The sequence below is a fragment of the Benincasa hispida genome, chromosome 4, assembly GCF_009727055.1.
Source record: "Benincasa hispida cultivar B227 chromosome 4, ASM972705v1, whole genome shotgun sequence".
Taxonomy (NCBI): Eukaryota; Viridiplantae; Streptophyta; class Magnoliopsida; order Cucurbitales; family Cucurbitaceae; genus Benincasa; species Benincasa hispida.
Genome location: NC_052352.1, coordinates 61,202,641 through 61,274,729, shown reverse-complemented (window position 1 = coordinate 61,274,729; position 72,089 = coordinate 61,202,641). Strand labels below are relative to the sequence as shown.

Genomic DNA, 72,089 nt, shown 5'->3' with positions numbered 1-72,089 from the left:
AGGGTGATACACCACCTCTCTATGCTAAAAATGATGTTGGAAATGTTGTCATGAAGCAGGTATGCCAGTCTTTTGCATAAGTATTTGTATTGCATTGCATTTATTGGTTTTATGTTGGAAGCATAGCATTAGGGGCTCATGTGTCTTCATGATTGCAACTATCTGTTAAGTGTTATATAGGAGATTTTATTATTGTATCAAGGAGATCTCGTAGAGGTGTAGGGTATATAGAGCCAATTCTTTTCTTGCTCTTGAATGGCTTTCTAATGCCTAAGAATTTGTAGTATCTTAGTACTTCCGTGTTTATAACACTAAGGATTTGGTGGGTATTGTGTACCCTCAGATTGCACTCGGACATGGAGAGCTTTTCGGAAAATCTCTAGTCATGATCCTGGGAATTCCGTTGAACTCTTTGCCTCCATTTGGTGTTATATTTCTAATTCTTTTTGGTAAAAGAAACAATTCATTGATATGAAATCAGTCAATTAGTCATTATGATAGTACATATCATAACTAATTGGGAGTCTTCTTTTGTAGCTCTTTGTCCTTGGGATATCTCATCTCCCCTTTTGTATGATCTTCCTATTGTCAATATATTATCCGTATCTTATAAGGGGGAAAAAATATCCTGGGGATGGGGTTAGTCTTTTCCCCTCCCCCTTCTATATGTTATAGATTTACCAATCATGGTTTTTTATTTTGATAAATAAGGGGAGGAATTAAGAAGGTAATTAAAAAGTTCTCGACTCTTCAAGAATGTGTTGGGTTTGTGAAAAAAGAGAAACCAAACTTCATGAAAATTACTGAAAGGCTGACAAGAAAGAGAGAGCGTAAATTAAAAGGATTGGTTTAAGAAAGAAAGTAAAAAATAAAGGAGTGGTTTAAGAATGAGAAAGCCTAAAATAAAAAGAGCGGTATACTTGGGTAATTAACTCGAAAAAATTGAAATAAGTTGTGGAAAGGGGCTCCCCTTTTTTGGGGGGAAAGAAAACAAAACTTTTTATTGATATGATGAAAAGAGTCTGTTGCTCAAAATACAACGAGAATGAAACGAAAAGTTTAAGACAACAAATTTAAACAATACTACATCAAGACATCCCAACACTAGAGAAAAGATTAAACTGAGAAAATGAAAGTACTCCAATTCAAACATAGATCTTGAATAGAAAAATTAGCATAAAATTTGGGAAGAGAACACTGGGGAGAGGTGTTGGTCCTTGCAATTTCAAAACGATCAAACCACTAAAGAGATATATCATGGAAGACCCTTTGATATCTTTCAATCCAAAATTCAGTAAGTAGAGCTTTAACTGCATTTGGCTGGAGTAATTGTGATGGCTTCAATGAAGGTCCAACTTAGATTTGCAAAACATTGGTCTTGAAAAAATCTCCAGAAACCCATTATAGATGAAAAATGGAGAGCAATTCCGTGTCCCTTGAAAACCTACATTAGGAAAACAAGTGTTGGAGATCTTCACTTGCTGCCATACAAAGGGGGCAAATGGAAGGAGACGAGTAGTGAGTTGGAAGCTTCCTTTGGAGAGTAGAAGAGCAATTTAATATTCTGAGAATCATAGCCCAATTGAGAATATTGATTCTCTTAAGGCTGTTTGTCTTCCATAAACCCTTAAAAACAGCTTTATCAATTGCAAAAAAGGATTGTTGTAAACTTGAAAATAAGAGAATGGATAATTATGGAACTCTTTGGTCGCAGAAACCCAAAGAGAGACTTTAAATTTATCTAAAGCCAACACCTCCCCCAAAGTCTCTTTAACTTCTCTAAAAATTCTCCTAATACTTCCCAGGCCAAATGTTCTATTAGACAGGAAAAATGTAGCTCACAGGTCTTCCTTGCCCAAACAGTGTGAGTGAAACAACACGTCCTCCGTCAGAGAACATGTTTTGTTGCAAGCCAAATGCACCCTAAAAATCTCTGAAAATAATGGTCAATTGAATAAGAATTTAATGCGTATTAAGCTATTTATATTGTGTAGCTATTTCTTTTTACTATTACTTCTTTTGAGGAAGTTTTTTTCTTTTGTGGGGGGGTGATGGTGGTCATGTTTTTCTGTTCTACTCTTCATTGTTTGGTAATTCCCTATCATACTTATTCAACTTCAGGGTGGTACAGCTCTTGACTATTCAGACGGTGGTGTTGAAGGATTTTCTAAGAGTATCGTGAAGCCTTCTGTTGAGAGTTTACCTAGCACTGCACTTGAAATCAAGGATGATCAGATTCGTCGAGATGTTAATTGTGGCAATTCAATTGATTCATTGAAGTCAGATGTCAAATTGAAAATAGATAAGCAACATGATGTATCTGGAGAAGCCTTGAGTATCCAGGCTTCGTCAAATGCTGATGCTGTAGAGCTGCAACAATGTAATGATTGTATGCATGAGAGTTTTAAAGTGAATACTGGTGGTGCAGTATGCGGTTCACAATTGGATGGCCACAAGGCAGAAGAATTCAACAGAAGCTCTGAAGCTGCTAGCAGTTATTGTCTTGAAAAGGCTGATGAACTATGTAGTAATCGATGTGAGTTTAAACAGGAAATGGATTGGCCAGAAGGCAGCACAACAGTGCATATTACTTCTTTGAAATCCCAAAATGGCTCTGAAGTTGGTGTTGAAAAGCCATCAAAATCAGGTGGAATGGTTTTAAACCAACATGTATTACCTAGTCAACACAAAACGACACTGTGTGTTGGAATATCTTCCCCTGCATCGTCAAGTGTAATCATTTCTAAACCATCAATATCCAATGATTTAACACCTGCAGATCCTGAAAACCTAGAAGGTACTGCTGCCAAACATGAGGCAGTGTCTGGAAGTTGTGGTAGCAGTAGGAAAGAATGTTCTTCAAATGATGTTGACAGAGAAGAAGATAGGGATAAAATGCCTAGGAGAAGAGTTAAAGAACAATCAAGTGCCGCTCCAAATTCATTATACTCTGTCAGGGACTTGCAAGATCCTATTTCAAAAAGAACCACGTTGCACTTAAAAGATTCTGTTGTGCTCTCAACGCTTAAAACATCTGTGGTACATAATCCATCAGATAGTTCAGGCTACAGCGAGCCTGTTGAGTCCCATCTCAATCATAAGGGTTTAACTGCACAAAACAAGATATCAGGCTCATGTTTGCCACAAAGAGGTGACAAGCCTAACCAGACGAACTTTCATCCTCCATCTAAGGTCAATCAGCGCCATGCAACAGCCATGTGCCCTCCAGCAACTACAAATCCATCTGCTATTCTGAGTGATGAAGAGGTTTTTAAAAAAATTTCAGTTTTTTCTTATTGTATTCTGGTGATGGGCTTTTGATATGACTTTACGTGTATATAATCTAATTACTTCAGTTTCTGGCAGCTTGCCTTCCTTTTGCATCAAGAGCTCAATAGCTCACCTAGAGTGCCTCGTGTTCCGCGATTGCGTCAGCCAGGCAGCTCACCACAGTTGGGTTCTCCAAATACAACAAGCATGCTAATAAAGCGTTCTTCTTCTTCTAGGGGAAGAGATCATGCTTCGGTAATATCTTGCATATATCTCCCTCTTATTAATACGATGTGTATCAATTTGCTTTGTTTTTAGATATGGCGATTTGTTGGTTCTAAGAGTTATCTTTAAAATATTTGTGGTCATATAATTTATAGGCTTCTAGAATGAAGAACAAAGATGCCTTGAGAGATACATTTCGCAGTGCCTGTGAGCCTGATGACGATGTTAAAAGAGCCGATGAAGTTCTTTCTTCCCCTGATCAGAGAAGGCAGGAGACAAGTAATTCTGCAGAAGCATCTAAGAGGGAAGAGAATGGATCTCAAGCAAGACTGAATGCTCTTAAAAAAGGTCTTCTTTCAGCCTACGCCAGAAATACCACAAGTAGTGGCCCATCTTCATCAATGGAGGCAAATGATCATAACAATTCATCTATACGTAATTCACCAAGGAACACATCTGATGATGACACAGGCGCTGTTGGAGAAGGTCCTGTTCATCACACCTTACCTGGTATGCATGTGAACTGAACTGTATGCGTGAAAATTTTCTTCTACTTCCATAAAATTAATTAATTTTATAATTTGGAACATTTTATCTTTCTATGTAGGCTTGATCAATGAGATTATGAGCAAAGGAAGGCGTATGACTTATGAAGAACTATGTAATGCTGTATTGCCTGTATGGTTTCTTCCGATATGCAGTTTTCATTTATTTATTTATTTGAATGTTTATATATATACATCCTTGTTTGCTTCTCTGTTTGGTATATCATAGAAGATTAATTTTTTCTTTTCTTTTTTCTTTTACATGCAATTGCTTACTTTGCTTCTTTTCTTTGCAGCACTGGCATAACTTGAGGAAGCACAATGGAGAGCGCTATGCTTATTCAAGTCATTCACAAGCTGTTCTTGATTGTCTAAGAAATCGACATGAGTGGGCCCGACTGGTGGACCGTGGTCCAAAGGTATGCCCATGATTTGTCTTTGAGCCATTGCTAGTTGTCTGTAACAGTGTTCCAGTAAGAAAATTTTAAATCCTCTAGTATTATGAATTGGAATAAAATGATATGGTGACAGAACTATCAAAATTAGCTACATGTCTTAACTTCAAGAACCTTGGCAGGAATGTTTGACTTACTTTTTTTTAGGGGAAAAAAACAACTCTTATAAGATACATTGATTAAATTAAATGATTACAAAGATTCCTATTTGGCATGCCACCCTCAAATACTAACTGCCCCATAGAAAAATATCGATTTTGCTGAAAACATTAGCAAAATCAATCCAAGAGAATGGATGCTCTCTCGTCTCTGCTCAGTCTCAGTCTTCATCCATTGCAAGCCTTCTCTGTAGCATTTCATTTAGGCTTTTGATCTTTGTTAAGCCTCCTTCCTCAATCTTCCGTTGTGTTTGATGTTTGTTTTTGCTCAGATCTAGTTTCTGTCATTTTCCCTCATCCTTCGAGCTGGTTTCAAGCCAAAGATGGAAGTGAAAAGTTGTTGTATTTGTGGCATTTTCTTTTGCATTTGGAGAAATGGTGATTTGATCTTAGTTGAAGATGCGGAGTTCAAACAGAAAATTCCTTTTTCAATCTCCCATCTTCATTGGTTCAAAAGCTACTGGGTGGTAATGTTACATTTGCCAGTTTATTCAGGATTTTTCAAGCAAAGTTGAGATCGTTCAGGAACTCTTTGAGTGACAAGGTTTAGATCCCAATCAGGGTAGATTTCAGAGTGTATTGTTTGGCCCTCTGGTGGAAGAAGGGTGTTAAGGATCCCTACTGGCATTCAGGAACGCGGTTGGCTTATTTTTTAGGAAATGGTAAGAGACTTTTTGTTATAATTTGAGGAACAGGAGCAATCGGATTTGCTTGTTTCAAATCAGCCAGTTTTGGACCTTCATAAGCAGCGCGGGAATGGAAAAGTTGAGCAAGTCATTGAGTCAGGTCAGTGCTCCCAATTGTTAGATTTTAATGGGACATATTCCAGAAGTTTTGTGGAGGTAGTAAAAGGACATCACATGATTCCTCAAAACAGCAGTGGGTTAGAAAAGAATCTGAGGTGGTAGAAGTCAACTTTAATGAGATTTTCGTAGTCTGGTTGTGTGCGCACAATTCTTGGGGTGATATTCGTGCATCTTTGGAAACTTATTTTTGGGCCCGCATTAATTTAGATCCCTTCATGGCTGATAAGGCTTTGATGAGAATTTGAGAGATGAGTTGTTTTGGGTTTTAATGGAAAATAGAAAGTTATTGACTGTTGGTGATTATCGTTTGAAGATTGAGAATAGGTCAAGAAGTAAACACTCATAACCTGAATTAATTGTTGGATATGGAGGTTGGATCTCGATATCAAATTTAGCGTTAACCTTCTGGAGAAGAAGTGTGTCTGAGGCTATTGGAAAACACTTCGGGCCTGGTTAGTTTCTCCTATCTAACTTTGAATCTTCTGGATTGTTCAAAAGCTGTTACTCAAGTGATAAAAAGACCTTCGTGGATTTGTTCCTGCCTTCATTCAAATCAAAGAAGAGAAGATTAGTAATTTTGATCTCAGATTCGGTAACATTTCATCTCTGGATCCACCCAGTATTGTCGACAATGATCTTTCTTTTGTTGACTTTTCAGTAAGGTTGGCAGAAGTTATGGAGGAGTAAGGGTTTTCGTTGAATGTTGAGTCTGAAGTTATTCCCTCAACTACCTCATTAAATCTAAATGCCCTACATGATTAGAATGCATCCCAAGTTTCTATTCCAAAAAAAGAAATTAAACCTCACGGTAAAGATATAATAAAGACTCCAAACAACACTCTTTTATGGGAGAGCCCAACAACCTTTGATCCCACTCCTACCTTGGTTCCATTGGATTCAAGTAGCATCATGATTCGAAGACAGAACTTTCATGATAAGTGGTACAAAATCCTTAGAGCTCTACAAGTTGAGGTTTCGGCTTACTGTTCCTTTGCTCCCTTTCAACCCAACAAGGCCATAATGCATTGTGAAGACTCTGAACAAGCATTACTTCTGGGAAATTACTAAGGTTCGCAGAATATTGGCTCTTTCCAGCTTCTCTACTCTCCTTGGAGCCATGAAGTACACATTGACCAAATTTTTCCTTCATATGGGGGATGGATCAAAGTTCGTGGTCTCCCAATAGACAAATGGGATATGGAAACCTTCCATTTCATTGGAGATGCCTGTGGAGGCTTATTGGAAATGGCTAGGAAAACTCTTTTTCGAATGGACATTGTGAAAATCACCTGCAAATTAGAAATAATCACATGGGTTTCCTTCCAGCTAGGTTGATCTCCCTTCTCCACTTGTCATGGGTTGTTTTGTATGGATAGATCCTTTTTTCAATGGAGACTACCACATTGGTATTGTTGCCGGAATCCATGGTTTCCCGGAAAAAAACTGGTGGGCAATGGATTCCGGAAAAAAACTGGTGGGCAATTTTGACAAAAAGGAAGCCCTCCCAAAGTGACTGTAGCTACTTGAGAAATGCAAAAATCGTACTCTAGATAAGTGCAACGGTCAGAACAACCTGTCAGCATCCCCCATACAACGAACCTACCTCCTGACTTTTCTCCAACCAGTAAGTCCTCATTGTACCTTAACTGATAAAGTCTCTTCCTCGGTAGGACCCTCTTGTGCTTTGGCCTCCTCCATGGCATCCACCCCTTTACCCCCAGTCATCCAACAAACCTCCTCTAGAAGCTCCCCTTGTCACATCTGACCTACCAAATCGATCATTTGGATTGCAGCTTTTTATGCGACGTCTTCCTATAGATAAGATCTTCACGACCTCCTCCATCTTGTTATTTATTGGCTGCTTGATGGGGACTTTATTCTTTTACGTTGGCTGCTTGGAAGTGCCAACAGTTGCTGACCCACTAGAGATTCTGTGGCTTTTATTTCCTTCAATGAACAATGGGAGCTTCTTGATTTACCTCTCACTATTGGTAGATATTCGTGGACTATCATAAAAGCACTTCCATCACAAACTAGAATTGATCGCTTCTTATATTCTGTTTCCATCAATTCGAAGTATGTGGACGTTACCATGAAACGGCTGGGAAGACCAACTTCAGAACACTTTCCCCTTCTGATTGTGGACAATCAGAAATAGGACCTCTCTCCTTTCAAGTTCTGGATTATGTAGCTTATTGAAAGCATCTTTTGTATTCCCCTTGGATGTGCCCTTTTGCGTCGTTGGATGTCTTTGGATATTTTATTCAATCAAATGAAATTGTTTCTTTTCCAAAATATATATATAATTGCGGAGCGGAGGAGAACACCAAGGACATTAATGGGATTCGATTCTTCACAAGGATAAGCAATTGGTTAATAGCCCTCGTTCTCCCTCATTCATTTAAGGAGACAAATTCTAGTGGTATGCAGGGTCATTTTATTCCAAGTTCTTTAACTCATATAATTAAGAGAGAATTTGAATTTAAATGCAACATTTCCTCTTCATTATACTCGCCTAGTCACAATTGTTAGTAGAGTAATTTGATTTGAACTTAGACTCTTTAAGAGGAAATTGGGAATGTGTTTGGTTGTTAGCTCCATCCTCTCATCCCAATCACAAGCCAAAGTCTCAACCGGGTCCCATTTTTTAGCTTGTCAGTATCAGCAACGTCAGATATGGACGTTTCTTCGAACAAGGGAGTTTTGGTTTCTGGCTCTAAAGATATATCCTCTAAAGATGGAAGAGGAACTTCCCAGTCATATCATTCTGTCCCTATGGCAGACTAATTGAAAGCTAAACCCCTAAAAAGCTATAACTCCATGCAGATCATACAAACTTGCACTTGCAGAGGATATGATCCTCATGGGACAAGTTCTTCTGGTAGTTCACAGTCGTACCTTTACTCTTCGTTTCATAATTTAGTCCAGCATTCCTTGATTTAGTTGCTATTTGGCTATTCGCTTTTGTAATTCTTCATAGGCAGGAAGCCTTTGGCCTTAATGTGTGGCCCTATTAGCCAAGGCTTGCGGTCAAAGGTTGCATGTGGAACTGGTGAGCTTTATAAGGAAAACTTTTGATATCTCCAAATATTGGGCCCTGGGGCAGGTGTGGACTTCAGAAAAGGAAAAGGAAATTCCTCTCAGGCTGAGACCTTTTCCTTCCCTGTCACCAATAATTTCACTCATCAGCAAAATTGTTTCATATGTTGAGAAAATTGTGAAAGTTAGTATGCTAAGAGTCTAAAAGTTGAGTCCATAAACAGGGGGATGGTTTATGTGAGATTAGCTTAGTGGTCTGAAACATGTAAATCTATGTAGCAATTATAGACTCAACTTTGTAAGTCCAAGTTACCAAAAGACTTCAAGGATGTTTTTGCTAATTTTTTTTCTTTATTTTACTTTCACATTGGAGGTCGATCAATTGTGATTTAGGTGGTTCACAGATATCCAAAAGGAATAACTTTTTGAATACCTACGAGACCTCAAAGAAATTTGTAAGTGCTAACATTATGTTCAAATTGTATTCAAAACAAAAATGTTGATATTAAGTTTGTGAAACTATATCTTTGAAATGAATTGGAAATTCTAGTTGTCGTAAGTTGGCTTCCTAGTATCATTCTAATTCACACTTTTTAGCATTTAATCTTGATATAGTGTAAGATCAGATTGTCATTTCATGAGATTAATAAGGAGCAAGCAACGTAAGCAATACTCTGGTTCCCCGTTACCAAAAATAGCAATAATAACAAGTATAAGATACCTCGAAGATATTGTAAGATTCTTGACACATTTCGCGTGAAAATCAGCCTGCTTTGGGAATTTATATTGGCTTATACAATACAGTGGGTGTCTAATTAGGATTATAATTTATAAATCAGGGAAATTTTTATGATCTTATATTTGGAAAAAATAATTGTTTGTGTTTTGTTCCGTTGCCTTTCTAAAAAGAAAGTTGTATTGGGTTAACTACTACTGTTGGCTGCCATAGTTTCTAATAGGGAGGGGATAATCTAATTTTGAAACATTTTTCAATGCCAGACAAATTCAAGTAGGAAAAGGCGCAAATTTGATGTTGAAGAATCTGAGGATAGTGAATATGGTAAAGGGAGAACAGTGAAGGCTACAGAAGGTAAAGGCCTCGAGTCCCAGAAAGAAGAGTTTCCAAAACGTAAGAGGAACACTCGAAAACGAAGATTAGCTCTTCAAGGAAAAGGTATAAAGGATATTAGGAAGAGACGCAAGATGGAGATGTTTACTGACGATGACGATGTTGGGCTGCTTTCTGATTCAAGTGATGGAAGCATGTTCAGTGAGGACGAGTTGCAGGATGTTGATGAATGTTCAGAAAGAAGAGAAGCCTCTGGTTCGGATGAGTAGTTTGAAAGGTATTATCCGAATTGTGGATGTAATTTCTTGTAGTTGTGACCAAGTTACGGCTTGCCAAATACAAGGAAGCTAGCTGGGGCAGCCTTTGTTACATAGCTTCTGTAGTGTGTAAGTTTTTAAGTTTAATTAGTTTCGTCATCATTAGGTTGCTTCATCTATCCTTTTTAGAACGGCAATAATGTTGCTGCAACTTGTGCATATATGTATTGAGTTCTCTTATAATATCGTCTGTATTCATTTTATTGAAGAATTAGCCTTATTTTTCTTCCAAATATGGCCGTCAAATGGGTAGGTTGTGGAATTAGGTTAGAAGGGCAATACATTGAAGTGAATTTTTTTTAATGTGCAACATTTGATAATGTCGATTAGCAAACTAAACCAAAATTTTTAAATAATGAGTTAAGCTTGCAAACATAATTCTAGTACACTTGTAGTACTACTTGTGTTCACATTGAGATTTTTCCTTTTGTTAATTTTTACCGCGGTTAGATTCTATATATCATTTTTGGCATATGCAAACATGACAATGAATTAATAAGAATACTACCAATAGTGTTGTGGTATGGGAAATTTTTCATTTCCACTTATCGATTTCTTTGTTTTTTTTAAGGTCTTTTAAAAATTAAGTTAAGTTTTTAAACAAATTAAAAAAATACCATTTTTAAATATTTGTGTTTTTGGATTATCCGCTCAATTTAAATATTTACTTAGAAAAGATGAAAGTATTAGTAATAAAGTTATAAAAGAGTAATTACAGTAAAAAAAAAATTAAATGCTCTCGAGTGGTCTAAATATTTCACAAAACATTGAGATATAGCCGTTTGCAGGTCAACTCAATCTCACAAATGTACATAATTTCCAGCATTTTCGAAGTTCCATTATTTCAGTATTTGTATCTACTATCATTTTGTTAGACTTTTTTTCTATTTGATAACGTTCATGTTTCCTATTTTATATCTTTTGTTTCTTATTTTTTTAAGAAACTAGAAACATGAATATGGTTGATAACCATTCTTGTTTGTTGTTTACTGAAAAAAGAAAATAAAAACATAAATTTATTTGATAACTATCTTTCGGTACTTGTTTCTCTTGTATTCTTTTTTACTATTTTGGTATTTTTTTTGTTTTATAATTTAAATATAAAAATATATAACATGCATTAAAATACATGGAGAATGATTATTAAATGTTTACATTATCTAATACAAATAAGTCTTGACATAAAATTTAATAACAACAATACAATTGTTTCCATCGTTCAAACCTTGTCCATTTTTTTATTCACAATGTTAATTGTCACTTGGGTCATTTACCTTCAATAGTGTCAATTTAGACCCGACTCTATTATATCGCTGCCTTGCTAATTTGATTGAATTTCCATTTAATGAATTATCAGTCCAATTTCAATATGGATCCCAACTGAATGGTGTGGTGAGTTGAGTTGATTTGGATGTCAATTTAAGTCCGATATCATTTTTAAGATCTGATCAGTATAAGTAAAAAATGATTACTTCACCTTCTCGGGAGAAAATGAAATTCTATTGTTGTACCTCAAATTTCTACTTCTCTAATTTTCTGTGGACAAATTTGGATATGCATATGATTGATTTGGAGCATAATGGAACCTGTATTCATGTATTGGATATTTGAAAGAAGAAAAAAATAAAGAAAGGAAGACAAATTTTATCTAATTTCTCGTAGAACAATATTTAGTAGTTTGTGATTTTTGCTTTTTGTTTTTATTTGATATTAAGTATTTTGTGATTTGTATTTGATTGTCATAAGATTATGGTCTAATTACTGTCTTATTGATATCTGATTACTATAATTGGTATTATATACTTATGTATCAATCTGAGTTATATATTATTTTAGTTTTTATATTTTTGTAGTATTTTGTAGTTATGGTTAAGTTTTCAATCTATGAAGTACAGACACAGATACGGCTACATGATACGGATACGATCGGATACGGCGATTCATCAATTTCTAAAAAACTAAAATACGGATACGTCTAAGGATGTGTCATTTTTTATATATTTTTTTTAATATATATTTCTAAAAAATGATGATACTAATACATTGAAGATACTTTTTTCTTTAAAAAAATCTAGGATATAGATAATTTAGCATACAAGTTAATAACAATAGCACAAAATAGAATACAAACACTAAAATACAATACAAAAAAAGCAGTATCTAAGATGTTGAAGTACAATAGTTAATAAAATGCAATAGAAAAGTGACTCATATAGTAAAGAAGAAGAAGAATATTAGAGAGAGAAGTACGAAGATAAATGAAGAACTTTTGAAGATATCCAAATGGTTTATATTTTTGTGGATTTTGTGGGGACTCAAATGTGAAGATGGAGATTAGATGATTCTAGTCTAGGGTTTGGTCCGTTACTTTTTTTTCTTTTAGTTTTGGACTCGAGTAGTGAGTTTTTTAAATAGGTTGCCTAATTTTAGATTGGGAAATATTAGATCGGTTACTTGTCTTTTTTCTTTAAAAAAAATACGCATAGAAATAGATACGTCAAATCGCGAGTTAGATACGTATCTGAAAATTATCTGAAAATATAGATACGTCAAATCGCGTGTCAGATATATATCTGGGAAGTATCTGGAAGTATCGGTATCTGATACGTGTATGATACTGATTCTTTGCCTCACATGAAGTATCTGCTTCATAGTTTCCAATAGTTTAAGCATAAAGAATCAAATATGACTATAGATTGATATTTGACATCATATCTATCTAATTGTCATGTGATTGTTGTTTGATATCCATCTGATTGTCATGTTTAGCACTTTGTGATCTTTATTTGATTGCTATGTGATTGTCATGTGACTTACATCGGATTTCTTTCTGATTGAAATGTGATTTTCATTAGATACAGGTACTTTGTGATTTTCATTAGATACAGGTACTTTGTGATTTTCATTAGATACAGGTACTTTGTAATTTCTATTTGATTGTCATGTGATTGATATTTGATTTCTATTTGATTGTCATGGTTGATAAAATTTGTAGCTTTGTATATTTAAATTTCATGGTTAGTATTGTGATCTCCCTCATAAACTACTTAAGTATCAATGTGATAGATTGCTAAGCGATGTCCAATAAATGATCGCCAATGGTATACTCAATAAATTATACACACAATTTTGATAGATTGTTAAATGATACCCAATGAGTTGTACCTCATTATAATAAGGTATGTCAATGTAATAGATTGCTAAATGATATACACAATACAAGGTATATCAATGCCACATATCATTGATATAACAATGATAGGTATGTAATATTACACAAAATTTTGGTATTATCTTTACATTCTTGGAGGCTTTACAGTTTAGTATCAATCAAAAACTACATTCATTTTCCACTTCAGGTTTATTTAGTGAAGATTTCCTTGTTTGAATTCTATTCCACTCTAGGTTTATTCTTAAAAAAATAAAGAATGAATTAGAAACAAGTATAAGATAGTAATGAAGGGAACTTGAATACCCTGCAGCAAAAGCAATTAGATGTGATTGTTTCTAATTTTGTTTTATAGAACAACCAAACATACAGAACAATGGAAACGTAAGATAAACATATTTTAATAACATGTTGTCTATTGTGATTAATACAGAAAGAAGAAGAGTTATAGCATCACATACACTCGAAGACTCAAATCTTCTTGCTTTCTCTCCATTCTATTGCAAATTCACTAACAGCACGAACTCTTCCCACAAACTCACGAACACTGCAACCAGACACCACCACGGGGTCTTCCTCGTTATTCTCAAGGACAAGATCATGCAGAGATGTGGGCTTGCACTCAATTTTGGCAAAAGGGAAAGAGATGATTGAGAGAATTTTCTATGAGAACACTTTTGTAGAGCTCGGAGAGAAGGAAAACCAGAGAGAGAATACTTTCTCTTACGTGAGAATATGGGAGGTTAAGGGAAGAGGGAGTTATAACTCTCTCCCCTTTATTTGATTAATTTTTGAAAGAATTAAATTCAAATCCAAAATTTGAATTTAATATATATTTAAAGTATATGTTATATCATATATAACCTATAGTTAATATTATATCACATATAACATAAACTACAGTTTATTATTATCTCAAATAACATAGGTATTAATATGAATCATATTCATATTAATTTTAACCTATAGTTTTTATATAAATCACATTCATATAATTAATAATTGAATCACATTCAAATAACAACCTTTCTCATCATACTATATAAATTAAATATAAATCATATTTACATTAATTTTAACGTATAGTTTTTATATGAATCATATTCATATAACTAATATTTGAATCAAATTCAAATATTTATTTCTCTCATAAAATTATATAAATTCAATATGAATCATGTTCACATTAAATTATAACATATAGTTTTTATATGAACCATATTCATAAAATTATATAATGTATCAGCATACATTATGTTTTATAATGTATCTATATACATTATTTAACTATATATTATACAATTAATTCCCTTTAATTAATTTAAACAATTCAAATGAAACCAAAATTAATTTGTTTCTTATCAATTCTTATTGAGCTAATGAAGGGACCTTATGGACCTATAGATTGAAGTTCCAATGATAAAAGATTAATTGATTAAAATCTTTAATCAAATTGATCAACATTCATTAACTATCGGTCACTCCACTAAAGACCGACAACTGCATCTTTACACTATAGATATATTTATGTGTCCATTAGATATAACCAATCAATAGCATGTTGACTCTTCACTAATTGCTCGTAAGTACAATTGAGTCAAATTACTATTTTATCCATGTAGTTACATTTCTCAAGTACCACTGGTCCCAACTATGAATGAACCCCTTTCGGGCCAAGAGAGAGTGAGGCGCCTCATTGTTCAAGTTTTAGAATCAGTCCTTAAGGGAGCACTTTATTTTCTTATCTCTTGTGAGTTGTCCTAATTAGACAAATCCCTAAAATGGTGCTTATTGAATCGGCAAATCTGACCACTCCCAAAATCAAAGGACCGTCCTCGTAGGTAGGAGTTCACAACTTACTCATGATTCAGGTCGGTGAAATGTAAGTCTCTTATAGCAATGACATTATAAAGAGCTATACATTTCATGGTTCGATCTTATACAAACTTTTTATATAGGATACCCCGCTCACGTATCTCCACATGAATGATCAAGATCATATATCTATAACACCTTACAACAATTGTAAGGTTTACAAAGCTGACCTTATCAGTAATGTTACCAAGATAAGACACCTAACATTATCTATATACTATAGATCATTTAGGTTAACACTTAAACATGGTCCATCCACATACATATTTAAGCTACATTAAATAACCTTGCATCTTTGGTTAATAGATTTTTGCATAAGTATCATAAAACAAGCCAACCATTGATTCAACTAATATATAACTATGAGGCTTTGAGACATACACCCCAACAAGTAATTAAATAGCAATCGAACAACAATCATATAGTAATCAAATAACAACCATATGATTGGAAGTCATAATTGAATAATGATACAAACAACTATTACTAAAATAAAAGGTAATCATATGATAATTAGAAGACAATCAAATGACAATATCAGAAATTACTATGAGACAAAAATAAAAATGTGATCAGATGATAATAAAAAATTAAATAAATGACAATCAGAAGTTATGTGACAAAAAAAAAAAGAGTAATAAGATGTCAACCAAAAACTAATTGATAAAAAAATAGAAGGTAATCACATTGCAATCAAAAGATAATCGGAATAAATATTTGACAAAAAAAAAAATGGAAGGAAAATAAAAAGACAATAAGAAGGCAATATTAAAAATGACTAATTATTTTAACTTTTGTCTAACAAAAATTGTGCAACTCCGAATGATTATGTTTTCAGGACCAGAGGCCAAGATAAGAAGAGACCATCTTTCATCGTGATCTGCAAGAAGCATATTAAATTTCTCTGAAAATTACAAACTAATCTCTAACTTCAGCGCATACAACCCATTTTCGTCTCTAGAGCAATGATTTTTCCCTCACATTTCTTAGGTAAATCTCAGCCTCCATTAGGCCGATGATTAAGATCGAAGGTACACAAATGGAGTTCCCCGGGTGCCTAATTTGCTCGCAAAATTAACTAATTCTATATATTTCGATGTTGTGATTCTGTTTCGGGTAGGTATTTTCAAAGAAATCAAATAGGAATTGGAGAGGAAGGAATCGACATTGAAGGAGCACAAATTAATTCAAAAGCAACAAACCCTAAAGTTACGTGAAGATGAAGAAGTGAATGCGAAAACCGTGGGACATTTTCGACTTTTCCTTTTCAATCCATCGGTGAAATTGGGCTGGACTGAACTATTTTGCCATTTCTGCAATTTTTTTTTTTTTTTTTTAATTTATTGTGGTTAGGAAAAGAATTTAAGAAAATATTGTGGTTTTGAAACTATTTAGAGATTTATGGTTGTTTTGGAGTTTTCGAGGGTGAGAATGTTATATAAAATATTTTGTGGAGGTTCAACCCTCTATCTAAAAAAGATGTCGAAAATTAAAGAAGAGGTCAAGGGTTTGACTCTCGATCTAAAAAAATTAAAGAAGAGGTCGAGGGTTGAAATTTAAAGAAAAGGTCGAGAGTTCACCTCCTTTAAACTACACAAGGCGGAAGAATTGAAGAAGAGGTCAAGGGTTGAACCCTCGACCTCCTTTAAAGCCGGGAATCTCTAAAAGAGTAGGTCGAGGGTTGAACCCTCGAACTCTTTAGCTTTTTGAATCTCTGCACGGCTGCAACGTCTCGTCCCATCAAAATTTAATTTTCCCAACGCCCCTCTGCGGACCGTAGGTCGAGTTTAACCCCTCCTCCTCTCCTCTCACTTCTCACAGCTTCTGTCTTCACTCTCATTTCTCACCGAAATTATGCCTTCTTCATTTCATCGTTTTTTTCGTTTATTCGCTTCTTCATTTTTTCATATCATATCGCCTTCTTCTTCGAACCTAATTAAAACTCTTACAAATTTGTTTATGCCTTCTTCATTTCTTCATTTGCAAATCTTCTTCTCTCGCATTCGTCCATTAAATTGTGAGGTTCATAGTTTTTGTTGCTGTTTGAGAAACAAAGAACAAAAAAGGTAACGTTAACAAAAAAAATCCTATATTATCATAATATTTTGTTTTTTTCATAGTTTTTGTTGTAGATCCATCTTCTCATAATATTTTGTTTTTTCCTAGTTTTTGTTGCGAGAAAATAGAGACAATTGTCACTTTGGGGGGAAAAAGTAAAACCACTATTAATTTTGTGAATTTACTATTTATTTATTACTAGTTTTTTTTATATTTAGTCGATCTATCATGTTAATTTTTTAGTAGTGGTTGAATTCAGTAATATTTACATATTGATGTTAGTAGTTATTTCTCTATTAGTGTTAATCTTAGTAGTTGTTATTAGTGTTAATCTTATTTATATTATGTTATACCAACATGTCAATCTTATTTATATTTTGTTTGTTTTTGTTTGTATTTAAGTATAGTTTATTGTTATGTTTAAAAAATTGATGTTTATGTTTTAATATTTTTAGTTTAATACAAAATTATTATGATTTTTTAAAATATATTTCTTATGATATTTGATTTGTTTAGTATTAAACTTGAAAATATAATTTAAAATAGTTTGAAAAAATTTGATTTATTTTTATGTTTAAAAAGTTGATGTTTATAATTTAAAAAGTTTAATATTTTTAGTTTTATACAAAATTATTGTGATATTTTTTAATATACTTCTTATAATTTTTTTTTTATATTAAATTTGAAAAAAAAAATAGTTTTAAAAAGTTTACCTCATTATTATGTTTAAAAAGTTGATGTTTATAGTTTAAAAACTTTAATATTTTTAGTTTAATACAAAATTATTGTGATTTTTTGTATAAATTTCTTACAATGTTTGAAAAGTTTGATTTATTATGTTTAAAAATAGTTATAAAAAGTTTATTTATTCTTATATTTAAAAAGTTGATGTTCATAAACCTTAAAAAGTTAGATGTTTATAATTTAAAAAATTTGATATTTTTAATTTAATATAAAATTATTGTGATTTTTTCTAATATACTTCTTATAATATTTTATTTTTTTTTTTTTGTATTAAATTTGAAAGAATTGTTTTAAAAAATTTACCTCATTGTAATGTTTAAAAAAGTTGATGTTTATAGTTTAAAAATTTTAATTTTTTTAATTTAATAAAAATTATTGTGTTTTTTTGTATAAATTTCTTATGATATTTAAAAAGTTTAATTTGTTGTTATGTTTAAAAATAGTTATAAAAAGTTTAATTTATTATTGTTTGTCTTCTTTTTTTTTTTTTTTTTTTATAGAAAATGACAAACAAATGTTTGGGATTTATATTGTTTAGAAATGGTAATATGATTGATGGTATTGATGGGGTTAACTATGACAAACCACCAAGTGGGGGTTTTAGCATAAACGTGAACAATGGAATTGTATTTGAACAATCCATTAAAATGGTTGGGATGTCACTTAGTGTAGATATGAGAACAAATCAGTTAAAAATAATATATAGACATTCTAATCTAGAACCATCCGATCAATAAGGTTTATGCTATTCCTTATTATGAATGCACAAACTATGAATTTGATGTTATCAATCGCGATGCCACTGCCGAATTTAGTGCATTTTGGATATAAACTTGAATGAGATTTCAGAACTAAAACAGACGATGAATTTGAAGAGTTGAATTTCGATGGTCGTGAACATAAGTTATTTTTAGATACATTCAACGATTTGGATCATTCGAGAACATAACCCAATTGTAGCCCTTGTGGATGTTATGAAGGTACGAGCGGTACTGTTCATGTAACAAGTGGCAAACGTTCGGCATTCCATGTTCGCATTTTATGGTAGTTTGCTCACATTTTAACATGAACTACGAAGACTTTATTGAGGACCACTATAAATTGTCAATGTATGCTGAATGTTAGTCTCCTCAATTTCAACACGTACCGCATGAATATTATTGGATCACACACCCTAATATGCCCGTTTTACATCCTGATCCATCGTTGTTGAGAAAACCGGGTAGACCAAAAAGTTCACATTATCATAATGAGATGGATTGGACAGAACCAGTCACTTGACAATTATTTGGATTTTGTAATTAGTTAGGCCATAATCGAAGGAAGTGTCCTTCATTACTAAGACGGACTCCAGATGGTTAGGGATTGAGAAATAAATATATATTTTTTATTATACATTCAATTTATTGTATATTTAATTTTTTAATTATAATTTATTATATATTCAATTTTTTTTATTATAATTTATTGTATATTCATTTTTTTATTGTAATTTATAAAGTTGTACATTATTCTTTTAATTGAGAAATAAATACTTTTTTATAATGTATATTTAATTAAGTGTAGATACTTTTATTGGATATTTAATTTTTTTATTGTAATTTATACAGTTGTACATTATTCTTTTAATTGATAAATAAATATTTTTTTATCATGTATATTTAATGAAATGTAGATACTTTTATCGTATATTCAATTTTTTTTATTATAATTTATAAAGTGGCATCTTCTTGACAGGGTGATGAGATAATTCGGTTTTCAGGATGTCTCATCGCCTTGTAATACTGAACCCCTACTACATGATATGACCGTAGATTGGTCCGAAAAAGTTGTAGTAGGTTTATTGCAGTGGGGGTTTCTATTGAACAGTTTGATATGGATGTCACTCAAACTACATTCATTGGTATAATAATATCACAAGGCGCTACGTCACTCGTCCGGAGTAGTTGTGTGTCATATGGTAAATGAATGAATATTATTTAATTACTTTTAATTTAATTTAATTTTAAATATTATCTAATTATTTTTAATTTAAATTAATTTTAAATATTATCTAATTGTTTTATAATCCACTGAGATCGAACAACAGTAGACTCCGTGATGTTGCGAATAATCCGAACTAGGTTCTTGCTATATGTAGTGACAACCAAAGTTATATAGAGGAGATACATTATATGTATGATATATCTATTGTTCTTCTGCCAGCTCCTAGATGTAGAGATCTGTTCGGGAAGATGATGAGTTTGATGAGGTTGTCCATAATGTGAAAGAGTTGCCCTGTGATGCAGACGCAGAGTCTTACTGATACATTATGACTCAGAGGCTGGTCCTTCGTCTTCATACGTGCATGGACATGGTTGGGGCCGTGGAGAGCATAATGAATATTTATATTATGAAGTGCTGCAGAGGTACCAAAGCAACATAAAAAAGAACCAGAGCAACCTCAAGTTCGAAGTCGACGACAACAACCAGCTTGAAATCGACGACGTCCACCTTGTGGGACATATTGATTTTTGTAATTATCTTTATATAAATGAGATATTCTAATTTACACTTTTTTATTTTTATAAGATATTACTTTCTTTTAATTTGTTACGTTTAGAGTTAAGTTAAATAAAATAATAAAATAATAAAATAATAAAAGGTTGAATATACCAAATAATAACGAGTTAGAGTTTAATAAAATAATAAAATAAGAAAAATAAGAAAATTTCAAATTAATGGAAAATTAAAAAAAAAAAAAAAAACCCATGAAAGTCGAATCTTCAAATTAGACCTAGGTTGGTCGAATTTTGAAGACTCGACACATTAAAAAAAAAAAACAACTATATTTTTATAAATAGTTTGAAAACAACAATATTTTTATAAATAGTTTTTAAAACAACAATATTTTTATAAATAGTTTTTAAAACAACAATATTATTTCAATTTTCCATTTATAACATATACATGACCTATGGATCTAATTTTAAAATTCATTTTTGACATAGCTCCAACTATCCAAAATAAATAACAAAAATAATATATCGCAAAATTCTAACTGGTTTTAAGTGTACTAAAATTAATATTTTAAAGTAAAATTAAAATAATATATAGGGTTGACAAAATTCTCCGCAGGGACCCGTCTGATTGGGATTGGGAATTCTCGGTTTGATGGGGTGGGGATGGGGAGGGTGTCCCTGCCCCGTCCCCGACCCCGACCTCAATTAGGTTTTTAAATATTTTCTCTCTATATATAATTAGATTTTTAAATATATTTTCTCTCTCTATATATTAGGTATTTAACTTTTTACATTTAGTTTAATTTTTAATTTAACGCAATCTAAGCTCAATCAAAGTGTCCAAATCCAAATCAAAGATAATTTAAAAAAAAAAATAAAAAAAATAAAAAAAATCTTCATGGGAAAATAAAAAGGGAAAATGGGGAATAGACCATCACGGGGACTTGTTTCCCCTACGGGAAATCCCGTTCCCATCCCCGCCCTGAAATGGTGAGGATGGGGACGGGAAACCCTCTCCCGCCCCACTCCAGTCCCATTGCCAACCCTAATAATATACAAATATATATATTGAAAAATTTTTGTTAAATAAGAGAACAACAACTCTTGTACAACTGTTGTAAGTTTATAATATATTTCAAGAATTGTCAAATCGTTCAATTGTGATATGGTAAACTAAAATGATGTAGAGGCATTAATAACCGTTAAGAAAAATCCGCGTATATTGAAAAAAAAAAGAAAAAAAAAAAGAAGAAATCAAAAGAAAAAGAACAAAAAAGGGCAATCAAAAGGAAAAGCAGATACAATGGTGGCATAAGGCAAGTCTTGTTATTGCAGCAAAGAGAAAGTTTGGCAGTGAAGAGTAAGAGCAAGTAAAGCAAATACAATGGAGTGTTGGGGGTTTTATCTCTTCTCCTTCCCACTTGATGCAAAAGGCAATTGTTTCTTACAATCTTCACCATAGAACACATACAACTGCCCGATTATGAACTTCGATTCATTCCTAAGCTTTGTTTTTGCCGAATGACAAATGCAGATTGAGATATGGCTTTATCATCCTACGCCATGCCTACAATTCCTTCCTCCTTTTGCTTTCTTTGCTTGTTTCATTTCAACAAATCCAACAATGGGTTTCACCAAGACACCAAGATTTACAAGGGTTTTGCTGGAATGACAGCCCCTTCCAGCTCCGGCGGAATGCGGGGCGGAAATGGGCTTTTAATTGGTTCGCTTTCGAGTCAGGCGGCTGATTTTCTTATCACTCCCCATAGTTCTTTGAATTGGAGATTGAATGCTCTCGGCATTGACTCGACTACCAGCTCCCAAACTCGTACCCCCACCATTCACGACAAAGGACCCAATGGCACCGCCGCCACACTTGAAATCCACGTTACTTGTTACCAGGTGATTCTCTACCACCCATCTCTCTTTTCCTCGTTTTGGGTAATGATTTAACTCATTATTTTACATTGATGATTTGCTACGGTTTGTGAGCTTTATTATTGTGGTTTACTGTTTTTCTTTTTTGCATTGATGGCTTGTTTGTTTGAAAACATTGGAAACATAACTGTAGAGGAGTTGGTCTATCTTTTCAATCTGATTAATTTATCACGTTGTTTTATTATTTTTTCTTTAAGATAGAATGTGCAGTTACGAACAGTGGAAGGTAATGGATACATCCTTTGATCTTTTGAAGCTTGGCTGTAATTAGTTCTCAGAGATTGTTGGATGACAAAATCATGTTAATGCCACTAGTTTAACCTTTAATATGAAGAAACATTAAATGACAAAATCCTATCCATGTGACATAAACTGACATTAATTTCTAGATTCTTTTAAATACTCGTGATGCCAACCAAGGAAGGCTCCCTTATTATGTCCACTCCCCAAGTTAAAGCATTATGTTTAGAAATAATGCTGAAATTCAGTCTCAATTGGCTAGCCTTCCTCTTCCCTATAACTATGCATTTTCTGTTTCTGGATCTTTTATGGTTATGCTTTGATTTTTGAAATTGTACTGCATTATTTTTTCTCCTCTGTGGAGTTTTGTATCAATCAATGAAAAGTTGTCTCGTGTCCAAAAAAAAAAAAAAAAAAAAACCCTCAGGGGCATTTATTCCCAACTTGTGAATTTCCTAGCAGATTCTGGAATTTTCTCTTAAAATCCTTTGGCTTGAAGATTCTATAGCGTTGTGACATTAATAGGCTTCTTCATTGCTTAGAGGTGGGACACCCCTTCAAAAGAATGAAGAGATACTTTGGATGCAGTTAATTCTTTTGAGGTTTTGGATGGAAAGATACAGCAGGATATGCAATAGCAAATATCAGCAGTATCGAAAATTTGTTGATGATGTTATTGTTTTATTAGTTCTTGGCTGGTGTAAATGTTTTCCCTCTCCCTTTAAAGATTATAGCTAAAATGATGTTTTGATGTGTGGCGGGATTTCTTTTCAGTTCAACAACATACAGGGTGGGGAGATTTGAATCTCTAACTTAATTGAGGATATATGCCTTGACTAGTTGGAATATGAACTATGTTGAGGTTGAGTAATAGACTTTCTTGAAGTTTCCTCTTCATTAGGGTCCAACACTCCTCTTTCTTAATATTTCTAACTATCAATGTAATATATTGTTTTTGATATATATATATTTGTTATATTTCTTTTAAACTAAAATCTAACCGCAAATTTTCTTTGGTTCTCAATGCAACTCCTCCTTGTTATCGACTTTGGAACACTCCATTGCATATAAGCAACAAGAACAACCTCAATAATTTCTTTCCTTCAACTAATGCATCCTAAAACTTGGAAATTCAATTCTCTATTACTTCTCTTTTGACTCTATCAAACAAGAATCTTAGAAATAATATTATAGACTCTCCAATGATTGAGAGATCTGAATCCTTCATGAACCTAAATAACTTAAAAGGCTTCTTTGGGACCATTTTGAGGTTGAAGATTAATAAAGGCAAGTGTGTCTTTTGGTATAAAAAGAACTATGTTTCTATAAACTTATGAATTATGTTCTCATTTGTCTGGTTTGAGTGACATTCCTATTTGTTATCTTTCCCTCGAGCCCCTTGCATGGTCGCAAAAGCAATGAGAAGCTCATGCAAGATTTTCTTTCGGAAGGGGTGGATGAAGGAAAATGCTTGCATTTGGTTAGTTGGGAAATTATTGGGAAGCCGGTCAGTCGGTTTTTTTTTTTTTTTGGGGGGGGGGGGGGGTTGTAATAAGACTTGCACAAAGCTTGGAAAATGGCTTTTGCCTTTTTCACCTTAGACTCGACTCCTTGTGGAATATGATTATTGTTAGCAAACATGACCCTCACCCCTATGATTGGTCGTTCGGTGGGGTTAAAGGCCCCTTTAGGAATCTTTGGAAGGGAGCCCCATTCCTTTTCCCACCTTGTTTGTTGTGTGGTGGGGGAAGGTAAGGATATGTATTTTTTGGGAGGATCAATTTTTGGACTGGTCAAGGATTTCAATTTCCTATTTGTTCGGGTTTCGTGGTTCTTTGATCGATAGGGAAACGATAGAGGTTGTCTCCCTTTTATCTTCGATAGGAGATTTTGATTTCAGAGTTGGGAGAAGAGATGTTCATGTTTGGAGTCTTGATCCTTTAGAAGGATTCTCTTGAAAATCATTTTTTTGGCATTTATTGGATCCCTTTCCTGTTAGGGAGTATGTCCTCGATATTTTGTGGAGGATTAAGGTTCCAAAGATTGTGAAGTTCTTCACTTGAAAAGTTTTACTCGATCGTGTGAACACTTCGTATTGGCTTTTTGAGAAATTTGCCTTCGTTAGTTGGCCCTTTTTATTGTATCCTTTGTTAGAAGGCAGAGGAAGACTTGGACTAATTGCTCTGAGGTTGTGAGTTTGTGAAGTTTGTGTGGAATCACTTCATCTAAGAGCTTGGTTTTACATGACTCATTAAAGGAATGTTGACAATGTGATTAGGGAATTCCTCCTCCATCCGCCCTTCAAAAAGAGGAGTCGTTTCTTATGGTTAGCAGAGGTATATGGTCTGTTACGTGACCTTTGGGATGAAAGAATAACAAAGTTTTTAGAGGTGTGGAAAGGAACTCAAGTGATGTTTGGTACTTAGTGAATTTTCATGTTTCCCTTTGAACTTCGATTTCGAAGACTTTTTGTAATCACTCCTTATATTTGACTTCGTTTGTTCCCCTTTCTGTAGAGGGGTTTTTGCGGGCTTTGGTTTTTGTTTGCCCTTGTATTTATTCATTTTTTCCTTAATGAAAGCAATTGTTTCTATAAAAAAGAAAAAAGAAAAAGTTTGACGTGTCTTTCATTTTCTCTAGTCTTACAAATGTATGCAATAATGACGTCAATAGTTTGTGATTACATCATCAACTCAATTTTTTATGTTATTCTTGCAAATAATATGATACAAATGTTCATTGTGCAGCTTATTGGTGTCCCAGATAAATCTGAAAAAGATGAGATTGTTAAATCAGTGATGGAATTAAGAAACATTGAAATTGAAGAAGGTTACTCCATTGATGCTATTGCATCTCGCCAGGTTGGTGGGGCCAATATTTGGTTTAGGTTCGAAGAGTTCTCTTGTCTTGTTATCATGAATAGCAATTTTCTATGATCGAAAACAATCTTATTAAGGATTGATTGGAATATTAATAAAATTTATTTGTTTGTTAGCTTATATTTTGTGTTTTAGTTAGTTACACCTTTGGCTGTTTGTTAGCTTCAGCTGTGGCCTATAAATTGTTGCACTTGTCCTTTGTTAAGGATTGATCGAAAACTTAATAACATCTCAAATTACGGGTTACATCAAAGTGCCTCTAAATGAAATCCCAGGTATTCGCTTTAAACTGAAAACTCCTAACCAACAGAAAACAAACTAATTTAAACAGAAAACTAATCACATGTTGTTTGCAAGTCTCTGATGCCTACATCATGACCAACTTTTTTTCTTCCTTGATAGTTATCTTCTTATTTATTTATTTTTTCACCAGTAATCCTCTTACAATTGAGGGGTCATATTAAGTTGTACATTATCATTTTATAGAACAGGAGAAACACGTATTTCTTCACATTTATATGATTCGATTTTGGGGTATTTTTCAGGATCTTTTAATGGATGTGAGAGATAAACTTCTATTTGAACCACATTATGCTGGTAACATGAAGGAAAACATCCCACCTAAGTCTTCCATTCGAATTCCTTGGGCTTGGTTGCCAGGTGCTCTTTGCCTTCTTCAAGAGGTAAGTTCAAGATTCATTGTACACTCACCTTCTTCTTTTTGAGCAATACGAGTTATTTTATGGACAATTTTCTTTTTAATATTTCATATTTAAAAATTAATGAAAAGTCTTATTTCCTTTTGAAAAGAAAAAAGATAATATGTAAATGCATTCAGATTTAGTTTAGTTTGCAACAGGATTGCTAAGGGATGTTACCAGGGACCTAGGGTATCAAAGGTATACTATTAATTAATTAGGGAAGTTGTTAATGTGATTTGCTATATATATAGTGAGTGGGAAAGAATGAATGTAGGCATTTATTTAGTGGGTTTAAGCTTGAGTGGTCTTAAGAGATCACTCAAGAGAGGGAGGATCTAGGTATCTTGAATTACTTGGCTTATCATGTGTAATTATTCTAGGTCTTATTTGGCTTGACTGGATGTCCCTTTTTGGTCCCCCCCCTTCTTTTATTTTTATTTAATTTTTGGTATAGTATTCCTCATGTTTTCTTCCATTTTTTCTTAATGAAAGTGTAGTTTTTCATCTAAAATACCATAGTTCTTTACTTTTTACCTTTTACATTTTATCATGTAATTGTTGGACCTTCCCTCTCCTGAAATCACTCAAGCCTAGACCAACTTAATCAATAAATAACTCATCCTTTTCCACTCACTCTATTTATAACAATTCACCACAACATTTGTAACGGATTAATAATGTACCCTTACTACCCCATTAACATTCCTAATTTATCCTAATAGCATTCCCATCAGTCTGTTAAATTATAGGGTGCATTGTTGAGGAATTATGTTTTTGCCCATCAAGTTTGATTCTCTCTTTTATAAAATATGCAACTTCTGTTTAATTGTTAATATTTCTCGCGTTGGCATTGGTTGAAATTTACAAAATCGGAACCACTTTGTTAGTAATTTTAGTTTGCAGGGCTCATTCTATTTGAATAACAATCTTTCATTTTTTTCTCAATAAAAGTTGTTTCATCTATAAAATAAAATCTTCTCCTTATTTTTCCCTCTTGAAGTGAGTTGAATTTCAAAGGGTTCCAGATGAAAGATGAGTATTCTAATTTTCTTTTCCAATTTTTTAGGTTGGAGAAGCCAAAATGGTGCTTGACATTGGACAGACAGTTGTCCAATGTCCAATGGCTAAGCCTTATATGCATGACATACTGCTCTCCATGGTATTAGCAGAGGTATGTTGTTATGGACAGTAGGCGGAGACTCTTGAAGCACCCCATTCTTATTTTAGTCTTGTTATATATCCTATTCTTATATTAGGTGCTTTCTTGAAGTGTGCAATTGCAAAACTCGGTTTTGAGAAGAACATGGTGTCTCAAGGATTTGAAGCTCTTGCACGTGCTCAATATCTACTAAGAAGTCAAACATCTCTTGGGAAACTAAAATTGTTATCTCAGGTGAAAGGCCCACTTCTTTTGCGTGTCAATTTTTCAAGCTAATAATTCATTAGGCATTTTTACCGCTCTATCTATTATGCATGTGGAGTCTTGTACCTTGAGTTTCCTGATCAATTCCTTTTCTTTATGGTAGTATATTCCCTTCCCTCCATAGGGGTTTCTAGCTTGTATATTGTCCAGAATATTTTTGAGAAGAAACTGACTTTTTTTTTTTTATTAAATTAGTGAACATATACTAAGTTCAATAGTTGGAGCAATAATGCCTTGGGACAGGCAAAAGGTTCTCTAGGATTAGTGCGGTTGGGCTAGATACCTAGGTATGAAAGAAAAAACTTGGAGCAATAAAATTTATAAGCTTGAAAACAATTTTAAAAATAGGGATTTTGAGCAATGGAAGGTTCTCTTCTTTCTCTCTTTAGTTTTCTGTTTATTTTCATTCTCTCCTTTGATCCTCAATGCGCAAGAGTTTATTTTCACTTTGGATTTTGGATTTGAGTAGTTGCGTTGAGGGCAAGTATTTTCATATTTAAAGAAAATGATAGGTTCACTATTGAAAACAGGGGAAGGAATATTCTGCTTCCTCCCCATCTATACCAAAACAAGTATTTTTATATTTGGACTAGAAATGATAGTTTCATTATCTTCCTACAATAGAGCAAATTTCCAATGTACTAAGAGTGATGTGGTAGTATTAGAGTAAATTAGGATATCTTGGTTAAATCCTTAATTGATTAGGATTGAGATTAGTTTTTTTATTGATTAGGATTATGATTAGTTCCCTTGGCTTCATAGGACTGGGATTAGTTTCTTTGATTAATTAGGATTAGGATTAGTTTACTCTACCATTCTCTATCAATAGAGGAATTGTCTTCTTGTATTCGTAACTGTTGATGCATAATAAAGACTTTGATTTGATTCTTGGAGAAATTCTCCTTTTATCTTCTAGGCTATATCAAAGAGACTTCCAAAGAAACAATTTGACAAACTAATTAACAAGCTGGCTATAGAGGACATCTTTAAACCAACTTGAGTGGAAGTGTTTGAATTTCTACTACTTAGAAATATTTATGTGTAGATATTGGAGGTCAATATTTGGCCTTATGTGTTCTTACTATTATTTTTCTTTATTTGTAATAGTTCTTTGTTCTATAAGAAGACCTAAGTTGCATATATTAATATGTATAGATATATTTTGATTTTCTCAAAATTTCAAGTAGCCGTGGAATTTGTCAGACATTTGGGATGTAAAACAATTTAGGGATGACATGTTTTTTCCTTTTTGGTTTCTTTATGCCGTCCCAGTGTATTTTGCCCCTCTACATTATTTTTGTTACTTCCATTATTAAAATGTTGCATATTCTAAATTTTATGGAATGTTGATCTGTTTTATCATTCAGCTAACATATTTTCTGGGAAACGGAACAACCAAATGAATACTTTTTGCTGCCCCTGGTTTCAGATTGAAGAATCTTTGGAGGAACTTGCACCTGCTTGCACATTGGAGTTGTTGGCTCTGCCTAACTTACCCATGAATGCTGAACGGAGAGCAGGAGCAATTGCAGCACTACGTGAATTGCTAAGACAAGGTCTTGACGTGGAAACATCATGCCAGGTTCAGGATTGGCCATGCTTCTTAAGCCAAGCTCTTGGTAGGTTAATGGCTGCAGAAGTGGTTGATCTTCTTCCATGGGATGAATTAGCTCTTATAAGAAAGAATAAAAAATCAATCGAGTCACAGAATCAAAGGGTCGTGGTTGATTTTGATTGCTTCTTTATGGCTTTTAAAGCTCATCTTGCCCTTGGGTTTTCAAGCAGGCAGACAGAGTTGGTAATTTCACTTTTGCAGCTGATGCTATTGCATATAGAAAAGTTTTGTTTATTGGCACACATGCATATCGCCTTGCTCAAAATATTTTTGAAGATGATTGAATAATAATCACTAAAAACTTAGTTTCATAGTTAAGAAAACATCTAAAAACATAAGAGCAAATTGGTACGTTTACTTTCATTAATGCTATGTCATATACTATTCTTATGTAGATTGAAAAAGCAAAAACTATATGTGAATGTCTGATAGCATCAGAGGGTGTTGATCTGAAACTTGAGGAGGCTTTTTGCGATTTTCTTCTTGGTCAGGTAGATTGTTTTTATTATCGTATATGTAACCCAGACGTGGTAATCTAATTTCATGATCTTAACCTATCTTAAATTACTAAAATTTGATATTGAGTGTTAACTCTTATTCTTGCTATTATGTTTCCAGTGCAGTGATTCTGAGGTTTTTGAAAAGCTTCAACAGTCTATTTTAAATTCAAAACCAGCTATGCCTACCCGATCGTCAAATTTAGCAATGGAGAAAAAGCATGCAGAGAACACATACCAATTGTTGGTAAATTCTCCTTTTAAACAGATAGGATGCTTAAAAAAAAAAAGGAACTGAGGGTATATTCTGTTAAGATAAATATAGACATATATTGAAGCCCAATTTAGTATGGGATGTTTTATTCGTCAGTTATCTAGTCTTTTTAAGTGTTTGTGCAATGTGGGTGTTGTATTTTAGTCTTTGTTGGCTTCTGTTGCTACTTTTGTAATTTTTCATGTCCTCAATGAAAAGTTTCGGTTTCCCTTGAAAAAAAAACTTTTAAAGGATGGAAGACTAAAAAACTCCTATTTGCAGATATACTATAACAGACACAATGCTATTGATTTTGACATTTTAGATTAAGTATATATTTCTTAAAATTTTGAAATTTGTTGTTTGATACAAGGTTTCTATGGTTTTCAAAATACTTCTCAATGGTTCGCCAATGTCTATGACCATACATCCAAAATCTCATTTTGGACTATGGTTATGCTGTTCGTACATATCGTTTGTTTCAAATTTGGTCTCATTTGTGATACGTTTTTTTGGAAATTTTGTTATACAGAATATTTAATATTTGCAGGAATATGAAAATATAAAATATACGTAGCTTGGGAGGCCTATCACTTTTCCTACAATATGCACTTCTTATACTTGTTAGTTTTATTTATTTATTTATTTTTTGAAACGGAAACAACACTTTTCATTGAGGACATGAAACAAGACTAATGCTCGAATTACAAAAAAAACAATCGAACTAACAAGAACTAGAACTAAGGATCAGCAGGTGCACCTGGTTATCTCAACTAGGTTGACACACCATACCCTCATCACATCCCAAAACAAAATATGACAATATTTAGTTTAAAATTCTTTATCCGCTTTTCCTGACGTCTCTTTTTATATCTGAAAGCCTGTTGAACTTGAGCAGGAAATATGGTTGAAGGATACTGTACTTGGTGTCTTTAAAGATACGAGGGATTGCTCCCTGACACTGGTGAGATTCATACCAATAGATCAGATTTGAGAACTCTTTTTTTAAACATAAAGCGTATACTGAACTTAGTAGTGGCAAGCATTATTTATTTATTTGTTTATTTTTTAATGTTTGTTCAGGTTAGTTTTCTCCGCGGTGAGAAGAAAATGGATGCAAAGAAGAAAATTAACCATTCTCAGCAGCAGATTATAGTTCCCACAAATAACAGGCCCATATCCACTTCCTCTCTGTCAGAGTGGAGGGATGTTGAGAACTCCTTCCTTAATTCGAATTCTTCCCAAAATCTTGGGAATATCATTAGACGTTTAACTCCTACTAACTTGCCAAGTCAATTAGGAACGGGAAAAAAAAAGACTGATGCCAACTCATCATCAGTTCAATTGAAAAGGGACCTTCGCATAAAGAGATGGAAAATTTCAGAATTGTGGTTCGCCAGGGGCAGTCTTGTCGATAAAATGAAAGTTCTTGTCATAATTGGGTGTATTAGTTTTGCTTCCTTCAATCTAATGAGCACGATGATAAAGATGAAACCTTTTCCTACATGGACCCCGCATAAAGCAAGCCTGAATACCAGCTCTGTTTTCAGCGATGAGGGTCTGTCTCTAGATAATGTTATAGTGCCTCCAAATACGAAGAGCAAAGCAAATCTTAGTAGTAGTCTTAAAAGGCTTTTGTCAAAGTTAATGAGGAAGGGTAGGAACTTAGCAGGCACAAGTGATATGCTACTGTCATCTGCAATTACAGCTTCAAATCAGAAGCTGATGTTGGTTGAGGAAGCTGAAGCCCTTGTGAAGCAATGGCAAACGATTAAAGCTGAAGCTTTGGGACCTAACTATCAAATTTACAGGCTTGCTAAAATTCTTGATGGAACAATGCTTTCCCAGGTAAAATTCATTGAAGTTCAAGCTGCTTTCGTCACAATCTAGGATCAATATTTCTTGTATATGAGAAACTGAAACTTACTAAGTACATACGTATAAAAGAAACCAAAAAGATCGATAGCAACTATTGAAGTCATCTAACAACGAAAAAAAATACTAAATAAGGAAAAATTTCCTGGAATGACAGAAGATGTCAAGGACAAAGCTGCTACTTTTATTTTCAACATTTGTATAGAATTTTGGGACGTCTTCAAAAAGAATAGGAAACCGAGAATGTCATTAGACGAATCTATTTCTCAAAGAATAGAAACAAAAACCAAGAATCTTGTAATGGAAATATTATTGGACACCTAAGTTTATCTTCTCATGGGAGAGAAGATAAACCGAACAATGAGTGATAAACTAGTTTGTCACGCATCACTTCCAACCACCTTCCCCTCAACAACTACCAATGATGAGATTCTTAGTCAAAACCATCTACTAAAGTCTTGGAAACATTCCTTTTTGGGCCTAACTACAAATCCTCCCGAAAGTAAATTCATCGTCCATCTCCTTGCTTGAACCTAGTCATAACCTTCAACCTCTGGTTCCAATTTCCAAATGAATCGCTAGAAGCTCTTGCCATTCTTCTGGTTTATTATTATTATTATCATTTTTAACAAGAAACATAATTTTCATTATATATATATATATATTTTAAAAAATCTTTTGGCCCTTCATTTTAGTGAACTGTCATTACTTTGTTCCCTTATTTTCTCTATTTCACTTTGTAATCATTGGACTTCAGACTCGAGAAGGAATCTCCAAATCCATTTTGCAAGCTGGGTTGTTTGTGCCTCCTTAGCATTTTCAGCCTGATGTCTTCTGTTTTAATTAGTGGAGAGAATATGCTGTACTTTTGTAGATGACATCCTTCCTCCTACATATTCATCACCCATATAAACAAAAGTCCCTTATGTTTAAAAATTAATTGTATATCAATTAAGCTTATTAATGAAAATAGCGCTAATAAAGATGGAAATATTAATTGTATATCTATTAAGCTCTATTTTATTAATGAAAATAACATCTGCACGCATATGAAAAAGAGGCATGTTTGCCTGAGGAATGTGAGCTACTCCTTTCTTATCCATGGGAGCCTTGGGGTAAAGTGACAACGTCGAGAAGTTTGAGGCAGGGAGATTCCCTTTTCCCCTTTTCGTTTCTTCTAGTAGTGGACATCCTCAGTAGAATGGTAAGAGTGTGTCGAAGGTAATGTCATTGAGCCATTTGAGGGTAGTAAGGATGGGGTGGCCCATTCCGATCTTCAATTTGTTGATGACACTCTTTTCTTTTACCAGATGCTGAATCACACTCTTGTCTTCTTTGAGGAGATGTTGGGTTTGAAGATTAACAAGGGGGATTCTCAAACCCGACATCTCCTCAAAGAAGGCAAGAGCATGATTCAGCATGATCGAAAAATGATCTGAAGTTGGCGTCATCAACTGTAAGGCTTTTACATTTGTATAAAGATCGAGCCAACTTTAGAAGCAAAAAATCTATTAGTTTTGGTTAACCGTGGAGCTTCCTTACCATTCGACCACGTAAAATTAGCATTTGAAAGTGGAGCATTAATTTTCCAACAACATTCTACAAAAATATGTTAATTACCAGACCATTTCTCCATAGGAGCTGGCAACATCTGTTCTGTATGAAGGGCGTTGTCAAACATTCAGTGTACGAGAAAGACAGTAGAGCAACATGTGGATCTTGCAATAATCTTTGTTGGTTCAGAGGATCTCCTTGGAAGCATTTGGTAAATCAGGAGGTATTCTCACATTTGTTGGGTGATATTCATTTATGACGTTACTGTTTACACAGAAAACGTTTCCCTTGGCTGGAAAATCACATCTTTTTCTCCCTTGATGCTTGGAACCATGGTGCATTGGGGGAGACTGCATCATTACCAGATAATAGGTTCAAAGTTGTGGGATTAGCAACAAGAGAATAGAACTTAACATTGCTGTTCATTTGGTTTGGAAGAAGAGTATTCAACGTTCTCTCTCAAGACAGGACACTTCCTTATTCATATCGCCCTTGGATTCCTCAAGTCAAAGTCTTATCAAGTGATTCTATAGCTAAGCATTTTGATGATTATTCACCTTGAGATTTCTGTTCAACTAAATTATTTTTACTTCTTCAAAGCTTTCGTCTATATTGATTTGGAAATAGTTTCAAGTGAAGAAGAAAAACCCAATGAAGAAGATGAAAAAAAATATCAAACACCGAGCAAAAATCGAACAAGAACAACGTCACACTAATTGCGGTGGAAATGGATCATTAAGCTGTCAAAGAACTTGAAGCGAATGATAAAGAAGACGTGATTCTTGAACAATTCTCCTTGGAAGGTGGTTTTTTAGTGATTGGTCCTTTGAATGCGGTTTTGAATGAGCTTGAAGAAAACATCTTTTTTGGGTTTATGCCCGATGGAGAAGTTCATCTTTTGATGGCAATATTGGATTTTTTGTCTCGAATTTATCTCTTTGATCATAATATTTTTGTTCAAAATGTAGGAGGTTGATTTGGTCATACTCCATTGAACAAGTTTATTTCATTCATTGTTTCATACTTTTTTTGTTTTTAAAATTCGAGGACGAGTTTTTTTTTTTGGAGGGGTAGAATGATGTAAGAAGAATAGGGATTAATTGAGTAATTAGGCAATATTCTAGGTTAATTCCCTTTTTACCCCTACTTGTTGTAAACCTCTATAAATAGGAACATTTCCTTCTTGTATGAAACACATTATCATTCGAATAAAAGATTCAAAATCTTAATTCTTGGAGGATTACTCCTTGAGCCTACTTAGACTACACCAGTTTCTTTGTGGGATCTCGTGGTGGACAAAGTTCGTATTAGGTTGGCTGCTTGGAAGAAGGGTTTCTTTTCTAAAGCGGGCCATCTTACCTTGATTAAGTCTGTCAGCGGCATTCCAGTTTATTTCTTTTCTCTCTTTAGAGCCATGGGTGACGTGTATAAGCGTTTGGAGAGCTTGATACGTGACTTCCTTTGGGAAGGGATTGATGAAGGAAAAGGAAAAGGCTCGCACTTAATTAGATGAGAGGTTATCGAAAAACCGATTTTATTGGGGGTTAGAAATTGGCAACCTCAGGATTCGTAACAAAGCCTTTTTAACCAAATGGTTGTGACACTTTTCCTCTGAGCCCAATTCTCTATGGCGTAGGATTATTGTTGGTAAACATGGCCCCCGTTCTTTTGAGTGGTTGGCTAGAGGGATTAAAGGCACTTATTGGAATCTTTGGAAAGATATTTCAAAAGAGCTCCCTGCTTTTGTTCTTTGGGTTCGGTGTGTGATGGGGGGAGAGATGTACTTTTGGGACGATCACTGGGTGGGGGAGGGACCTCTCTACGATTCATTTTCCCGGTGTATCATTTGTTTTTGTTTAAAAAATCAATTTATGGCTGATTTTCTAATGTGGATAGGGAGTTCTTGCTCGTTTTCCTTCGGGTTCCATTGTGCTCTTTTCGACGGGGAAACAACGGATGTGGTTGCTCTCCTTTCCCTTCTTAAGAGTCACCCCATTTGTCTTGGGAGGAGAGGTGTGAGAATTTGGAGCCCGAATCCTTTGAAAAGATTCTCGTGTAAGTCTTTGTTCTAGTGTTTGGTTGATCCTTCTCCTTTTCGTGAGTCTGTTTTTTCGTCGTTGTGGAGGATTAAGGTTCCTAGAACGGTGAGATTTTTCACTTCGCAGGTTCTTCATGGTCGTATTAGCACGTTAAATAGGCATGTTAGGAAGATGTCATCGCTGGTTGGGCCTTTCTATTGTATTTTGTTTCAGAAGGTGAAGGAAGACTTGGACCATATTCTTTGGCGTTGCGAGTTTGCGAGCTATGTTTGGGACTCTTTTTTTTTAGACATTTGGCTTGATGTGTGCTCGTCATAGTGATGTTAGAAATATGATCGAGTTCCTCTTCAATCAGCCGTTTGGGGAGAGGCTATTTTCTCTGGCTTACTAGCGTTTGTGCTGTTATTTGGGTATTGTGGCATGAAAGGAATAGTACGCTGTTTAGGGGGGTTGAGAGAGATTCTAGAGATATATGGTTCCCTTGTTCGCTTTCATTTTTTCTATTGGGCTTCAATTTCGAAGGTTTTTTGTAATTATTCAATTGACATGATTTTGTATAGCAGGAGTCTCTTTTTGTTAAAGGAGTTCCCTTTTTCGTGGGCTTGGTTTTTGTATGCCTGTGTATTTTTTTTTTCCTCAATGAAAGTTGTTCTTATAAAAAAAAAATGAAAAAGAGGCATGGGGAGAAGTAACTAATTTATTGAAATAAGATTTGTTGGCTTTATCTTTTGGATTGATGGAAGTTCAATATTGTATTGTTTTCTTTTTGGTTTATAGTGGCAAGCTCTAGCTGATGCCGCAAAAGCTAAATCATGCTATTGGAGATTTGTTTTGCTGCAATTGTCTGTCCTACGAGCTGAACTTTTGTCAGATAAGTTTGGAGCAATGACATTAGAAATTGAGGTTCATTTAGAGGAAGCAGCTGAGCTCGTCAATGAAGCTGAACCAAAGAACCCAAGCTATTATAGGTAACTGGAATCAATTAATTGTATTTCATATACAGTCTTTTCCCCCTTTTTTAATGATAAACAAAATTTTCATCGATATCGTGGAAAGATACAGAAACAAACCCCACTTCTGAAAAAGCCACAGCAAATAGCAAATAGCAAATAGAAACCTAATGGTTTTAATAGCACTGATTCATAATTGTGCCACTGGAAATTGAATTGTTGGAAGAACAGATACCAAAAATTCAGCGCATAAGAGTAGTTAAGGATGTGATTTTGATCTTCTAAAGTAAAAACACAGAACACAAATTGAGGGGAGTATCAAAAAGTAAGACACCTCATGTGAACATCTGCTGCATTCCGTTCTTTATATGGCAGAATCCACCCTAAAACACTGACCTTCTTGGGCCTTTTTGTCTTCCAAATTGCAAGAGGTATAAGAAAACGTTTGTTTGTAGAATTAGCTGAATTAAAGCCTGCAAGGGGCAATTTTTCAAATATTCTCATCCTCCCTAACAATCGGAGTAATGCCATTTAGATTGGCTAAAAGGAGAGAAAAATCCCCCATTTCATAATCCTTCAAATTGTAATGAGTAATAATCTTCCAGGAACAATTTGCAGTCGGGATCTGAAACTGAACAATCAGGCACTGAAAAAAATTTGAAAAGACAAATGAACCTTGACTTTATAGTAGAACTCCCGCACCACTCATCATTCTAGTCTTGAACTAGACTACATTATCAATTTAAAAAGAACAATTAAATATGCTATTTTGTAGAGCCTTTTGATGGGCGTTATAGTACATTCTTTAGAATGTTGGAGAGATCTTTTTGGTGATGTTTGGTCTTGGTTAGATTTCGTTTTTCTATTTTTTTATTTTTTTATTGGGCTCCAGCTACTAAGTTATTTAGTAATTCTTTGGAGAGGCTTATGCCAGGCATGGTGGCTAGACTGGTGGAATTTGGAGGTTTGGGAATAGAGAATCTTAGGGCACATAATGAGACCTTGCTATCCAAGTGGTCGTGGTGGTTTCCTAAAGAGTATGATAATATTTGGCACAAGATTATTATGGGCATCTATGGGCCCCATCCCATTGAATGACTTTCACGCATCAGCTTAAGCTTTTGGGTCAATCGGTAATTTAAGAGATAGGTACTACTATAAATCCTTAGAAAACTATTTTGACGGGTTCCCTTCTCTCAATTGGTTCATTGTTGAGTGGTCAAGGGTTGAACACTTATTTCGTGGAAGATAAGTGATTGGAGGATAGTCTCCTCTGCTCTCTTTGTTTCTTCTTCAACATTTGTCCCGTTCACAATTTTATTTATTGGGATAGATCTTTTGGGATCTTTTCTTCTATCTCCTTTGGTTTTCGTTAGCCCTCTCTGATAGGGAGTTTAATGAAATGTGTCCTTTGCTTTGATCGGTGATTTTGCTATTTATGGGAAGAGAAGACTTTCACTTGTGGAGTGCTAGTCCTTGGGACGAATTTTTCTGTAGCTCATTCATTCATTGTTGGTGACCTCTCCTTATTCGAGTTCTCCCATTCTTTCCTTGCTTTGGAAGATCAAACTTTCAAAGAAGGTTAAGCTTTTTGTTTGACAAATCCTCCATGGCAGGGTTAATATATTAGATCATGTTCGAAGGTTTTCACTCAAGTTGACTGGTGATTGACTGAAATGTGCACAATGTCAAACAAGTAGTAAATAGAAATATTTAGAATATCGTGTCCAAGGGAATGGTTTAAACAAAATTTTGAAGTTGAAAATTTTCGAAAAAGAGAACAACTTGGTAACCGATGTAAAAATAATTTTGGAAGAGGTTTTTAAAAAGAAAAATATCAATGACAAAGAAGGGATGGTGTGAAACCAAAAATCTAATATTTTGAATCAATGATTCTCTCCTCAAAATGAGGGAAGAGACTTTATTTATAGAGAAAGATTACAAGTTTGTTCAAAACTAAAAACTAACTATAGTTAAAGTCAAAACTAACAAACTAACTATAGCTAATTAAAGAAGTAAGCCTTCTAGTTACATCAAATCCACCCCCTCAAGATTGGACTCGTCTTCGAGGCAATTAGGATGCTAAATGTAAGCTGTCCGGAGCAAAAATAAGGTTTGAGATCAGCAACATTGAATATTGGATTAATATATAGATCACAAGACAACTCAATGCGGTAACTTCATTTGGCCATCGGTCTGCAAATGAGAAGTAGCACTTAAATGCAGTTTTCCATTCATCTCTCAGCCTTATTTGAGTTTGGTGGTATTCACTCTGCAAGTCCTCTTTTGAAAAAATCAAGGCTCCTCCCGGGATTAGGTCAACGTGGTGTTGAACATTTCTCAATGGGGGCAGCCCCTCGGGTTCTCCTTTAAGGAGGGGGAATTCATCGAACAATTCTTGTATCATCGGAGGATTCCCATTCTCTTGTATTTCCTCGGACTTATCAACAACAAGTCCTAATATATCTTCTTCTCTTTCTTTCATCAAAGTTTTTCCACTAATTGTTATAAACAAGTGGCTGCTGTCTTCCTTTTTCATCTTTACGCCTTTATCATTCTTCTTGTTTAGTGGAAGTAAGACCACTTTCTTGCCCATCCAATTAAACTCGTATGTATTCTCTCTCCCCTTGTGTAAGGTTCGAGTATCATATTGCCATGGTCTCCATAACAATATGTGACATACATCCATTTCCAATACATCACATACTATTTGGTCCTTGTAGCTATTACCAATTGAAAGGGGAATGGTGCAAATTTCACTTACTTGTGCTTCGCCACCTTTCTTTACCCATGCTATCTTGTATGAGTTTGGATGAGTCTCCACTATGAGATTTAGAGCTGCCACTAGCTTTTTGGAGACAAAATTCTCGCTACTTCCACTGTCTATGATGACATTGCATATCTTGTTGATTGTACACCTTGTTTTGAAAAGACAATACCTTTGGGGGTTCAAATCCTCTTTAGGAGTGATTAACATTCTTTGGAGAACACAAGAGAGTCTATCACCATCATCCGGTTCAATGAACTCGGCTTCCTCATTTTCTTCTTCACTATTTTCAGCCATCATTTCTTCTTCCTCTTCTATGTAAGCTACTGTTTTTCGTTGGGGGCATGCATTAGATAGATGACCAACTTGGCCACATCGAAAGCATTTGCCCAAAGAAGGCCTATTGTAGGGATTTTGAGCTCTCTTCTTGAATGTGGTCTCGGTCTTTTTCTTTTCACTTCCTTCTTGATTTTCTTTATCTTTGTCTTTGGTCAAGGCTGGTGGATTTGGAGGATTTGGTGCTTTACTTGCAGCACTAACCCTTTTGCTTGTGGAGGCTTCCCAAGCGGACCTTCTTGATGAATTCTTGACTCGGATTTCGTTCATCTCCTCCACAGTTTCAACAAAGAGATAGATTCAGTAAAAGAGTGGAAAGGTTGTAGTTTTACCTTTTCTTTGATATCCATGCGTAGACCTCCAATAAACCTTGCAATCAAATGTTGCTCACCCTCCATAAGGTTTGTTCTTGCTCCTAGTCGATGGAATTCTTCAATGTAATCAGCCACCGATCGTCCTCCTTGTCTACAATTTTGATATTGGCTATACAAGGTTTGTTTGTAATTAGGAGGTAGGAAGTGTTCCTTCATTAACCTTTTCATCTTCTCCCATGAATGAATTGGTCTTCTGCCAATTCTTCTTCGATTGATCTCAAGTTGATCTCACTAAGCCGAGGCGCCAACTTTTAACTTTAGTGCCACGAGATGCACTTTCTTGTGCTCGGGAGTGTTCATGTATGTGAAGAAATTTTCTGTGTTCTTGATCCAATCAAGAAATGCCTCAATGTCTCGCTTCCCATTGTAACTTGGTAAGTCAATTTTCATCTTGAAATCATTGTCCTCACTTCTCTCGCCCCTTCCTCTTCTTGGCACAAAGAATTCTTCTTCTTGATCATATTCACTAGATGAATCCCAATCTTGGTTTTCTTGATATCTTTCTTGGCCAATTGGTTGTCTTCTTAGATTTTCATGGTGCTGTCTTTGAATTCTTGGATGTCTTTCTTGAAATATTTCTTGCTGGTTTTGGCCATTTCTTGCCCGTCCGCCGCCTCTTCTTCCTCTTCCTCCCCATTCTTGATCAACTGGTTGAATATTCTCTCGATTTTGAGGTGCGGTTGCAAGTATTTCAACTCTTCTAGCAAGGGTTTCCATGCTTTCTTGAAGGTTTGTTAAGGTGCCATGAATTCCCTCCAATGAGTTATCAACGGACAGCAAGCGTCGGGTTGAGGTTCTTGGAGAGAGGGTGGGAGTATCTTCCACCTCTTGTTCTTGCCCGTGTACATCTCCTTCGATTGGTTGATGGGCTCTCCTTCCCGCCATCGATTCTCAAATTTTGGAGTGCTCTGATACAATTTTGGTGTGAAACCAAAAATCTAATATTTTGAATCAATGAATCTCTCCTCAAAATGAGGGAAGAGGCTTTATTTATGGAGAAAGATTACAAGTTTGTTCAAAACTAACAAACTAACTATAGTTAAAGTCAAAACTAACAAACTAACTATAGCTGATTAAAGAAGTAAGCCTTCTAGTTTGTTCATGGCCCTTTGAAAGTAAATGTAGCATAATATTCATTTTGTATCTTTGACTCAATTTCAATACATGGTGGATAGAATTTAACATCTATAACATATTCAACCTTCTTTGAAGTATCTTTAGGAAGCTAAACCATTAAACCTATATAGTCATAATGTGAATTTAGTTAAATAAAAGCACCTTTTAGTTCTAAAGGTGTCGCTCTATGTCTAGAGTCAAAAGTAAACCATTTTTTTTTCTAATTATAGCCAAGAATTGATCTAAACTAATTATGAAATTCAATGAGAAAGATTGCAACTACTTCAAACTCTCATTTTCTCAATCACAGAAACTTCAAAAAGAGTCAAATTAAATTTGGTAAATTAAACTTGAAAAAATGGAAAAAAATGGAATTGCATAAGGTTAAGCTTCCTCCTCTCGTACAATCATTTTACTACATGGATTGCGTCCATTTTTAGTTTTTGCTATTGTTCTTCTTATCAACTTAATGATATATTTTATTTAGAGTGAATTACTTGTATACTTTGATATTAAGTATAGTAGCTTACTGATATATACTTTGGTTTATCAATAACTTTTTTACATATTCATAAAAGATTGAAGAATGTTAAACTCTTCGCTATTATTCTGCTATGTTTTATAGGTCTATTTGAATGATGAAGAATATTCATATTTCATAACTCTTAGCACTTCTATTTCTTGCAACTTGAAACTTCTATTGATCCTTTGTCACATGCAGCAATTATAAAGTTCGTTATTTGGTGAAGAGGCAACAGGATGGTTCTTGGAAGTTCTATGAAGGTGATATACTAGTACCAACTTAGTATAGACATTCTTTTTTAAGACACAGAATTTTTGCTCATTTGGTCTCTGGAAAAAAGAAAAAGAAAAAGATGTAATGTTCTACACGGATAACTCTGCACTAACACCATGCCCAAGGGTTTGTAATATTTTATGGATCTATGCCTCTGAAGTGTCTGCTTGTAAAGTATTTGATTCTTTGGTCGTTAATAACATTCAAGTTTATGTTTAGTATACATGTCTTAGCTTACTGACGATAGACAAGAACTGTTCTATAGATTGTATAACTGTATTCTTGAGTTCCAAACACGTGTCTAGATTACTCTAGAAAGTGTATGAGAGAGTTTTCAAACTTGCTCGCTATATTGATTACTTCACTCCGGACTTTGGCTAGAAATAAGAATATTTTCTTCATAAATGTATATTTATTGGAAGGTGTTTTCTTGCCATATTTTTTGAAAGTAATTAAACAAACAGCTGAGTACTTGCAAGATTGGCAAACAAATTTTGAGGGCCATACTATTTTAACTTTGCAAATCTGGCAGAAAAAGAAATGTTGGCCCAATCCAAACAATAAGGTTGATCACCGGAAAAAAATGTGATGGATACGTTCATTTAAAGTTAGGGGTTTTGATTTATCAATTGTATCATATTTGATATTCCTCATATTTCGTATATGTGCAATGGTATCATTGATATACCTTTTTATCAACTTAATGATGTACTTGATGTACTTTATTTAGAGTGTATTACTTATAAACTTGGATATTAAGTATATTAGGCTTACGAATATACTACTAATAACATTTTTTACATTTTTTACACATTCTTAAAAGATTGAAGAAGTTTGAATTTTAAATGAATATTGATATAGTATGAATATACATTTGTTATACTTAAAATTACGTTCTAAATGTATACTAATATACTATTAATACATCACTTTATGTTATCGACAAACTTCTGTTCATGAATCATTGGTATGTCTTTTTGTGATATCTTTACACCATTCATACATAGGGATGCCAAGACAGAAGTGAGAACGAGTATGCCATTTAAATTATTGTCTATGCAAAATTTTTCATTTAATTTTGTGGAGGAGAGAGACAATAATCTCGGTTATTTTTTTTTAAAAATAATTTCAACAAAATATAATTATTTTTCTAAATAGAAACTATATGATTAAATTTGTAGTTTCCATTATAATTTTTTTTTAAAGAAAAAACTTCTTGAACATCTAATAAAAATAATAATATCAATATGCCAAAATATAATTAAAATGTTCTATCAGAATTTCTACAAATTTAAAATTCAATATTACAAGTACAACATATGTTATTCCATTTAAATATTAGAAAATATAGTCTCCTACAAGGTTGGAAATATCGATGTCGATGTAAATATCGAGGTCCTAATTTTATGGAAATATCGATGTCGGTGGAAATTTTTATGAAAATTGTTATACATAGTTAATGAAATTTTGATTGTGGTTTAATTAGACTATAATTGACCATTTTAGTCATAATTTCTATAAAGGAAGACACCATTTACATTGTATTGTATATGTATATGCAAATATATGCAAGAGCAGAAACTTAAAAAATAAATAAAAATAATTACAAAATAATATCAAATATTGGATGGTAAAAGAAACAAAATTCACATCAATTCAATTTTTGGGGTGAAGTTATGCAAATTTCAATGGAAAAAGTATAAAATAAATATGAGTTCTTTTTCTGTGACTTTTTCGAGTTAAATTTCTTTGGAAATGAAACTTTTGGATTAAAAATGGCATATAGAGAAAACAATACAATATGTTGGCGATATTTAGAGATACATTAGTGATATTTCCACGATATTTTGGCGGTATATTAATGATAATTCGACAATATATCCGTGATTACGTTGAGCTGCTAAAAATATATCCATTAAACGATACATCACCAATGATATAAACGATAAATTGTGGGTTTTCGAGAAAAACGATGTTACCCTCCAATATCTCTACTAGTTACTTGATTTTATAGATATTTCAACAATATTTTGGTGAAAATGTCACGATATGTCATCACTCATTGAAAATGAAATTTTCATGTGAAACTATACAATTCACGTGTATTATGGATCATCAACTGAGAAAAACTTGAACTGAGCTAACATAGCTAATTCCAAAAAGAAAAAAAAAAAACCTAAATTTTCTTGAAATTTTGAGATGAAACTATGAGATTTAACTAATCCATATTTACACATACAATGTAATTGCAATGTGAAGATATGAGGTTTTAACTATCAATTTTCGTGATTACTGATTATAACATAATATTGTATCTTACTAATTTTTCTCCACAAATGTGGATATGGACTGTTAATTAATTAATATAAATCTACATATACAATGTAATATTGATATGAAGCAATGAGATTTAAATAATCTACATTTACAGAAATAGTTAATTGTACCTGTCAAGCTATGAGGTTTAAACATCCTGAGTTCTAGATTTTGTTCTCTTTTAATTTTGTTGTTTGGAGCCAAATGATATAATTGAGAAGATAATTAATTTAAATTTATTTGATAAGGGATTTAAAATTTTAAATTAAGTCGATAAATAATAATAATAATATATTATTATTATTATTATTATTATTATTATTATTACTCAACAATCTATATATTAGCTTTTTAAGAAAACATCATTCACTTGGGCGTTGGCATGAGATTGATCAAATATTAGTGGTTTGCCGTTTCTTACAATAGTTTATATTATTCAACGATGTAAATAAAATAAAATAACAAAAAATCTTAAATCTCATCTTCTTTTAACCTTTAGTTAGTCCCCCCTTCCAAAACTCTCCTTTTCTCTCTATCTCAATCTCACGCATGTTATCTTTTTCATTTAGCTGCCTCCTAATACCTCTCTCTCCTTATCAAGTTCATGCCTACCACCATTGGTTCAACAAATCCTCTCTTGAATTTCATTGTCTTAGCTAGCTTCTAATGACCACCCTCCGCTAGGTCATCGGCCTTGGTCGCTTGCACTATGTTTTGAATATTGTTTTTAACAATGACATTTTAGAATTGGTAGTGTTTAAAGTTAGTGTTCAAGATCCTATGTCAAACTGGTCACATGGAATGAAGACGATGAAACTCCTAACTGTTTTAGTGTCAAACACAATCCTAAATCTAATAGGATCTCTAAGCTTGTCCTCGATGGATTCTTTTTTGTCTGGATCCATTGTTTGAGGTTGCAATTCCTTCACATACTCATTTGCCAATAACAACTTCATTGGCACAATCAACTCTACATCTTTCTTACCTTGGAGGAAGTTCATCGCTTAGATATCCATAAGCTTCTAACGATCACCACAGCTTGGTCGTCGACTTCCCCCGCACGCTTGCGTCCTATTGGTGTTAAGGACCATATTGGATGATTTTTAATTTTGCTTCTAAATTTTTTTAGATATAATGTATTTGTGGTATTCGAGTTATTTTTGAAGCATTATATCTTTGCATTATTATTTGTACTTAATTTGGTTGTTATTAGGATAGTTTGGTCACTTACTAATTAGTATCTTTTATTAATTAAATTTATTTTTCTATTTTTACAATTTTGAAACATTTTTGCCATTTTTCCAAATGAAAATTTAAAATTTTGCTATTTCTCTTGTTTTGTCTTGTCTTGTATTTTTTTTTTTTTTGTTTTTTTTGGGTGTAGATATTAGACTTAAGTATCTAAGTATCCTTTCAATCTTGTAGTAGTTGGTTGGAAACTTTAATATAAAAATCTCCAATATTCTTAATCTCTTCATCTTCTTTGTTTCCATTTCTTTAGATGGTATCAATGGTGAAAAGTTTGTCATCTCTCTCTAGAAATTTTGCCTGATATATTAACGATATACTTAAAAATGCATTTCAAATGAGTATTGATATAATATTGAAATACCAACCTTTACTTTACACGAACTTTGATAATGAGTGTTGATGAAATATAAATATGCTAATGATATACTTAGACTTTCATCTTGGAATATGTGTCGATATACTACTAATGCAATAATGATATACTTGCAATACATTTTGAATAAATTCTGATTTACCATTGATACATGATACATGCTGCGATTGATGTTCTAATTCTCCCAGTGGTCTCGTAGTTTATAAATAGTTTGTACACATTGTTATTAATAAAATAAATGTTATTTTATTTGCATTTACTCATATTCAATAAATTAAGATTCATGGTTATTTTATGTAAACTTAAGCATGTATGTGAGACATACAAGTAGATCATGACTTAAGTAATAACCTAAATGGTCTGTAGTATAAGGATAAAGGAGGGATGCCTTATCTTGGTGACACTACGGATCCGACCCGCTTTGTAGATATTTACAAGTGTTGTAAAGTGCTACAAATGGTTTGATCTTGATCATTCATGTGGAGACATGCGAGCGGGGGTGTCCTGTACAAAGAGTTTGTATAAAACCGGATGACGAGATGATTAGTCTCTTTATATAATGCTGTTGATAATTGAGACTTACATTTCACTAAAATGACCATAGGTGACATGACCTTAATCCTGAGTGTTTTGGGAACTCCTGTCTATGAGGGCGGTCCTTTGATTAGTATGGGTGAGAGTGACCAGATTGCCAACTCAACAAGCTTACCTTTTTGGGGATTCGTCTGATTGAGAAGCTAGGAACTCAATTACACAAGATGGAATTCACTCATTCCCTAAAGCAGGGGTAAATAGATAAATTGCTCCCTTAAGGGCTGATTCTGAGTCTGGAACATAGTGGCCACACCCTCTCTTTGGAAGAGAGGACTCAGTCATAGTAGGACTATGACTTGTTGTTCATTAGACGAATCAGGGTACTTAAGGAGTTAAATTTAATTACAGGGGCAAAACGGTAAATTGGCCAAATTATACTTATGAGCGATTTGTGAAGCGTTATCACATTGTTGATTGGTTATATGGACACAGAAATATATCTATAGTGCGAAGAGTGCAGATGTCGGTCTTTAGTGGGGTGTCCGATATTTAACGGATGGTGAATCTCGTGACTAAAGAGTTTAGTAAGTTATTCACGTACCATTGGAGCTTCAAGCTATAGGTCCATGAGGTCTCTTTGGTAGCTCAATAAGTTCAAGTTGAGAATCAGATTTTAGGTTAGTTTGAAGTGTTCAAATTAACAAGAGAAAATTCAATTATATGTGATATAATTGGTGTGATGTATGAGATACATTAAATGGAGGAATTAATATAAATGTGACTTATATTAAATACCATAAAATAGAAAAATAACTATGATTTATATGTTTAATATGATGAAATGTTAAAACTATATGTTATAAATATAATATGACAAGTTGGTTATCATATTTATTTATAATATATTATTATGAGATAATTAATTTTTTTTATCTAATAGCCATTTGAGTGGGAGGTTATTGGAAATTTTATGGTAAATGTGAGATAAAAGAAAAATTGTTTTCCAAATTTAGTAGTTGAATCACTCGAAAACTTCTCACGAAAATAGGCTATCAAGTAAAAATAGTTTTTACTAAGCGATGGCCGTTGAGAGCATACACGATCGCTTAGAGTTGACTATGCGATAGTTACTCGTTGATCATTGCTATACGATCGAGTAGCAAAGTCTATGCGATAGGCTTTATTATCTAAACGATCGAGTACATTGTCTATGCGATAGACAACTTCATATCTCCCACTTAATTGATCGTCTACTCGATCACATACCTCTAGTCTTCCTCAAGCCAAGATCATACAGAGCCCACAACTTCTAGATTCTCACACCGAGAATACAAAGTAACACTTGTAGTGGTATTCTAACTCTGTTTGTGAATTGAGTTGGACTCGATTGGGTTCGAGGAGCATCAAGTTGTTCGTGTTGTTGGTGGTCTGTTCTTGCATTCGAGTGTTTTTTTGGGATGCATTGAAGATTGATTGAGGGATACTTGAAGAATTGTTCTTCAAAGGTACACATACTCTATCCCTTGTATACTCTTGTAGCATGCTATAATTTCTGTTTTTGCATGACCTGTTAGTTCCCATTTAAGACTGTAATTGTTTGTGTTCATTCGAATGGAATTTGGAATGATCTACTTCCCCTGCTCATGGAGATCTATGTTTGTGATTTTCTTCAATACATACCATGAAATGCATGTTTTCGGCCTTTATTTTTCATATTTTTACTTAGAAAAATGAACTATTGTATGTATTTTCCCCTTTGCTTTAGGTTTAAATGGATAAAATGAGCTTATGAGGATCTTGGTTAACTTAAAAGGTGATATTTACTGACTTTAGTTGGTTTTGTGAACTTTGGTAAGTGATTTTGACCAATTTGAAAATTTTCATCAGCAGAGTTCAATGTAGGCGCATTACTGAGAACTAATTTTTCAGAAATCGACTTAGTCATTAAAGGCAGCGTTTTTCTCGTTCTAAGTAGTTGTCTAGCCTCAAACCTTTAGAACTTGAATCTCGGTCCTTCTCAACCGATTTGGAGCCTATAAAAGGAAAGGAAACTTCTCATTACAACACACAATGTAGAATCAGTATAACAACCTTAGAGGGGGAGTGAATAGGATTAAAACTAATGGAAACCTTTCTCTAAATGGCCTAATTAAGTAAATTAATATACTTTCAGCTAATAAGTAATTTAAACAAGAATTTCATACAAATACATTCATTTCAAAAAGATCAATAAATTGACATAAACAAATTCAAGAACAAATTGTAGCAATTAATTATATGCAATGAAACCTATTAACAAATTAATTCAAAATTAATTAGGAGAGTGATAGAGAAATTGACACCGATAATTTTAGAGAAACGAACATCGATAATTTTATAATGTTTCTGAAGGAACAGGTGAAGGTCCTTGAGCGGAAGTAGGAATCAGACCCAAATCCCAATTTTTACAGAACAAGATTTTTATAGAAAAATACAGAAGAATTATGCATTTAAGTTAAGTTTTATAGCATGCTAATATGAAAAAGAGAAATAAGGAGGACTTACCCTTGAAGATCTAATCTTCTCATAATTCTTCTTTTTTGGACTCAATCAAACAATGAACAATCCAAAAGGCCACGAACTCAAAACCTCAATTTGGTCACCACTAATTAAAGCCTTCTGTTTTCTCTGGGATGAGAATCATAGGAGTTTGTGGATTTTGATTTTTGGAGAAGGAAAAGAGAATTGAGAGAGGAGAAGAGAGATTGGGAAAAAAAATTTCAGAACTATTTTGTGTTTTTCTTCTTAGTCAAAAGAAAAAGAAGCCAACTCCAATCACCCCTCACTCACACGTCGTGAGTTGAGAGAGAACAGGAGAGGGAAGTTATTCCCATCCCATTAATTCAAATTAAAGTAAAAATATAATAAATTAATTTTAATTTAAATAAAATTATTATTTATATATATATATATCGAAATCTGTTCGATAAGTTGGTAGCATCGTTGCCTCATTTATCGAATGAAGTTCTTGAGGAGACATTCGTGAATGATTTGGTGCTGTGGATAATGGCTGAAGTTGAGTGCTGGGATCCTAGCGGGTTAGAGCAAATGATGTTGTTGGCACAACGTGTTGAAGATAGAGAAAATGCACGGGTCGAAGCAGGACGAGTGCAAACATACGAAGGTAAGATCCAAAATTTGAACTCTTCGAAATTCAATATAGAAAATATGAGTAACATAGTAGGCAAAAATGAACCGAAAGAGGGAGGAAAGACCAGAGAGTCATTTCTGATGAGGACAGTCACGTTGCGAGGAATGTCGGATAATGATAACCAGAGAGAAATTTCGATAAGAAGATTAACAGATGCTGAGTTTCAGTCGAAGAGAGAAAAAAGGCTCTGTTTTCGATGTGATGAAAAGTATACTGTTGGGCATCGGTGCAAAAGGCGGGAGTTTAGAGAACTGAGATTGCTTGTAGTGCAGGCGTCTAGTGAGGAATGAGAGTTGTATGAAGACGACGAACCAAGAGAAGAGACGTTAGAGTTGAGTATGTTGACGCTGAGTGAGGAAATTTCATCTACTACTGAACTGTCTGTGAACTCAGTTGTGGGATTGACGAACCCACGAACAACGAATATTAAAGGGGATATCAAAGGAGAATCGGTGGTGGTGCTGATAGACTGTGGAGCTACACATAACTTCATATCAGAGGGTCTAGCAAATCTTCTGCAGTTGAACATCACAGACACGACCAATTACGGAATAGTTTTGGGATTAGGAACTGTTGTGCAAGGAAAGGGAGTATGCAAAAATGTGGAGATGAGGCTAGGAGATTGGAGAGTGTGTGATAGTTTCCTACCATTGGAGTTAGGAAGTGTTGATTGGATTTTGGGGATGCAATGACTACACTCTTTGGGGAAGATAGAGGTAGATTGGTAGAACCTAACAATGTCATTTGTTCATGAGGGTCGGAAGATTGCTCTGCAAGGGAATCCAAGTTTGACAATGGCAGGGGTTAGTCTGAAATGTACGATGTAAACATAGGATGTTGCCCTGCGAGTACTTTAGGAGCATTTGAGGGTGGCTCAAGAGAAAATGAAGAAGTCTGTCAAAAAGGTAGTTGGACAGCCAGAACTTTACCTTAAGGACAAAGTAAAAGTGGAGGAGGGAGGTAATGATAGGCCTCCAATTATGTTGCAATATCAAAAACAAAAGAATAAAGGAGATAAGGGAAAGTCGGCGGTTGAATCGGTTAAGGATTACTTGCAATTTTTTCGGGAGAAGTTGAGGTTTAAAAAGCGGAAAGAAATCGAAAGAGGGGAGTTTTGCATATCTAGAGTTGGGAAGGAGAGGTCTCGAGAGTGGGAGTTCGGGTGTACCATCGTGTAATCTCTATCGTAGTGTGCCGTTCATCGTCTACTTCTTCGAAGCAATTGCGTAGTAAAAGCCAATGATCGTGTAGTAATTGGCCAGCGAACGTGTAATATTTTGTAAGCGATCGTCTAATATTACTTAGCGATCGTGTAGACTTTGTAAACGATCGTTTAACATTTGGTAAGCGATCGAGTAACAACTGTAAGTGATCGACTAGTCTTGTTTGACTCTTATCGTTTAATAAAGAATTCATTCATCGTTTAGTTGTTGTGTCAACCAGTTAAGTTAATAAAGTCCTTTTAAGGATCAGTATCCTAACAACATCTAACTATTACAAAATAATAGTCAACGGGTTCGAAATAAGTGAATCGGGCCTTGAACTGCTCGAACCGAACCGGCCAGAACCCAAACTGGACCTGAATTGCTTGAACCAATCGAATCAGATACAAAGCAACTAAGCCACGAACTAAATTGGACAAGAACCAAGCCATGAACTAAATTGGACAAGAACCGATTTTTTCTTTCCGTCTTGGAGCGTTGCAACGCTACGAAGAAGAACAACGTAGTCTCCACTGTACAACTGCGTTCTCCTTCGTAATTCCTCCGTTTTTAGTCTCGATTTCTCCCGAACATCACCGAAAAATCCACGATCAACTCAAGAACATAAAAATACAGACTCGATCACAAATAATATACCCAAAACACGTGCCCTTACAAACCAAATTGTAAAAATAGTGGCTGTCTAGATCCACTCCCAAAAACATCCATAATTGTAAACAAATATTCCACACATTCATAATATACAAAATACAAAAGATCCCACCATGAAACTGTAAAAAACATTTTGAAAATTTGGAAAAATAAATTGAAGGAACCCGTGAAAGTCTTTGATCGGAAACGGGAATTGGACCAAAATCCCAATTTTTACAGAACAAGAATTTTACAGAAAAATACAGAAGAACTATGCATTTAATTTAAGTTTTACATCATACTAATATGAAAAAGAGAAATAAGGAGGACTTACCCTTGAAGATTTAATCTTCTCATAATTCCTCTTTTTCGGACTCGATCAAACAACGAATAATCCAAAAGGCCACGAACTCAAAACTCTAATTTGGACACCATTAATTAGAGCTTTCTGTATTCTCTGGGATGAGAATCATAGGAGTTTGTGGGCTCTGCGATTTTTGGAGAGAGAGGATAATTGAGAGAGGAGAAGAGAGATTGGGAAAAAAAAAATTAAGAACTATTATGTGTTTTTCTTCTCAGTCAAATTAAGAAGAAGCCAATCCCAACCAACCCTCACTAGGGAGGGGAGTTATTTCCATCCCATTAATTCATAAAAATAAAATAAAATAAAATAAAATGATTTTAATTTAACATACATACATACATACATACATACATACATACATACATACATACATACATACATACATATATAGTTTTAATTCTCTCAACAATGGTATTTAATATAAATCCCACTTATATTATTCAATTTTATTTATTTCTTCTCAAATAAACTTTATAATATAATGTACCAAAATACATTATAGTAATTATATCCTATATAATTAAATTAAATTAATTATATCATATATAATTAATTTCTTCAATTAATTTGAACATTTCAAATTAATCCAAAATTGATTCTCATATAATCCCTGTTGAGGATACCTCATGAACCTATAGCTTGAAGCTCCAATGGTACTTAAATAATTAATTAAATTCCTTTAATTACATTATTCAACATCCATTGATTATCGAGCACTCCACTAAAGAACGACAGCTGCACTCTTCGCACTACAGATATATTTCAGTCAACATGGCAATGACTCTTCACGAATTGCTTGTAAGTATAATTGGGCCAAATTTATTGTTTTGCCCCTGTAGTTACATCTAATTTCTTAAGTACCATGATCTCTCTAATGAACAATAAGTCATAGTTCAACTATGACCAAACCTCTCTCGGGCCAAGAGAAGGTGTGACATCACATTGTTTAAGCCCTAGAATCAGCCCTTAAAGGAGTAATTTATCTACTTACCCCGACGTTGGGGAATGAGTGAATTCCGTCTTGTGTAGCTATGTTCCCTACTCCCTAATAAGACAAATCCTTAAAATGGTAGGCTTTTTAAGTCGGCGATCTAACCACTCTCACTCATACAAATCAAAGAATCGCCCTCATAGGCAGGAGTTCACAATTTATTCAGGATTCAGGTCATGTCACCTATGGTTTTCCTGGTGAAATGTAAGTCTCGATTATGATTGGGGTTATATAATGAGACTAGTCATTTTGTGGTCCAGTCTTATACAAAATTCTTTGTATATAATATCCTCGCTTATATGTCTCCACATGAATGATCAGGATCAGATCATTTGTAGCACTTTACAACAATTGTGACATCTACAAAGCATGCCATATTCATAGTGTCACTAGGATTAGGTATCTAGCCTTATCCATCTACTACAGACCATTTAGGTTATCACTTATACATGATCTACCTATATGTCTCTACATACATGTTTAAGCTACAAATGATAATCTTAGATGTTAATTTATTGGTTTGTGAGTTTAATGCTACTAAATGTCAAATAAAACATCTCATATTTTAATAAAACATTTCATATTTTTATTAAATAAATAAAAAGTTTGTACAATACAATTATAAACTATAGAACCCTAACAAAATCGACACAACCCGACCTACATCTACTTCCTAAGCTCTTCTAGGATATATCACTACGAACTTGACTATTTTCACAGCTTGGAGTCGAACCGTTACAACGTTCCTTTTTCGGGCGCAAAAACAAATCTGATCCTTTCTACGGTTGATGATTAAACTGTTACATCTCTCTTATTATGGGTTCAAGAGTAACCCTTTACAATAGATTTAGAAATTAACAAGATGAAAAAAACTCTTTTAAAGAGTAGATTTACAAATTTGAGCACTCAACAAATAGATCCTCACAATACAATATATCTCCCAAGAATAAGATGAAAAGAAAAAGTTAAGAGCTTGGAGAGAATAATAATGGTGACTTTGGAGATTGTAAAGATATGTAATTGTTGTTAAAAAATTGGAAATTATGAAGTGTTTCAAAAGAAAGGAAAGTTGGTAAAAATCACATTTAATTTGAGTCATTAGGTCTTGGAAATGAAAAATCAATGGTGGAGGTTTTTCTTTTTTTGAATCAACCAGGCGTTAGACACAAACAAAAAATAATATAATAATATATATCTTTTTAAACTCATTTCTTTTAGAACACAACAAAAAGTAAAAGTCCACCATATGTCATAAACTAGCTGTTAGACACAAACATAAAATAATTAAATTCATTTTTTTTTTAAATTCATATTCTTTTTAAATTTATTTTCTTTTTAAAACCAATCCAAAAATCAAAATTCCACCATGTGATACTCCTGAATTGCTCCAAGTGGCACCTTTCAAATAATCCACTATGATGAGAAAAATTATGCCACGTCATCAACTCGGGATATTTCCATTAAGCTTGTTTCGGGTATATCTTCTTCGTTTAAACTCCGATTTGAGTGATTCAAATTGCGATGGAATCGTTGTTCCAAGATCTACGCAATAGATATTTAAAAATACTGAAATTGTTAATAAATTAATTCAAGTTTGTTATCATCAAAATATTAAGTAGTTAATAAACTAATTTGAGATTAAGGGCCAAAAAGCCAATACACAACTCTCCATCCATGACTCATCATGATTTACTTATGTTTTTATCATTTTAATCAGTCCCTTTGGGCGATCTTCCAACTTCTCAAGTCAGCAACCTCAAGAACGAAAGTTCCTCTGAGGTGTAATCACTCTAGGTTACCTTATCTCGTGAAAGTGTGTGGTGAAAGAAGATTCATCCTTGAAAAAAGAGAATCAACCTAGGAAAAGACTAGGAAATTGAGGACTTTCCTCAAGGCATCTTGAGTTGTATTTCCAACAATATTCTTTTCATTTGTTCCTTGTAGTTTTCTTTATTTCCTTTACCCGTCAATCATTATCTTGTAGCTATGATTTCTTATTCAATAAAGTACATTATTTTATTATTAGTCATGAGTTAAATTCTTCCAGGAGTTTAACAATGTGGATGCTCTAGAGTTGTTATGGCTCAATCAATTGCATCACCTTAGAAATAAGAGGTACTATAGGATAAAGAAACTGAACTTGAATTAATCTAAGATCCAACTAACCATAGAAATATTAGTCATTAGCCTGCTTAGACCCAGAGATGTCCACGGAGCAGGGCAGGGACTGTCTCTTATACACATCTAGATGTGTATAAGAGACAGGTCTTAACTATCCCCGTCCCCATCCCCACGCCCCTATACCATTCCCTATCCCCGTGAATTTCACTTTTTAAAATTTTTTTTCTAATCAAATATAACTTTTCCAATGCAATTTTAATTGAAACAAAACATTTCTTAGTGCAAATTTCAATAGAATATTATCATTTTTTCTATTAAAAGAATCCATTCATAATCCATCAATTATTCTCATTAAAATTCAACATAAACTTAAATAATAAAAACATCCATTCATAATCCATCAATAATTTTCATTAAAATTCAACTTTAAACTTAAATAATAAACACATCCAACCTTAATTATTTTTAAGAAACTTACAACATGACAATAACAACATATTCATTTAAGACACAACATGATAATAACATAGCCAAACCAAGCTGCTATCAACGAATTTCATCCAACTTTGTAAGGGATGATTCCTGGAAAAAAAAACATAAATATTGTACATATCAATATAAATCAATATTAAATTAATAATAATAATAATAATATACGAACTTATAACTTACATCATTTGGATCTCGATCCTCAAGATAATTTTTCAAAACTTTAGCATCTATAGGAGTATGCTTATCTATTTAAGACATGTAAAAGGAAAATTAAATCTCAAATTGTAAATAATAAAAGTTTATTAAATAAATTGAACAATAATACTAATTCATACCTTCCACCCATAACCAATCTTGAGTACACCTCAAAGCTCCCAATAAATTTTCATGAATTTGAGAACGAGGTGGACCTACATGTCTAGCACCAATACTAAATGCAAATTCAGAAGCAATAGTAGTGATGGAAACGGCTAGAATATCTTTTGCAATTTGATACAAAACAGGATACTTCACTCCATTCAACTTCCACCATTGCAAAATGTTAAAGTCATCTGACTGTAGTTGAAGAGACTCATCCAAACAATGATCCAACTCTGATTTGACATTATCAACATCATTTTCAACATTATTAACAAACTCTTCAAACTTGAGATATCGATCTTTCCTATTAACAAGAGCAGTTGAACTACTACTTCCATCTCGCCTTGAAGTCAAAGAAGTACTAATTGTAGATGTAGAACGTTGAGATTCTTCTATTGTTCTTGAATTTGAACTATAAAACTTCATCAAATCACAACACAAGTCTCTCACGCATTTAATTTCAATAGTATGATGAGATCCATAGATTTGAGGAAAATAAAACTAGATCAATCTCATCTTAAACCTAGGATCTAATACTGTAGTTATTGGCAATACACCATGAATCACACTCCAATATTTTTCAAACGTAACAATCATTCTTGATGCCATTACTTGTACCTTCTCAACATCAGAGTTAAGCCACTTAGAAAGTTCCAACCTAATGTCACAAACTTCTTCAAAAAAGACATTGGAGGTTGGATAACTTGACCCAGAAAACAACTCAGTCATCAAGTAAAATGATTCTAATCTATCACACATTTCTTTTGCAAAATTCCAATCAGTATTTGAAGGAAGACAAGTGTATAGTGGTTCATGTTGTTTTAGATGAGGAAAAACATCCTTGTATTCCAAAGCAGTTTTGAGCATCACAAAGGTTGAATTCCATCTCGTAACACAATCAAGACTTACTTTTTTAGTGCATATAATTTGTAATTGATGAACTCCTTCAAATTTTTCCTTCCTTTTTACAGAAAGAGTCCAGAAATGAATAGTACCTCTAATCTTCTCTATACCATTCGAAATTATAGCCAAACCATCTTTCACTATCTAATTCAAAATATGTGCACAACAACGAATGTGGAACAAACTTCCATGCAACCACAGTGTCCTTAAATCTAACTTCCTTAATAAAATGTCAACCATTGCATCATTTGTTGAACAATTATCTACTGTTAAAGTGGATAATTTACGATCTATGTTCCAATAAAAAATACACTCCATTAATGATTCAGAAAGTAACTATCCATTATGTGGATGTGGCACGTGTACAAACCCAGTATAGTAGTATTATGTAATAATATGTTAAAATGAAAACTACCAAATGAACAAAAAATACATCACAACATAAAATATTTAAATTACCTTAAAAGTCTGCTTTGCAGGACCCAAGAATCATCAATAAAATGTGCAGTGATTTCCATGTATCCCTTCTTTTGGCTAGACGCAATCCACATGTCCGTAGTAAGAACAACCTTACTTCTATTATTTTCCAAAAACTTTATTGTTTTAATTCTCTCTTTTTCATAAATTTTTATTATATCTCTCCTCATTGTGGTTCTTGAAATCATCTTAAACAACAGTCGAACACCACTAAAAAACTTTCTAAATCCTTTGTGTTCAACCATGTTTATTGGATATTCATATAAAATTACAGCACAAGCAAGATCTCTTCTAGAAGCTTCATAATCAAAGAGGGTTGTATTTAGGACTACTTTTCCTTCATTAGTTTTAGTGTTGGGATTGATGTTCTAATTCTCCCGGAGTCTCGTAGTTTGTAATCTGTACACATTGTTATGAACAAAAAAACAGTTATTTTATTTGGCATTTACTCATATCCAATAAACAAAGCTATATGGTTATTGTATGTAAACTTAAGCATGTATATGAGATATACAAGTGGATCATGCCTTAGTGATAACCTAAATAGGTCTGTAGTATAAGGATTAAGAAGGGATACTTGTGATCCCAAAGCCATGCGATCGTATGCAATCGTAAGAAGTTACTCAAGAAGGTGGCTACATAAAGACAGTGCATCAAGGTGATAGCATAATAAATCATGATGGGATGAAAAGCTGATGACGATTGAATCCAAATTTAGTTGACAAGCCGTTAACGACACACTGTAACAAGTACACTCAACTTTCTGTGACCAATAATCAGCACATCAAAGCAAAAGATTTAATGACCGTCCATCATTACAATCATTAGAAAGAAAAGCTTCTTCACCTTGAGCTGTATAAATACCGAAGGCCACCATCATTAAAGGAGTTCGCGATATAGAATAGAGATCATATACACGATAGATAAACGTAGTCTGTTCATAATCATTCTTATACTTAGAAGATGGAGATGAGCCAAGAGAAGAAGACGTCGAGAGATCATTCCTGGATAGCTCGAAAGACCGATGGGAAGCGCTACAAATGGAGACAGGGCCAACACTTGCGAAAGCAAGGACATTCATCTGGGCAGAGTTGAAGTGAAAAGACAGTGTAAAAGGCCATGGGAAGCAAGATATTGCTACCGGGCTTCTTATCTCTACATTCCTATTGTTATTCTGTATTCTACATCTAATTTATAAACAATGGAAATCTCATTTCAACTTACGTTCAATCTCTCCTTACTTCGCATGAGTAGCTAAATTTCCGAATGGGTTGAGAAGTACTTAGCTAGCATGGCCTAAGAGTTACACTTTATGCGATCATCTTGTCTTATGTATGCGTCATTCCCCCTTTAGAGATACTTGAGAGAGTAGTCTAAAGAAAGAATCTAGACTTGAGAGAGTCAGATTAGAATCTAGGCTTGAGAGAGTCAGATTAGAATCTAGGCTTGAGAGATTCAGATTAGTATCGCATAAGCAAGAGATAAAAACTTAAACATAAGTTCTGTTTGCTATTACGCATCACATGCATAAGCAAGAGATAGAAACTTAAACATAAGTTATGTTTGTTTTTACGCATCACATGCACCCTAGAAATAGGATATGATAGTATGCAGTCACCTTGTGTATGTATGCATCACTCATCATCACATAGACAAGAATAGAGGCTTAGACATAAGTCCTATCGACATTATCGTATACATCGCATGCATCCTAGAAATAGGAACTATGGCATTTGCATTGAGAGATGACATGCTGTTGTGTGTGTGTAGCATGATCGCATAACTTGAACGCAATCTTAGGAAGTGTTAGCTAAAATCCCTTCTCAACCCGTTCATCGCATACTCATTGTAACTCTCTATTTCATCAACTCTTTACTCGAATCTGTCGCATAGGAAATATACTCCAACAAAACACCATCTACTTTATTTGTTTTTGCCACCGCAAAGGAATCAAATTTACTGTTGCATAGTAACTCAGTAGTCCCTGTGTTCGACCCTGGACTTACCAGGAAACCTAGTGAGATTTATACTTGGATCTTATTAGGAAAATTTGTATGTGCAACGAATAACAAATCACCGCAATTTCATACCATTATTGCATCACATTTACAACGCATCAAGTTTTTGGTGCCGTTGCTGGGTACGGTAGTACATTTTGCGCTAACAGTAACTTTTTGATTTTTTTTGCAGCTTTCGACCTCTGTGCACTACCATTCCTTTGGTAAGGGAAAAGGCAGGTGTAGTATGAGCGAAGGAAATGTTCCTGAGCCCAACTACGACCCAGAGATCGAAAGAAAATTCTGAAGAAGACAGAGAGACAACCGCCGACAACAACAAGAGAGAAATCCTAGAATGGCGGAACAACCGGAAGAAAGAGTAGCAAACACGAACAATATCATGGCAAACCCCATTCTCCTAGTGAACGACCGCAATAGACCCATCTGGGACTATACGTCACCCAACCTCTATGATTTCTCCCAAGGAATCATGAGGCCCGCTTTGGACGGATCAAGGTTTGAGATGAAGTCGGTTATGTTGCAAATGATTCAGATGGCCGGACAGTTTGGTGGAAGGCGTGGCGAGGATCCGCACGCCCATCTCCGGAGTTTCATTGAAATCTGTAACACATTTTGTATTCTCAAACATCTCAGCTGAAGAAGTTCGACTAACATTGTTTCCATTTTTGCTGTGCGATCAAGCAAGGAAATGGGCTTATTCTTTCGAACCAGGGGAGATAACCTCGTAGGAACAAAGTGTAGAAAAGTTTATGAAGAAATACTTCCCTCTCACCCAGAACGCAAGAAGAAGGAAGTTGATTACAAATTTTGAGTAGAAAATTGATGAATCGCTCAACGATTCTTGGGCGAGGTTTAAGAGACTAGTTCGAGATTATCCACACAACAACTTACCTGACTGTCTCCAGATGGAGATATTTTATCACGGTTTGAACCCTGCATCGCATAAAGCTGCCAATGCAGTAGCAGTCGGAGGTCTACTTGACAAAACGTATGATGAGGCTAAAAATATTCTTGATCGCATATCAAAGAATCATTAAGATTGGAGGGAAAGCGATCAACGACTAAAAATGCGAGAAGGTGATGTAAACAGTGAGGCCATCGCATCTCTACAGAATCAAATGAATGCGATGATCAATCTATTACAGGGCATCGCAATCAATAGCCCTAGAATGCAAAGAGGGCATATCAACGCAATTGAGTAGACAAACACAAGTTGTGCTACTTGTGGAGATTCACATCCGATGGAAGAATGTCCGAGGAACCCACAATCAGTATACTTCGTAAAGAATAATCCTTTCTCTAACATATACAACCCCGGGTGGAGAAACAACCCCAATTTCGTGTGGAAAAATAATCAACAGAGTTATCAACCCATGGCGCAAAAGGAAGGACCGCCAGGATTTTTCTCGCGAACGAACGGTCAACCGCAAAATCAAGACAGCAGCTCACAAGCGCCACCATCATCCTCCCTGGAGAGCCTATTAAAGCAATACATAGAAAAGAATGAGACGGTGCTCCAGAATCAGGCGACTTCAATCCGCAACCTTGAAATCCAAATGGGATAGATTGCGGACGAGCTTAAAAATAGACCGCAGGAATGTTGCCGAGTTCAACTGAGCTCCCTTGTAATCCCGGGAAGCCAACTGAGGCTTGCGTCAAATCATCCTTGTATTCACATCGACACAGATTCCAGGGATGTTTCTTCTACTTTCATTTCTTTTGCATCGTGTATTTTATGACTGTGTTTGTGTTTACTCTGATTGTTTGCTTGTCTTTGCATTATGTTTTAAGTTGATTGATGATTGTTATTGCTTTTTTATTTAAGAGATTTATTTAATTTAAATAAAATTTTTTTGTACAACCGGAAGAAGCTTAGGATGGGAATAAAACTGACGCATTGAACTTAAGCCAACGCATGGCCCAAACCAAAAGGACGCATCTCGAAAACACAAAGCACTCAAGTGCCTAGAAACCCTAGGTACGTCCTTTCGTCTGCTTAATAAATGAAGATGTCAGGCGCCGCCTGATGTCACCACATCTTCTCCCACAGACCTATAAAATGCACATTTTCGTCATCTCTCTTCTTCAACCTCATTCAACCCTAATTCGCAAAAACCATAGCTCCCGAAGCTTTACCGCCCCTTCGATCAAGTTTGTTACTCCGGTCAGCCTTCAGCAACAATGTCTTCAGCATCTGACAGCCAAAACCAAGCTCTAAGCTATGGCTGTCTCTTATACACATCTAGATGTGTATAAGAGACAGGGACAGGGACAGTATCTCTACCCCCGACCCCGACCCCGATTTTATATATTTTTATTTTTATATATATATATTTAGAATAATATAAACTTATTAATTTTTATATAAGTTTATAAAAAGGCCCAAAAATAAAAACTAAAAAGCCCAAAAGCCCAAAATTAAAAAAAACCCAAAATTTGCCAAAAATCCCTAAAACTAAATCCTTTTCCTTCCCTACCCTTAACAGTTAACCCTACTCACGTCTCACTGGCCACTCCTTTATTACTGCCAAAATTTTTCTACTCTCCTACTTTGCCTCTCCTCTGTTTCGACGTCGACTGCTACTTCCATTCCAAGTTCCATTGAAGACAAATCACCGCATCCAGCCCATGTCCGCCCACTGACCTCGTCCAGCCCGCGTCTGCTCGCCCCCTGCGTCCAGCTTACGTCCGCCTGAATTCAGCCCGCGTTCAGATTTGTGCTTTTGCTCCAGCCCGCTGCTTCCATTCCATGAAGTGAACGCTATTTCTATCCGCCCGCGTCTGATCTCCTTGAAGACAGATCTAACGCCGTGCTGAAGACTGTGCGTGTGAAGATTTGTTTAGGGCAGAGGAATAATATGAAATAATTAATTGTTTAGCTATAATATGCCTGTTCTAACTTCCGTGTTGTTTTTCTTTTGAAAAAAAAGATTTGTGCTATTACGAGAGGCGAGATCTATCCATTCAACTTTCAAGACTTTAAAGTTCAAGCCAGTGCCGGTAAAAATTTCCTTTCGTTCTCTTGTTTGGCTGTTTGATATGTTTGAAAAGTATGGTTGAAATTAGTAAATAATATGTTTGAGAAATATGTTTGTGTATGTTTGATATTTGAATGTTTTGAATTTTAGGCTTGAATATGTTTGAAAAATATGTTTGTGTATGTTTGATATTTGAATGTTTTGAATTTTAGGCTTGAATATGTTTGAAAAATATGTTCGTGTATATTTGATATTTGAATGTTTTGAATTTTAGTCTTAATATGTTTGGAAAATATGTTTGTGTATGTTTGAAATTTGAATGCTTTCAATTTTGGGGTTGAACCATTGAATGCTTTAAATATGTTTGAATGCTTTGAAAATGAAGTCCAAGTCTGAAGAGGGGTTTTTAAATTAAATTTTTGGTAGGTTGAAAACAATGTCTTCATCACCTTCTACAAATAAAGATTCTTCAAATCCAATTCCAAGTCCAATCCCAGATCCAACCCCAGATTCTACCCCGAATTCAACCCCAAATTCAACACCAAATTTAACTCCATGCTCATCGAATGATGATAATTTGAATGTTGATAATTGTGTTATTCTTGATGAGGATATTGAGAAGAGATCTTTAATAAGACATGAATATCCTCTCTCAATAGTTGGGCTTGAAGGTTTTAGGGAATTTTGTAATGTCATCCAACCATTATTTAAGATGGTGTCAAGAAACACAATAAAGAAGGAGATTTTGAAAATTTATGAGACTAAAAAGTTGAAAACCATGACATTGTTGAATGAGATCAAAGGAAAGATTGCCCTAACAACAGACATGTGGACTTCCAACCACCAAACAAAAGGTTATATGACTGTCACTGCTCATTTTGTTGATGATAGTTGGGTTTTGCAAAACAAAATAATTAGGTTTATATATATCCCTTCTCCGCACACTTCTGAGATGCTTCATGAAGAAATAATGGAATGTCTGTTAGATTGGAATGTTGATCGAAAATTGTCATCAGTAACTGTAGATAATTGTAGTACCAATAACTCTATGGTTAATATGCTTGTTGATAGTTTGTGTGGAAACTTAATATTGGATGGGAGTTTATTTCATATGCGGTGTTGTGCTCATATTCTGAACTTGATTGTGAAAGATGGGTTGACAGTGATAGGAGATGGGATTGAAAGAGTACGTAGTAGTGTGTCTTTTTGGGTGTATACACAAAAAAAGAAAGAGAAATTTGAGGAAACTGCTCGACAGTTGAATGTTTATGATGTTCAGATGTTGAGTCTTGATTGTTGTACTAGGTGGAATTCTACCTATTTTATGTTAGCCACTGCATTAAAGTACAAAACTGTTTTTTATCGATTAAAACAACGAGAACCAAAGTACAAGTGTTTGCCTTTGGATCAAGATTGGGTATTAGCAAAAGAGATATGTGAGAAACTGAAAATATTTCATCACGCGACTGAAATATTTTCTGGATCCAAATATCCTACTGCTAATCTTTTTTTCCCAAAAATTTGTAAATGGCTATTTCTGAGTGGACTAATTCTGGCATTTAAGAGATCAGAGACATGGCTTCAAATATGATGTCAAAGTTTGATAAGTATTGGAAGACAATTCATGGGATAATGGCCATAGCTGCAGTTTTAGATCCACGTTACAAATTAAAGTTGATTGAGTTTTACTTCCTTAGAATTTATGGAGATAGTTTTCTTCTTGAAGTGGAAAGGATTAAAAAAAATTGTTCAAATTTGGAAATAGAATATCAGCTGAAGCATGAAGGTGAAAGTGATGATTATCACGCTAGAAATTTAGATGGAACCTCATAGAATATCGATTTTGATGATTTTAATGATTATGACTTGTTTGTATCAAATTCCAATAATATGAATCAGAAGCAACAATTTGATGCATATTTGGATGAACCTGTCTTACCTCGAACATCCGATTTTGATATTTTGAGTTGATGGAAATTGAATGGTGTCAAGTATCCAATTTTACAAGAAATTGCAAGAGACAGATTATCCATCCCGTTATCTAGTGTTGCATCAGAGTCTGCTTTTAGTACCTGTGGTAGGATTGTAAGCCCATGTCGTAACAAACTTCATCCAAAGACGATAGAGGCTTTGATGTGCGCTCAAAATTGGATTGCAACTGAAGTTTGGACAGGTTAGTTTGTTTATTTTATTTTACATATTTCTATCATTTAATATATTAATAAATATTTTCTTTTATTACAAATATTTGACAATGTAAGTTACTAGCACGGGAAAAGAAATGGTTACAAATTTAGAAACTATTTTAGAAGATGCAGACGGTTCTAATGAAGATGGCGTGGTGACTAAGGTATGCTTAAGGATTAACACTATTTCATGGTCTAGTTTTTTTTATTTTTTTTTGTGGCATTATTTGTTTATTACATTTTAAATTTAAGAATGAATACAACTAAGGATGGGATGATGCCAAGAAAGGTGAAAGATTTGATTGTGAAGTCGTTGAAGAGAGAAAGATGAGTTCGATTGAATTTTAAGTTGTATACTTATTTGAATGTATAAGACGGTTGCCTTTAATTGACTTCCTTATTCAAAATTTATTGAATTTTAAGTTGTAAAGTTATTTGGATTTGTTAGCTTTTAAATTGTCAATTAATTGTCAATTGTGTTTATTCCATAGAATAGTCTATTGTTTTTTATTCATTTGTTGTGCATTAGTCAAATTTCAAATAAAATCACTTGAATTAAAAAACAAGGAATCCGATAAACTTTTTTTAATGGATTTTTTGTGGACTAATCAAATTTTAACTAAAAAAAATGGAAAATCACCGTGGGGAATCCCCGCAGAGAATCCCCGTGGGGAAACGGGGAATGGGGCCCCGCGGGAACCCCATTTCCCCGACGGGGAATTCCCGCCCCCGTCCTCGCCTTCAAATGGCGGGGACGGGGTTAGGGATGGAAGAAAATTTCCCCCACGGGGCTGGGGACGGGGGACACCCCCTACCTCGCCTCAGCCCTATTGCCAACCTTACCCATTACCGCCATATATAACTGAAACTGTGGTCAACTATGCGTTAGGCACATGGGGATTTGGCCCAACCTTGTCCGCCAATTTTATAGCAGTGAGTTTGATGTGAAGAGAAATACGACATTCGTTGATGGTGTTTTGGTGCGCTTCTCAGCTGATAAAATTAATGAAGTGTTCAATATTGCAAGCAACCCAGACGCAGAGGGGAACCGCATCTTGGAACATCCAACTCTAAGCCATATAGAAGATGCGTTAAGAGTAGTGGCCAAACCTGGAAGCACTTGGCAAATATCAAGAAATGGAGTAAATATCTTAGCTTCCAAGAATCTGAAACCAGACACAAATTTATGGTATTACTTGATTAAGAAAAGCATCATGCCTACAATGCATGATGAAACATTATCAAGAGAACGCATCCTGGCCACTTACTGCATCATGCAGCGCATTCCTCTAGATGTAAGGAGGATAATAAGGGACCAGATCAAAGCCATTAAAGCAAAATCACGAGGACAACTTTATTTCCTTTGGCTGATCGGTGCGCTGTGTGAATGCGGGGGCATCCCTTTGGGAGATGATTATGAGGAAATCGATGGTCTGATGGATATCAAGTTAATTAGGTGTCTGCTTCGCGGTTCGCCACACCAGCTTGCCCTACCTCGCAAGGACGCGACAACCAGACCTCGACCCTCCCAACGCGCCCCCAAAAGAAGATGCGTCCGGGTGATTTAGCACAGTGATGAAGCTTCAGAAAATGAAGAATACGAAGCGGAGCATGCGTTTACTGATGAAGAAGCACGACCAGACTTAAACATCCCTCTCCCAAACTCACCTTTGGCCCCGCAAGAAGGGATTCTTGATCCAACGCAACACAAGACTACCAATTTAGATCAAGAAATCCCTAGTTCCCTTCCTTCTCCCTTACCAGCTCCAATTCCAACTTTTGTACCTCCTCCAATTATTTTTGAACCAACTGGGTTAGGGTCAAGCAACATAGAAAATCTTGAAGACCCAGTTGAAAGAGCCGGAGAGTCAACACCGCCAGAACCACATATTGATATTGACGAGTTGAAAACTTTCATTAGCGATCAACTTAGACCACTGGCTACGTCCATTGAAACTCTTCAACAGCAAAATAGGATTCCAAGAGATTACAAGCGACAACAAACAAGAAGAATGCAGGACCAGTTCGTCTATACAACGCAGTATATTAATCAGGTCCTGGTTGGAATGTTTGCCTTACCACCGCTACCTGCTCATCTAAGGAACCCTCTGCGCTTCATGGATGAAGACCCTGCAGAAGAACGCAGGGATGACGCGCCAACACAATAAATTTGGGGGTGTTGGCTACTTTGTTTTATTTATTAATCTTTTGTATTTGTTTGTTATGTTTGTTTATTCCATTACTGAGTTATCCAATGAAATGAATGAAATTTCTATCATTTTTCATCCTTGCGTCTGTCCTTAGCATACCTTTTTTTTGTTCTTTAGCTATTTTTCTCATTTTGTGCGTTGTTTTACGTCAATGATATGGGTAATATGAAATTTATAAGTATAGAGTAGGCATTAGGAAAATCAACAAAGTCTGAACTTTTCTAAAAAGTCTACATGTTTTCTTTCTAACGCATGCAAGCTTTAAATCAAAATTCCTTTCGAAACTCTCAAAGCCTTTTCAAAATTTTGTTTCTTTTTTAACAATGAGGATTTAGCTGATTTCCAAAATTTGGGGGTGAGGGAAATCCGAGTTAAGACGCATTAATTGAGTACATCAAAAAGAAAGGAAACAAAATAGAAAGATGTTAAATGCAAACTCCTTTGTCATTACTCTAAAAGAAAACCTCAAATTGGCATGAGTTAAAAATTGGAACAGGCACTTATCCGAAGTTCGATGCTTGCATGACACCCGTAGGGGCAAGCCAAAACGAAGTTAAGTCTCCTAGACCAATGCGTTCCAAAACTCCACTATCTAGTTTAAAGAAGCTATATCTTGAAACGCATGCATGCCAGATATGAGTTTAGTTGTGAAGGGTTCTGACCCGTAGTTGGATGCTCGCATGACACCCGTGGGGGCAAGCCAAACTGAAAGTGGGATACCTGGAACAATGGATGGGTAACCCAAAATTCATACTTTTTTCTTTTAATCGGCATCTATTTTAAAAGCATCTCATTGCTGGTTTAGAAAAAACGAGAATGTTTTGAGAAACGAAAGTAGTTGTTGACAAAAATCTTGCTGCACCTGAAATGAAACATTCTTCCTTTTAGAAAAGAATCGACCTGCGTTACATTTTCCAAACTCTAGTCTCAAGCTTATAAGTGAATATGATGAGAGGTAAACCCTGCACAATAAAGACAATGGAGATAACAAAGAATTATTTGTGGAATGCTTGAGGACAAGCATTGTTCAAATTTAACTTGTAGAAATACAAGTTATTGTGGCTCAAAAGTTGGAACAATTAGGGTCTTTAATGATAAAATCACATCATTTTTAGAGAAAACGCATGGAATTACTCGAACACTCTCAAACTCATGCAAAAGAATGTTTATTGCTAAAATACTGCAGCACTAACGCATGATATTGCAGGATCTCAACAAATATTCTAAGTGTTATAGGCAAAGTCTAACGCATGGGGCATGTGTCAGAGGAATTCAACGTAGGGAAGATTCATTGATTGAGGCTATTTGTGTCAAATCACCACTTGTAAGCATGGGCATCTGCAGCGGGTAGCGTTTGAAAAGCATATGAGTGTCAGGCGGCTGATCAGGGTATGGAATTTAATACTGCCCATCATCAAGTTGGAGAAGACCGACGCCTATAAATAGAAGAAATCCCACTAGATGAACGGATCTTTAAATCCTTTTAGCTCATTGTATAATTCTGAAATTTTGAGATCGTAGAGCTGTGCTGTGGTGCCAAGAAGAACAAGAGGTAAGAGAACCACCGCGAAGTCGATCAAGAAGCGGAGGAAACTAAGCTCGAGAGAGACATTTCTTCCAATTCTTCCACAAGTGGCTGTACACGAACCAGAATTGAGCCAAAGAGGACAAGAGATTGTACTCTGTGGCTTGACTACTTTCATTTCATCTTACGTATCGTTTTCATCTTCTCAGTTTCTTTATAAATTCACATATTTATCCTATCATACTTTTCCACTGTTTATTTCTTGTTTATGTCGGATGCAGCTATAACTTCATGCAAAATTCCATTTCGAAACGCTTAAACCAACTAAATCAACTGGTAAAAGTAGCTTTAGCTTAAATTATTCGAGAGAATAAGTAAGCCAGCATTAAGTTAGAAACGCTAGTACATCTAAAGATAGACGCACTGGTGTTTTATTGCATCTTGTGATTGGCGCATACATCCTAGAGATAGGTATTGTATGACATTCGCATTGAGAAGTGCCGAATAGAAGTCTAACGCATAAACAGAGATAAGCAAGTCATCTCATACGCATCATATTCTTGTTCGTGTACATCCAACTATGATCGACGCATATCATCTGCATCAAACTCCATTTTCACACGACCCTTTATTCTCTACTTGACCCTTTTGTATCTTCTTGCACACACACACACAACAGCTTAGTGTAAATAACTCATTTCTACATTCACTTAGGATACTTCTACAACAGTTACAACGCAAGGTCTGCTTAGCTTCAATATGAATCCCTGAGTTTGACCCTGGACTTACCAGGAACCTGAGTTAGATTTATACTTGGATCTGATTCAAAAAACTTAAACGTCTATAGAGAAGTGTCATGCGTCCTGTTGCACATCACTAATGCATTAACGCGTCACTAGCGCATCATAAACGCATCAATGTATTATTCACATTTACACTTATTTTTCCAATTATTTTATACAATACACTCCTAAGCTCGAATCACGAAACCAACGAACACCATACGATGAAAAAGGTTGTGAAAAATGAGATAATTAAATGGTTAGATGCAGGCATTATATACCCAATCGCCGATAGCACATGGGTCAGCCCCATGCAATGCATGCCCAAGAAGGGAATGACGGTAGTGCCAAATGCAAAACAATGAATTAATACCAATGAGGACCATCATTGGCTGGCGAATCTGCATGGACTACTGCAAACTCAATGCGGCAACGAAGAAGGACCATTTCCTCTTGCCTTTTATTGATTAGATGCTAGATCGCCTAGCAGAAAATGATTACTTCTGTTTTCTGGATGGGTATGCGGGCTACATCCAAATAATGATCGCTCCTGAAGACTAAGAGAAAACCACATTCACCTGCCCCTATGAAACGTTTGCTTTTCGCCACATGCCATTCGGATTATGAAATGCGTCAAGCACATTCCAAAGATGCATGATGGCCATCTTCTCTAAGTATCTCGAAGATTCAGTAGAAATTTTTATGGACGACTTCTCAGTTTACGAGCAAACATATGAAGTCTATCTGAACAACTTGAAGAAGATACTAAGGAAATGTGAAGAGACAAATCTTGTGCTGAATTGGGAGAAGTGCCACTTCATGGTAAATAAAGGTATTGTGCTCGGGCACAAAGTTTCCAAGGAAGGGCTGGAGGTGGATAAGGCGAAAGTTGAGGCCATTGAAAAGCTTCCACCTCTAATAAATGTGAAGGCTGTCAGGAGTTTCCTGGTACATGCAGGATTTTACTGTCGTTTTGTGAAGGACTTTTCGAAGATTGCTCGACCATTGAGTGCGTTACTGGATGCTGACAGAACGTTTGGCTTTGATACACAGTGCCTCAACGCATTCAAGATACTGAAGAACATATTAATTATCGCACCCGATTGGACAAAGCCATTTGAGCTGATGTGTGATGCTAGCGGGTATACGATGGGGGTGATGCTAGCATAGAAGAAAAAAACAATGCTACACCCTGTTGCATATGCAAGTAGAACATTGAACCCTGCCCAAGCGAATTACACTACCACTGAAAAAGAACTTCTTGCGGTGATCTTTACGCTGGAAAAATTTAAAGCTTACTTGCTGGGATCCAAAGTGATCGTTCACACCGATCACTCGACAATCAAATATTTAATGACCAAGTAAGATGCAAAGCCGAGGTTAATTTGATGGTTCTCCTCTTCTAAGAATTCAACATGGAAATCATTGACCACAAGGGGATGGAAAACCAGGTTACAGACCACCTATCAAGATTAGAGAATCCGGAAGTAGACTGCAACCAGTCGAAGGTGAACACATCCTTTCCAGAAGAGCAACTGTTCAAAATTGAAGAATTACCATGGTACGCAGATGTGGTCAATTATCTGGTCTGTGAACAATTTCCAGAAAATTACACAGCCCACCAAAAGAGGCGGCTTATGCACGAATGTAAATCCTATTATTGGGACGAGCCAAATCTTTACAAGAGGGGATCAGACCAGATCTTGCATCTATGTATGCCAGAAACTGCTTATCAATGCATACTGTCCCAATGCCATGACTCACTATATGGTGGACATTTTGGAGGTCAATAAACAATAGCAAAAGTGTTACAAAGCACGTACTTTTGGCCGACTCCATTCAAGGATGCAAGAGACTATTCTATGAGATGCGACAAGTGCCAACGCACGGGAAACATTTCAAGGAAGAATGTGATGCCAATGAATATTATCTTAGAATTGGAACTCTTCGAAATGTGGGGCATAGACTTTATGAGACCATTCTCACCATCAAATGGTCACAAGTACATTCTGTTGGCCATCGATTATGTCTCCAAGTGGGTTAAAGCGGATCATGCGTTGCAAGCGATGCGACGATAGTCTCCAAATTCTTGAGAAGAAATATCTTCACTCGTTTTGGCACCGCACATGCCATAATAAGTGATGAAGGCTCCCACTTTGTCAATGGCGTCATCAACAAACTGCTGCTTAAGTATAATATCCACCATAAGGTCACCACGGCGGTTGATAACTTGTAAAAATACGAGTTATCTTTGATCTTAAGTTAGAACACTTAGGGATTTTAATGATAAACTCTCCTCATTTTTAATAAAAACACATGGATTTACTTAAACAATAGCAATTTCATGTAAAAGAATATCACTAAAAATCGTGGCACTAACGCACTACTTGCAAGATTTCGATGCAAGAACTGACAATAACGCATTAGACAAATGCCGCAGGAAACGTGCTAACGCATGAGCCATGCATCGGAGGGAATTTAATGCATAGAAGATTCATTCCTCCGAGCTGATTGTGTCACATCACCACTTGCAAGCATGGGCACCTCAACAGGCGGCGTCTGAAAAGCTTCTAGTAGCAGGCGACATCTAAAAAACTTCCAGAGGTCAGACAGCCAACGAGGATATGGAGTTTAATGTTGACCAGGGCATGGACTTAAATGCATATTATCCTCCAAGTGGACGAGACCAACGCCTATAAATACTTGAAGACCCTTCAGAATTTAGGGTTCAGACAATTAGAAGCTCCATACTCTCTGTAAATTTGTACACTTAGTTTTAGTTTGTACAAGCTGTGTCGAGGTGTAAGACGATTGAAGGAGCTGAGAACCACCACCACCGCCGGCCAGGACGTGGAGAAAGTTATTCTTGAGAAAGATACTCTGTCCTCGGCTCTTTAAAGTGATTATACACAACAAGATTGAGCGAAAGAACTACAAGAGACTGTATTCTATGGCTCTACTCAGTTTCTCTCTTAATATCATTTCCGTTTCATTTTGATTTAATATAGTTCTTTGTAAAGACTCATTGATCCTTTATAAAATTCATATATTTGATCATTACTTTTGCTATCGTTTATCTTCTGTTTATGTTGAAAGCATTAGTACTTCATGCATAATTCTGTTCCTACGCCTAACTTGACAACTTAGTGAAAGCTTCTTTACTTAGTTGTTCGAAAGAATAGCTAAGTCGCATTAAGTAGAACGCCTAGTACAGCTAGAGATAGACTTACTGGTGTTTCTTGCATTCTAAGTTAGGCGCATGCATCCTAGAAATAGGCTTGTATGTTATTTGCATTGAGAAGTGTTAAATGATGTCTAACGAATGAACATAAAGATAAGCAACCCATCCCATTTCATCCATATTACATCAGTTGTGTGCAATTATCTTTAACCGGCGTGTCCACCTACTTAAATTTCATTTTCACATGATCCTTCATTTTTCCACTCAACTCTTTTGTATTGTCTTGCATAGGCATAGCATGTTAGTGTAAATAATACATCTTTCAAATTTATTTAGGAAACACCTCCTACTGCAAGTACAACTCATAATCTGTGTTAGTGAAACTGAATCCCTGTGATCG

At 34.8% G+C, this 72,089-nt stretch overlaps 2 protein-coding genes across 6 annotated transcripts in view; both read left to right on the top strand.

Annotated features, from left to right (window-relative positions):
- The window catches only part of LOC120075270, an 11,817-nt gene extending 1,719 nt beyond the window's left edge, over positions 1 to 10,098 (top strand). The window contains exons 2-9 of one of the 2 annotated variants that reach the window (XR_005481272.1): positions 1 to 59; positions 2,122 to 3,267; positions 3,367 to 3,525; positions 3,651 to 4,005; positions 4,103 to 4,173; positions 4,337 to 4,459; positions 8,872 to 8,953; positions 9,498 to 9,634. The exon at positions 1 to 59 is cut by the window's left edge and continues 294 nt beyond it. Coding sequence is in view for 1 of the 2 variants with exons in the window: in XM_039028489.1 (XP_038884417.1) it covers positions 1 to 59; positions 2,122 to 3,267; positions 3,367 to 3,525; positions 3,651 to 4,005; positions 4,103 to 4,173; positions 4,337 to 4,459; positions 9,498 to 9,836 (2,252 nt within the window). In the remaining variant the exon portion in view is untranslated. Of the gene's footprint in view, positions 60 to 2,121; positions 3,268 to 3,366; positions 3,526 to 3,650; positions 4,006 to 4,102; positions 4,174 to 4,336; positions 4,460 to 8,871; positions 8,954 to 9,497 lie in introns of both variants that reach the window. The other variant, XM_039028489.1, reaches the window with a different exon arrangement.
- Positions 10,099 to 21,496: 11,398 nt separating this feature from the next.
- Positions 21,497 to 41,807, top strand: LOC120075580 (plastid division protein CDP1, chloroplastic). 4 transcript variants are annotated; one of them, XM_039029110.1, is made up of 13 exons: positions 21,497 to 21,664; positions 21,766 to 22,133; positions 25,157 to 25,270; positions 25,834 to 25,971; positions 27,056 to 27,160; positions 27,260 to 27,382; positions 28,842 to 29,210; positions 29,423 to 29,518; positions 29,646 to 29,771; positions 30,676 to 30,741; positions 30,861 to 31,625; positions 36,023 to 36,213; positions 41,510 to 41,594. In XM_039029110.1, the coding sequence occupies exons 2-13, from the start codon at positions 21,774 to 21,776 to the stop codon at positions 41,592 to 41,594; spliced, it is 2,538 nt and encodes an 845-aa protein (XP_038885038.1). In that variant the 5' UTR covers positions 21,497 to 21,664; positions 21,766 to 21,773. The 4 variants fall into 4 exon arrangements, with proteins under 4 accessions (XP_038885038.1, XP_038885039.1, XP_038885040.1 ...); XM_039029109.1 differs by lacking the exon at positions 21,497 to 21,664 and having other exon boundaries at positions 21,774 to 22,133; positions 41,510 to 41,807; XM_039029111.1 differs by lacking the exon at positions 25,157 to 25,270 and having other exon boundaries at positions 21,498 to 22,133; positions 41,510 to 41,807.
- The last annotated feature ends 30,282 nt before the right edge of the window (positions 41,808 to 72,089 follow it).

Coding starts and splice junctions, on each gene's coding strand:
- LOC120075580 (XM_039029109.1), top strand. CDS start 21,774: ATGGCTTTATCATCCTACGCCATGCCTACAATTCCTTCCTCCTTTTGC. Junction 25,271..25,833: donor ATGCTATTGCATCTCGCCAG/GTTGGTGGGGCC, acceptor GGTATTTTTCAG/GATCTTTTAATGGATGTGAG. Junction 29,519..29,645: donor GCGATTTTCTTCTTGGTCAG/GTAGATTGTTTT, acceptor TTATGTTTCCAG/TGCAGTGATTCTGAGGTTTT.